Below are 72,089 nucleotides of genomic sequence, written 5' to 3' on the forward strand. Positions count from 1 at the left end.
TGAGAATACTCAAAGAGAAAGGGAGGAATGGCATGAGCAGGCTGAGAACACTCAAAGAGAACTGCAGGAATCCCACGAACGCTAGGAAGCTAATCAAAGAGTAATACAGGAATTGAGAGACCAGGTAGAGAACACACAAAGATCACTAAAGGTATCCATAGAATCCATTAACAAAGAGCTGAAGGAAGTCAGGGAGACCACAAAAGGAAAGCTGAATGGAACCCAACAGAAGGAATGGGAGTCCAAAGAAACCATAACCAATCAACTAAGTGATTTGAGGACAAACACTGAACACCAAATTAAGGAAGTAAAGAGATTCATACAAGACCTAAAACAGAGCTTCAACAAAGAACTTGAAGCCATCAAAGCTGACCAATTAGAAGGAAAAGAGATAAAAAACAAAGTAGAGAGTCTTGACAGCAGGTTAGACCATGCAGAAGATCGAATCTCAGGGATTGAAGACAGCCTAGATATTATAGAGAAAGAACATACAACCATCCAAGACAATTCCAAGAAATATGAGAGATCTATTCAACACATGGAAGACACCATCAGAAGGCCTAACTTAAGGATAATGGGTGTAGAGGAGCACCTAGAAACAGAAGTTAATGGTCTAGGAAATTTGTTTAACAGGATCCTAGCAGAGAACTTCCCAAACATGCAAAAAGATAAGCCTATTCAGAAACAAGATGCCTTTAGAACCCCAAATAGACCAGACCAGAATAGGACATCCCACCATCACATTATAATCCACACAGGATCAACTCAGACCAAGGAAAAGATCCTTAAAGCTGTCAGGGAGAAAAAGGTAATCACCTATAAAGGGAAACCAATTAGAATCACCTCAGATTTCTCAGCAGAGACAATCAAAGCAAGAAGAGCCTGGAATGATGTATGCCATGCCTTAAAAAAAAACAACTATCAACCAAGAATACTGTACCCCGCTAAACTCTCCTTCATAACTGAAGGCCAAATAAAAACCTTCCATAGCAAAGAAAAATTGAAACAATACATCTCCACCAAACCAGCCCTACAAAAGGTTCTTAAAGATGTCCTAGACATAGAAAACCAACAATAAATGCCAAGAAACTGCACCCAAACTGAGAATGCAAGAACCATAGGAAGAACCCAGTTTTCACAGCCCCCAAGAAGGTGGATAACATGGCAGGAACTCCCAAATACCTCTCAGTCCTATCTCTTAACGTTATCGGACTGAACTCTCCAATTAAGCGACATAGACTGTCTACTTGGATTAAAAAACAAGACCCTTCTATCTGCTGCCTGCAGGAGTCACATCTTGCCCGTAAAAACAAACACATTTTCAATGTTAAAGGCTGGAACAAAATCTACCAAGCAAACGGCCCCCATAAACAGGCGGGATTTGCAATCCTAATATCAGATAAAATAGACTTCAAATTAAAATTCGTGAGAAGAGATAAAGAAGGTCGCTACATACTAATTAAAGGATCTCTCCTTCAGGAGGATATTACAATTCTAAATATCTATTCGACAAACAATGGAGCACCCAAATTTATCAAAGAAACACTACTTTCCCTCAAATCCCATATAGATCCAAAGACATTAATTGTTGGGAATTTTAACACACTAATCTCCCCACTAGATAGATCAACTCGGCAAAACTCAACAGAGAAACCGCAGATCTAAACAGTTGCATAGATCAACTAGACTTAACAGACATTTACTGCACATTTCACCCAGCAGCATCAGAATACACGTTCTTCTCAGCAGCACATGGAACGTTTCCTAAAATAGACCACATTTTAGGCCACAAAGCAAACTTGTCTAAATTCAGAAACATTGAAGTTATACCTTGCATTCTCTCTGACCACAAGGGAATAAAATTAGAACTCAACACCAAATGCCACTAAAGAAAGTCCGGTATCACATGGAGGCTGAACAACACACTGGTGAATCATGAGTGGGTCATGGAAGAGATTAGAAAGGAAATTCAAATGTTCATGCTATTCAACAAAAATGAACACACAAATTACCAGCTCCTCTGGGACACAGCAAAGGCAGTACTTAGAGGCAAGTTTATAGCTCTGAGCTCCTACATCAACAAATTGGAGAGATCTGAAACTAACAATTTAATGACACATCTAAACCTCCTTGAAAAAGATCAGCAAGATAAACCCCAATCCAGTAGACGGAAAGAAATCATCAAAATTAAATCAGAATTAAATGAATTAGAATCCAAAAAAACTATAGAAAGAATCAACAAAACAAAGAGTTGGTTCTTTGAAAAACTTAACAAAATTGACAGACCCTTAGCAAATCTTATAAGAAAAAGAAGAGAACACACCCAAATTAATAAACTCAGAGATGAGAATGGAAACATCACCACGGAAATAACCAAGATTCAGAACATTGTAAGGGAATACTTCTCAAAACTTTGTGCTAATAAGTTTGACAACTTGACAGAAATAGACCTCTTCCTAGCAAATATTGACATGCCAAAACTAAACCAAGATGAGTTAAACTATCTTAACAGGCCGATATCAAGCATTGAAATAGAAACAGCAATAAGAGACCTCCCAGCTAAGAAAAGTCCAGGACCAGATGGTTTTACAGCGGAATTTTACAAGGCCTGCTCACACCAATACTCCTCCAGCTCTTCCATGAAATTGAAAGAGAAAGCTCACTACCGAACACATTCTATGAAGCCATCAAAACACTCATCCCAAAACCAGGCAGGGACTCATCAAAGAAAGAGAACTATAGACCAATTTCTTTGATGAACTTTGATGCAAAACTTCTCAACAAAATTTTGGCCAATCAACTTCAACAATTCATCTATAAATCATACACCACGATCAAACAGGATTCATTTCAAGGATGCAAAGCTGGTTCAATATACGCAAATCAATTAATACTATTCATCACATAAACAGGAGCAAGGATAAGAACCACATGGTTATCTCAATAGACGCAGAAAAAGCATTCGACATGATCCAACACCCCTTTATGATGAAGGTTTTGGAAAAATTAGGAATCCATGGAACATTCCTCAATACAATAAAGGATGTATATGACAAACCTACAGCCAGCATTATACTCAATGGTGAAAAACTACAGCCATTTCCTCTTAACTCAGGAACAAGACAAGGATGCCAATCTCTCCACTTCTCTGCTATCTAGTATTAGAATGCCTAGCAACAGCAATAAGACAAGATGCAGACATAAATGTGATCCAAACTGGGAAAGAAGAAATAAAACTCTCCCTCTTTGCAGATGACATGATCTTGTATTTAAAGAATCCCATAGACTCCACTCCCAAATTACTCAAGTTGATTCAAAATTTGGCATAGTAGCAGGTTATAAAATTAACCCCCCAAAATCAATGGCTTTTCTGTATGCCAACAATGAGAAAAGTGGGGCTGAATTTAGGAAATCAAATCCATTTGTAATAGCCCCACAAAAAATAAAATACCTAGGAATTAACTTAACCAAAGAAGTGAAGGACTTCTATGATGAAAACTTTAAAACCTTGGAAAAGGAAATCAACACAGAACTTAAAAAATGGCAAAACTTCCCATTCTCCTGGATTGGAAAGAATAACATCGTGAAAATGGCAATACTTCCCAAGGCTATCTTCAAATTCAAAGCAATACCTATCAAAATTCCAACCTCATTCTTCAAGGAAATAGAAGAGGCAATCCAAAAATTCATATGAAACAATAAAAGACCCCAAATAACAAAAATGCTACTCAACGGAAAGAACACTGCTGGAGGAATATCAATACCAAATTTCATACTCTACTATAAAGCCATAGTAATCAAAACAGCTGGGTATTGGCATAAGAACAGACCTCAGGACCAATGGAATAGAATTGAAAACCCAGAAATGAACCTACAGACCTATAGCCATCTAATCTTTGATAAAGGAGCTAAAACAATAGAATGGAAGAAAGACAGCCTCTTCAGTAAATGGTGCTGGCAAAATTGGTTAACTACATGTAGAAAACTAAAGCTCGATCCTTATATTTCACCCTGCAACAGAATAAACTCCAAATGGATCAAAGACCTTGAAGTCAAAGCAGACACTCTGAAAACATTACAGGATGGAATAGGAGAAACCACAGGTCTCCTTGGTTCAGGCCGAAATTTTCTGAATAGAGACCTGGAAACAGAACAAATCAAAGAAATGTTGGACAAATGGGATTGCATATAGTTGCAGAGCTTCTGCAGGGCCAAACAATGGACAAGGGTCTCATATCTAAAATATACTTGGAACTCAAAATATTAAACCCTCCAACAACAAATCCTCAAAGAAAAAACTGCCCAATAAATATGTGGGTGAAAGCCTGAAAGAGAAACTTCTCTGAAGAAGAAAGAAGCATGGCCAATAGACACATGAAGAAATGTTCAACATCCCTAGCCATAAAAGAAATGCAAATCAAAACAACTTTGAGATATCTCCTCACTCCAGTTAGAATGGCAAAAATCAAGAACTCTAACAACAACAGATGCTGGAGGGGATGTGGACAGAAAGGAACCTTACTTCATTGTTGGTGAGAATGTAAACTTGTTCAACCACTTTGGAAAGCAGTATGGAGGTTCTTCAAATGACTTCATATAGAGCTCCCCTATGACCCAGCAATCCCACTTTTGGGCATTTTCCCAAATGTTTACAAACAAGACCACACTAAATCTACCAGCACAACTATGTTTATTGCAGCATTATTTACCATAGCTAAGATATGGAACCAACCTAGATGCCCCTCAGGAGATGAATGGATCAAGAAAATGTTGTATACATACACAATGGTATTTTATGCATCCATCAGAAAGAATGACATTGCCCCATTTGTTAGGAATTGGAAAAACTTGGAAAAAATTATATTAAGTGAAGTAAGCCAGGCCCAAAGAAACATAGGTCCCATGGTTTCCTTTATTTGCAATATCTAGTATATGTATGAGTCAAGCGGAAAAGGTCAGATAATGTGATGTCAGGAAAATGAACCTTTAGATATGTATTTTAATGTTTTTTTTCTATCATGCATGTGTTTCCAACGCATTTATAAGATTATCTCTTTGTTGCATTGTATGTCCCTCCCCCACAGTATAAACCCTGTTTCACTATATTTGATGTCAGTATAACTTGTGGAGGAGATGGGGAAAAACCAGTTGTTTAAGGATACAGGTGGACCTGTTGCAACAATGAGAAGTACAAGTTGTCATGTCCAAAACGAGCTTTACAACGTCGGTGTGGTGGGGGGGATAGGGGGGAAGGAGAAGGATTGGGATTGGGTGGGGGAGGGGAAGGCTGGGAAGGGATGTTAAGTGTAAACAAAGGAGGAGGCTGCAATGCTTGGTAAGAAATGTCTGCATTATCCTGCCCATGTAATTGTAACCCCTCTGTACAGTATGTTCACATATAAAATAAAATAAAATAAATGTACTCACTATCTTGCCCATGTAATTGTCACCCCTCTGTACAGTATTTTCACAATAAATAAAAAGAATCTGTGGTATATATACACAAAAAAAATTCTTTAGTACATTTGACTTGTATGCACTGAAGCAAAGTACACTGACAATGTTGAACATTGTGGCTTCTTGTCTGTTGATCTTATAGTAAAAGATACAGCCCCTGCCCTGATGTACTGTTAGTATAAGAGTGATGTGTTGAGTAATAAATAAGTAGTGCAGACTTTTTCTAGAAAAATTTGGTAGTATAGCAGCACTTCTATACTATTTCTGTCATGGAGGAGATGGGATAAGTACTGGTTTTTGGAGAAAGTCACAGTCAGGTGATATGAACTAAATGCTACAGAGGGTAGAACAAGCCAAGTACAGAAGTGATCATCTAGAAGGAATTTAGGTAGACACACTTGAGTGACTGTCCGACTAAGTGATGGATTAAGACAGGCAGAGCTCAGGTTGTGAGATCCCAAGATGCTAGGTTTAGTCATTTGAAGTCTGCAGAGAATGAGGGAGACATTAACAAGGTCTCAAGGAGGAAAGCATGTCTGTGTCAGTCTCACTTAGGAATCAGTCTCAGTAGTCGCAAAGGCATTGGAGTCAGGGCCAGGTTCATGGTAGTGAGAATAGAGGCGATAAAATATGATGTATAAAGCAGAGTCCAAATCAAGTTGGAGATGCCATGGAGTAAGGAAGAGGCAAGAGCAGCCTGTCTCGTGCCTTTAATTCCCTCTTACTCCCTTGTCACATTGTCTTCTGATCATTCTGCAGTGCTTGCTAGCAGAGGCACCAACAGATGCTTAACTCATGTCAAAAGAGAGTCATGGGAGAAATCTCACAAATCTACCCGGGGGCTTTTGTTTGCCAAACAGCAATCATGCTAGGAACTGATTTTTGCAGTATGACATTGTCCAGGAGCTCTTTGCTGAGAATATAATTTTTTTTAATAATTGTATTGTTATTATTAAGTTGTTAAGGGGTTATCATTTCATGAAAATGTCATTTATGCACTCAGTTATCAGGACAGAGCTAACTGGTCCCCAGAAGATATGTGTGGACTCTGCCCTCCTGAACAATAGATGGGAGCAGCTGTAGTGTTTGGATTGATTTTTGTGGCCCTTCTCCAAGCATTCTGTTCCATCCACTTCACACTGATCATTTCTGTCTAGGTGGAGTGAAGCCTGAAGGCCATGGAGATGACCATAAAATGTTCAACATGGAGTTTACCTGTGACCACTGCCAGGGTCACAGGCCGAAGAATGAACTGCAATGTGTGTGATGACTTTGATCTTTGATATGGATGCTATGCAGCAAGGAAATATTCCTATGGGTATGTCTCAGATGACTTGCACACACTTCACATCTTCTTGATGTATATCTTTGCTTAGTAAGAAGCCTGCTGTTCAGGCACCAGTGGCTCATGCCTGTAATCCTAACTACTCTGGAGACTAAGATCTGAGGATCATGGTTAGAAGCCAGACCTGGCAGGGAAGTCCATGAGACTCTTAATTCCAAAAAAATTCTAGAACTATGGCTCAAGTGGTAGAGTACTAGCTTTGAGCAAAAAGGCCCAGGCCTCTGCTGGCTGCTGGTGGCTCACATCTACAATCCTAGTTATTCAAGGAGGATGAGATCTGAAGATCATGGTTCAAAGCCAGCCCAGGAGGAAAGTCCGTGAGACTCTTACCTCAATTTCTCAAGAAAAAGCCAGAAGCGGTGCTGTGGCTCAAGTGATAGAGGGCTAGCATTGAGCAAAAGGAACTGAGACAGTGCCCCAGGCTGACAAAAAGAAAAACGAAAGAAAGGAAAAAAGCCCAGGTCTTGAATTCAAACCCCATGACCAGCACACATATGTGCACACACACACACACACACAAACACACACACACACACACACACACACACACACACACACATGCACGCACATGCACTAGATTTTTTTTTAAAAAGCCAAGTTCTGACCTCCACTGTCAGTTCACTTTTTCTGGGGTCTCCTATAATCCACATACCCGCACTGCACCAGTTGCTAGTGAAAAATTGTGTTTAACATGCAAATATGTTCGAAGGTGCCCCATCCTTCTTCCAGAAGCCTGTAATTTGGGTAAGCAGGCCTCAGACAAGAGTCTCACAAATTAGAGAACAGCCAGGGACATTGACTCCTGGAATACAAATCCTGAATCATTCATTCATACAACTATTCATCTTATATTTTCTGTATACCAGGCTTGGGACAAGGAGCTAGAAGAAAGAACAGTGAACCAAAAAGAAAGTCCCTGCTCTCAAGAGCCAAGAATCAACAAATAATACGAACTTTAGTATTAGGCCACGCATGGTCACATAAAGTCTATCAGGAGACAGAGGAAAAGAGGATCATGATTTGAGGCTAACTCGGGCAAAAAGCTAATGAGATTGCATCTCCAACAATAAGGTTGGTATCATGGTACACATTTGTGATCACAGTTATGTAAGAGGCTTTTAGGTAGGAAGATCACATCAGCAAAAGATGTGAGAAAAACTAAAGAAAAGAGATCTGGGGATATGGCTCAAATGGAAAAGCCCAGCAAGCATGAAGCTCTGGGTTCAAATACCAAATACTGCAAAAAATAATAATAATTAAAAAATATAGCTCTGTGGTTTCTTTTTTTCCCCCAATGATAAGAATCATACCCAGGGCCTCACATGCTACACATGTATTCTACCACTTAGTTATACACTAAGCCCTTCCTTTATTAAAGTAAGTTTTTGTTTTTAAAAAAATTTAAACCTAGCCAAAACTAGAGAGACCAGTTCACTGTCCCAATACCCAGATTCAGCAATTAGGAAGATTTTGTTATATGTTCTTAAGTTTATTTGAGTCTTTTTCCTCCATAAAGTTTTTTTTGTTTTGCTTTGCTTTTTTTGGGGGGGTACGGTTGTGGGGCCTGAACTCTGGGCCTGAGCACTGGCCCTCAGCTCTTCAGCTTAAGGCTAGCACTCTATCACTTGAACCACAGCACCACTTCCAGCTTTTTTCTTTTTGCTTATGTGGTGCTGAGGAATCGAACCTAGGGCCTCAGGCATGCAAGGCAAGTGCTCTACCACTGAGCCACCTTCCCAGCCCTTTGCTTTGCTTTTTTAAGAGAAGGTCTCATTATGTTGCCCAGTTCAACCTTGAACTCAAAATCCTCCCGCTTGAGCCTTCCAAGAACATAATTCCTTTCACTCTAGTCTCCCAAGTGCTGGGATTACAGGCTTACGCTGCTACACCTAGCTTGTTAAAAGATTTTAAACAAATTTAATATCTTAAATCATTTTGTGCTGTGTACTTTATATTTACCTCTAAGTTATGAGCATTATCTCATATTACCAAAACACTATTTGCACATCTTGCAAAATTCACAATAAGGAGTTTTTACTTAGCCTGATTTCCACAGGCAGTTTTCTATGGGGTTATGAAATCCAGAAATGGTATGCCAGTGTTGGTTCTTTGTTTCCAAGGTGCAAATCCATATCTCCCCTTAAATTTTCAATAGCAACAACTTACAGGTATTAATGTTCAGTGGCAGCCAAGCCTGGGTTCCTGTTTGGAGTGACAAATCATAATAATGTCTTGCCTTTGCAGCCATTTTCCTACCCATAGCATCACAGCCTATCCCATGGTGACCATCCAGATCAGTGGCCACCAGAGGCTCATCCAGCCATATATCCACAACTACTCCTGGCTGCTCTGTGCTGCCTTGGCTCTCTATAGTGCCCATGTGACCAGCACAGAGGACATGGATGGGGAAAAACTGGGTCCTCAGGCCTGCAGCAGTGTCGCCATCCTTCAGAGCCAGTGCATGCAGCTCGTCGGGGACTGTCTGGTGAAGGCTCACCAGGGCAAAGGAGATTGTTCTTCATGCACAGAGTAGACCCCAGCTAGTGGTGGAGGCAAAGCCCAGGCATCAGTGAAAGATGATGCTAGTCTCAGAAGCAGCAGGGTCTTGTGGCCTACAAGAGGGATTCACCCCAGCCTAGAATTTAAATCTCAGGCTCACTTGAGAGGACTATTGGTATAAAGTAACATTTAGTTTCTCAAAATGTTTACATGATGTTACAAAAATAATAAGTAGAATTCTTGAAGTCTGTGGATAGAATATTTAGTACTTGAATGTTCATAACTTTGCTTAGGAAAGCCAGATAGATATTGTTAACCTAGAGGGCAAATCTATTTCCATATGCCAGATAAGAGTTATCTATAAAGTAATTTAGCAGGCTTTGGTGTTGCACATCTGTAATCCCCACATCCCAGAGGGAGCTTCTCCTTTTCTATTTCTAAATACCCTATGTGGTTAAAATGTATCCTTCCTCCAATCTATTTAGCAAACACTGAAACTGCCCTGGAAAGGACTGAAAAACCCCTGGTAAGTATTGTACTATAGGAATGCCTATTGCAGGTAACCATAATTCCACAATCAAACACTGGAATCCAGGGATTAAAAAAAAATCTTCACTAGCTATACAACAGAAAAGGACCTCATATCTAAAATATACTTAGAGATCCAAACATACCCCCAAAACAAATCCTCAAAAAACAACCACCCCATTAATAAGTGGACTAAAGAATTAAAAAGAACTTCTCTGAAGGGGAAATAAAAATGGGCAATAGACACATGAAAAAATGTTCAACATCTCTGGCCATGAAAGAAATGCAAATCAAAACTACATTGAGATTCTACCTCACCCCAGTTAGCATGGACCATTATCAAGAAAACTAATTTGAACAGATCCTGGAGAGGGTGTGGCCAAAAGAGAACACTACTACACTGTTGGTGGGAATGTAAACTTGTTCAACCACTCTGGAAAGCAGTATGGAGGTTTCTTAAAATACTAAACATGGAGCTCCCCTATGATCCAGCAATCGCACTCCTGGACATTTACCCAAAAGACCATAAACAGCACCTATGTTTACTACATCATTATTTACCATTGCTCAGATACTGAATCAACCAAGATGCCCCTCAGTAGATTCATGGATCAAGAAAATGTAGTATATATACACAATGGAATTCTATGCTTCCATCATAAAAAATGGCATCGCTCCATTTCCATTTCCAAATGGAAAGACATGGAAGCAATCATATGAAGTGAACTAAGTCAGACCCAAAGAACATAGTCTCCATGGTTTCTCTCATTTTTAATAGTTAGTGTGTATCTAGGATAATCCTAGCAGAGGGTCGCAATAGCTCAATAGCTATGTACATATGATGCTAATCAAAATGAACTCCAAGATATGGAAATGAGGGTTTTGTTTTGTTTGTCATTTTAGTGTACTGTTTGCAGTTATTTCTTTTTTCTTTCATTTTTCCCCCCTTTGGTTTATTCCATATGGTCACTGTCTTTGATTTCATTACCCTTTGTCTTGTATATAAGTTTACCTGATTTTGTGAAGGGAAGGGAACCATAGAAACAGTGGGACAAGGGTAAACCAATGCAACATTACATGCTATGTTGGAAATGAACTTTACAACTTGGGAGGAGGGAAAGCAGGAGAAAACAAGAGAGAGAATAACACTGTTTGAAAGAAATGTACTCATTACTTTACTTATATAACTAACTCCTCTGTACATCACCATGAAAATAAAATAAATAAATTTAATTAAAAAAATAAAAATGTACTTGTAGAGTTGGGTGCCAGTGGCTCATGCCCATAATCCTAGCTAATCAGGGAGGCTGAGATCTGAGGATTTAGGTTCAAATCCAGCCAGGCAGGAAAGTCCATAAAACTCTATATCTCCAAATAATCACCAAAAACCCACAAGTGGAGCTGAGGCTCAAATGGCAGAGTACTATTCTTGAGTGGTCAAGCTAAGGGAGAGTGCCTAGGCCCTGAGTTCAAGCCCCAATTCTGACACAAAAAAATGATGAATCATGGTTGGGCGCCGGTGGCTTACACCTGTAATCCTAGCTACTCAGGAGGCTGAGATCTGAGGATCACAGTTCAAAGTCTGCCTGGCCAGGAATGTCTGTGAGACTCTTATCTCCAATAAACGACTGGAAAACTGGAAGTGCTCCTGTGGCTCAAGTGGTAGAGCGCTTGCCTTGAGTTGAAGACCTCAGGGACAGCACCCAAGCCCAGAGTTCAAGCCCCATGACTAACAACAACAACAAAAAAAGATGAATCTGTTTGAAAGTCAGGCTTGGTGGCCATATCTTTTAGGAGACTGTAATAGGGAGGATTGCAGTTCTAGGCCAGCCTGACAGAATAGTTTTCTAAGGTAGTGGGCTGTAGTGGAAAATACTTGTAATTCCAGCAACAATAGGAATCCTAAAGTAAAATCTCAGCTCAAACACATACCTGGGTGAAAAATGAGAGTCTAGACTTGAGGTAACCATTGAAAAATGGTATGCTCCAGCAGTAAGGACACCTGTCTTGTCAGTACCAGGCCCTGAATTCAAATGATGGTATTATGAAAAAAGAAAGTATTAGCCATGCTTTGAGGCAAATAAAGTATCTCCAGACATAGTGGTCTTCAGATATTTTTTTCACTTGAGATATAAAGAAATGGCAACTAATGATGGTTTTTATTAAAACATGTTGGAGGGAGAAGCAAGGTCTAAAACAGGGTTTAAAACATGACACATAAAAATGGTCTCCCTTCTTATGTTCTGATGGCTAATGTCTTCAAGGTTTGTATACTCAGCACATTGGCTTCTTGTCATGTATTACCTTCTTCTTTGGAGGTGAATAGAACTACAGTACTCTTTTTAGAAGTCATTAGAATAAATCTGAATATATAGTTCAGAAAACAATTCACTTTCGGGGCTGGAAAGGAGGCTCAGTGTTAGAGCACTTGCCTTGCATGCATGAGGCCCTGGTGTCAATTCCTCAGCACCACATAAACAAAAAGAAAAAGACGGAAGTGGTACTGTGGCTCAAGTGGTAGAGTGCTAGCCTTGAGCTGAAGAAATGAGGGACAGTGCCCAGGTCCAGAGTTCAGGCCACACGACAGGACCTTCCCCCCAAAAAAAAGAATTAACTTTCAAGAACAGCTAACATTTTAAAAAATTAACATATTGGCATATATAGTTTGTGCCAAGGAGTTTTCCAGTTTAAAGAGCTGACTGTGATCAAGTTTTGTGAACTGACAAGTCCTTCGTACACTACTTAAAGATAATAAAAAAATATTTCAAAAATCCCCCCACAAGGTCTCCCTTAACTCAAGAACAATGGATATTTAAACGTTACAGAACTCTAGACTAGGAAAACAGAAACCTGAATTTGAGACCTGATTGTAGCATGTTATCTTTTGATCTTGATAAGATCCATTCATCTCTTTAAATATCAGTGAATGAATCTCATAAATTCAAATAATAACACCTGCTTTGCCCCACTTCTCTGAATTGTCACGTGCCTATTGTAAGATGATAACATTTAAAGAAACTGAAACCGAAAAATCTTGCCAAAAGTAAATATTCTATAGATTTGTGGAATAGGAGAAACCCTAGGTCTCCTTGGCTCAGGCTGAAATTTTCTGAATAGAGACCCGGAAACACAACAAATCAAAGAAAGGTTGAACAAATGGGATTGCATAAAGTTGCAGAGCTTCTGCAGGGCAAAGGACATAGCTAGCAAGATCAATAGAAAGCCCACGGATTGGGAGAAGATCTTTACTAGCCATACAACAGACATGGTCTCATATCTAAAATATACTTGGAACTCAAAAAATTAAACTCCCCAACAACAAATCCTCAAAGAAACAACTTCCAAATAAATAAGTGGGCGAAAGACTTAAAGAGAAACTTCTCTGAAGAAGAAAGAAGGATGGTCAATAGACACATGAAGAAATGTTCAACATCCCTAGCCATAAAAGAAATGCAAATCAAAACAACATTGAGATATCACCTCACTCCAGTTAGAATGGCAAAAATCAAGAACTCTAACAACAACAGATGCTGGAGGGGATGTGGACAGAAAGTAACCTTACTTCATTGTTGGTGGGAATGTAAACTTGTTCAACCACTTTGGAAAGCAGTATGGAGGTTCCTCAAAAGACTTCACATAGAACTCCCCTATGACCCAGCAATCCCACGTTTGGGATTTACCCAAATGTTTACAAACAAGACCACACTAAAGCTACCAGCACAACTATGTTTATTGCAGCATTATTTACCATAGTTAAGATATGGAACCAACCCAGATGCCCCTCAGTAGATGAATGGATCAAGAAAATGTGGTATATATACAAAATGGAATTCTATGCCTCCATCAGAGAGAATGACATTGCCCCATTTGTTAGGAAATGGAAAAAATTATACTAAGTGAAGCAAGCCAGGCCCAAAGAAACATAGGTCCCATGGTTTCCTTATTTGTAATATCTATTAGATGTATGAGTCAAGTGGAAAAGGTCAGATAATGTGATGTCAGGAAAATGAACCTTTAGATATGTATTTTAATATTTTTTTTCTTTTATGCATGTGTTTCTAACGCATTTATAAGATTATCTCTTTGTTGCTTTGTATGTCCATCCCCCACAGTATAACCCCTGCTTTCACTATATTTGATGTCAGTATAACTTGTGGAGGAGATGGGGGAAAACCAGTTGTTTAAGGATACAGGTGGACCTGTTGCAACAATGAGAAGTACAAGTTGTCATGTCCAAAACGAACTTTACAAAGTCGTTGCGGGGGGGGGCGGAAGGGGTGGAAGGAGAAGGATTAGGATTGGGATTTGGGGGGGAGGGGGGAGGCTGGGAAGGGATGTGAAGGGTAAACAAAGGAGGAGGCTGCAATGCTTGGTAAGAAATGTTCGCATTATCCTGCCCATGTAATTGTAACTCCTCAGTACAGTATGTTCACAAATAAAATAAAATAAAATTTAAAATATATATATAAGGCATGAGTTTTCTATTTTCCATATTCTAATGTATCAATGACAAACTATGAATGTGACTGAAAGCACGAAAGTGGAGATTCATGGCTCAGGGAAGGACCTTCCCCTGAGTGCTAACCAAATCATACTCCATCAACACGCTTTGGCAAGATGCTCTACACATCATTTTAGTGAGAGTTTTTCATTATTCTTTTTGCTTTTAGCATCTGTTTAACTTACGTTTCTCCCATAAGTTCCTTAATTAAATAATACATTCCTGCTTGCATAAGAAAACTGAAATGACAAGAAAAGTAACTCTGAGATATTGAATCTACTTATGGCAAAATAGAAATCATTCAGAGAACATCAGAAAGAAGTGAGAAAAATAAAGCAATGCAATAATACTAGGAGAACAAAAGAATAGACAGAAACTAAAAAGAAGGTGGGGCCAATTGTTTTGTTTGTATAGTAACTAGAGAAATCAGCTAATAAAAGCAAATGAAGATGATCTCTGGTAGCTCATGCCTATAATCCCAGATACTCAGGATCAGAGGGATGAAGTTCAAAGCTTCACCAGGCAGATAAATCTGAGACTCTTATGTTTAATTAACCACCAGAAGACCAGAAGTGGAGATTCAGCTCAAGTGATGTGGCACCAGCCTTGAGTGAAAAAAATCTAAGCTAAAGAATAAAAGCCAAACAATAGTAGAAGTCCATGATTTTGAGCCCCAATACACACACACACACACACACACACACACACACACACACACACACACACACACACACACACACACACATCAACTGAGAAAGAACAAAGGTGAAAATAAACTACGTTAGAAAACTGCAATCATTGGCTAGAATAGCCAATGTTTCCAAGGAAAAATAACTGAAAACAAGTCTTGGGGACCAAAATTTTTTTAAAAATCTAAATAGAGTCTCACATTTTAAGGCTTAAGAAAAAAAGCCCATGCACCGCCTCAATCCTATAAGGCAGGGCAGTTGTCAGGCTCTTATCTCCAATTAACCACCAGAAAACCAGAAGTGGCGCTGTGGCTTAAGTGATAGGGCACTAGCCTTAAGCTGAAGAACTCAGTGACAGTGCCCACGCCCATAGTTCAAGCCCCAATGACTGATGAAAACAAAACAAAAAAAAGAAGAAACCTCAAAATGCTATTGTTCCTATTCTCTACTCTTTATTCATAGCCTCCCTACATGCCTGGTGGGTACATTTATTTTTGGTCACTAGACACCAATCAAGTAATTCAGCTGCTGAATTCCACTAGCTGTCCTTTCATTGGCTTCACTGCTGATCATATTGATCTAGAGATAGTGTCAGATCTCCAGGTTGAGGATTTAGTCAACCCCCCAAAAGAAACTATATATATTATATATATACATATATATACATATACATGTACATATATGCACCAATACACACACACACACACACACACACACACACACACACACACACACACACACACACACACACACAACGCTATTTGCAAGCCTCAGGTTATGATAACTAATTTCAGCCAAACAACTATAAATTGTGGTTTCATTGATTTATCGTTTGGCTGCTTTGCTAGAGCAACCCACAGTACTTGAGTATACACCTCACTTATGATTACATATTTATAAGAAAGGATATGACAAATGAACAGCCAAATTTAATATGGAGTGCATGAGGCAAGCTATAGTAGAAGGGTCGGGAGCTTCCATATCATTTTTCAGTATGCTCCCATCCAGGAACATCCACACAGCCATCTAGAATCTCCCTAGCAAACACTCTGTAAATTAAAGAGGCAGGGTTCACTAAGTCATAGGCTATTAGTAATCAACTCTATGTTCAACTCCTCCCACCTCCAGAGTTCAAAGTATGAAGCTGAACGTGAAATAGGCAACTTGAAAGATGCTTTTGCTGGAACATCTGAATTAACTAAACTCCCTCAACTTTGTATCTGTGCACTATGATCGGAGTTATTCCCTGCTGCAGTCACTTTACCATGCCCACCTTGCAATCTAGGAAATAGAACATTCACTGTTAAGTGTCGTGTGGAAGGCAAACTACTCCACAAGACACCCAAAAGCAAGATTCCCCAATGAGAATGAGATAACAATTCTCCAGAACTTCTCCAGAGACCTTGCTGGTGACTCAAGTCTTGGGTTAATTCTGCATTCCCCTGCCACTAGTTCTCTTTTTAACCTGAAGCCAACCTCTTTTCCTCCTAAAGATGCCTGATGATACACTTAAGTGCTTTCTTCTCATGGCTGCTATATAATAAGTATCTTTTCTCTGGTCTTCTTCATTTCTCTTTACTTGGCATATCGAACATAATTTGGGACTTCTAAATTTGGAAGAGGGAGCTTTTAGAAGACTTGAACCCCTCCCAGAAGTCATTCATTAGCATAAAAAACACTTATGAGCTGGGGATCAGTGGCTCACAGTTCCTGTTATCCTAGCCACTTAGGGGGCTGAGATCTGAGGATCAGCCTGGGCAGGAAAGTTTGTGACACTTTTATCTGCAATAAACCAGAAGAAAACTGAAAGTGGCATTGTGGCTCAAAGTGCTAGCGTGCCAGCTAGCCTTGAGTGAAAAAGCTCAGGGACAACACCCAAGCCATGAGTTCAAGCCCCACAACTGACAAAAACAAAAACAAAAACAAACAAAAAATCAAGACACTCATCACTCCAGAGTCTTCAAAGGCTTAGGGAAATGATTATAATATCTAAGTACATAATTCATAATATCATACATGGTTGAATAGAAATATCTGGATTTATTAGACACCTCATTTCAGGAAAGAATAATAATTGGAAGAAGTAAAAAAAAAAAAAGGGAAAATTGCAAGTTAAAGTAATGTGCTAGTTATAAAGGTTTCCTGCAGGATACGAGTGACAGAATAGGCTAAACATTAGGACTCAAACAGACGTAAGTAATGAAGCCTCTTCCTCTTCTCTATTGAGCTATACTCATTCCTGAGACTAATGCTTTTGAAAAACTCACTTTATTCAATGACACCTTTTTAGAAAATTCACAGAATCGTTAATAGCTAGATACTTCAGGGTTTATTTGGCCATGGACTTGAATCCATTACACAGTATTACAGCTGAGGGCCAGTGGCTCACATCTGTAATGCCACACACTCAGAGGCTGAGATCTGAGGACCAAGGCTCAAAACTAGCCAGGCAGAGAAGTCAGTGAGACTCTTATCTTCAATTAAACATGAAAAAGCCAGAAGTCAAGCTGTCGCTCAGGTGTTAAGAGTGACAGCCTGGAGCAAAAATGCTAAGGGATGGTGCGCGGGCTCTAAGCTCAAGCTTGAGAACCAGCACAAAACAAAACAAAAGACAATAGCATTAAAGCCAACTAGGTGCTAAGCTTTACTAAAACACATCTAGAAGTAATATATTCACTACTTCCTGAAGAAACATAAGCTACACCTGGTGAACTCTGAATATGAGAAAAATCTTCCCTGGGTTTCAAGGTTGCTGCCCATCTAAGTGTTGTATTCTTTACTTTCTCATTCTAATATATTGAGCAAATATGAATAGAGACATCACATACTAATCTTCTAGAAACTCATCTCCCTGTTGGTCCTCATAGTAGTAACAAGAGTTCCTCATCAAGTTCCATGTACTGACATCACCACAAGTCCTGGTTTCTGTAACAAGCATGCTCCTTTCATTTTTCATCAGGAAGTAGTAAAGTAGGAATGGGATAAAGACATCCCTCAGCTTCCCAGTGTCGATGCAATTAACAAGAATTTGAGATCCAGGACCTCCCCCCCAAAATCTGTATTAATAGCTGAGAGAGAGAGAGAGAGAGAGAGAGAGAGAGAGAGAGAGAGAGAGAGAGAGAGAGAGAGAGAGAGAGAGAGAGAGAGAGAGAGAGAGAGAGAGAGAGAGAGAGAGAGAGAGAGAGAGAGAGAGAGAGAGAGAGAGAGAGAGAGCGACTCTAACAAAGTAGTTCAGCAACCATTTATTTTAGTGTAATAGGATAAAGTGCAGAAAACTAGGACAGAGAAATGAGAGTAAAGAAGACTCCAAATGTAGGTTAGTGTCTAGAGAATTTATCTGGGGGATATCATGTTGAATTCCTATCTACACACCTGCTCATCACCTAGCAACTCTTAATCATTAGAGACAATACGTTCTGGGTAGGTTTATTACATCAAACACAGCCAAAATGTTTCTTAATATACAGAAGCTGAAGATGTGGTCTCAGCTCATGAAAAACACATCAGCAAAATAGGTGCAAATTTCAGAACTTCAACTTTCAAAACTAGTCCTTCAATTTCCTGGCTATTAAAAGATTTGGCAGTTTCTTCCTATAAGTCTGTAAGGAAGCCAACTTGTCCTTTATTGTATTCTTCCTACTCTAATAACTTCCTAACATCTAAAAGGGGTGGTGAACATCAGGCTGGTGGGATATATTACATGTCTGAAATCATCTGGTACATGGCTGCCCAAGCCATCACATATATAGATAATTCTGGTTGGCCTGCAAATTCTGGATGTTACAAATATCCAAATGTGTTTGTGACTTTAACTAAGTATCACTATCCCACAATACTGTGAAATTTGTGAAATTTATATAATCACAATAAAAAATTGCAAAAAAAAGAAAGAAAGGAAAAGAACTGTCTGGATCTCCAATTCTAATGTTCAAGTTATTTTGTATATGTATGTGTTTCTGTTTCTCTCTATCTCTCTCTTTTTCTGAGTGTGTGTGTGTGTGTGTGTGTGTGTGTGTGTGTGTGTGTGTGTGTGTGTGTGTGTGTGTGATGTCTCCCCTGGGATTTTAAGCTCATGGAAGGCAGGAAGCATTCTTAGTTATGCCAACCCTGTCAGAACTTATCACATATTTTTACATGCAGGAGCCTGAGAATGGAGCATACAAGGTAGAGGCCAGCCAACATAGAAATGTTCAGGGACTCTATCTCAGTGGAAGAACCATGGTACATTAGTGCACATCCATCATATTATTAAGAGTAAGAATCATGAAGTAGGAGGATCCCAAATATAACCATTGCCCAAAAGGGCTTGTCATGTGCTTGAATGCCTGCCTACCATGTGCAAGGCCCTGAGTTTGAACTGTCAAAAAGGAAAACACTTGTGTGTGTGTGTGTGTGTGTAAGTGTGTGTGTATTTGTGTGTGTGTGTGATGCTTCACTTGGACTTTAGGCTCATGGAAGGCAGTTAGAATTTTTGGTTCTATTGTCACTCCCATGGCTTAACATGGTTTTACATTTAGAAAGGACAGTTAAATTTTCCACTACCATGTAACAAGCCCAAGCAAAATTTAGTGAGTTAAAACAACAGCAGGAAACATCAGTTCTCATGGTTCTGACTTTTGAGTTGTCGTTAGCTGTTCAGTTTAGCATCTGCTGAGGTCACATCTTCTAGGGTCTGCTGTGTTGCTGGCCAATTTGACTATGGTGGCATGACTTCTCTTTTTTCCTCTTCTCCCCCTCCTCCTCCTCCTTTTCTTACTTTCCTTTTCCTCCTCCTCCTCTTCCCTTCCCCTCCCTTCCTTCTTCCCTCCCTCTACCTTTCTTCTTCTCTCTACATCTCTTCTCTCTTCATTTAGCCTTCTAACCAAAAGCCTTTACATTCTGACCATTAGCATTCAAGAGCAAAACTAGAAGCTGCCATATTTTTTTACAAGTTACACTCAAAATGTCACAGCTTTGTTTCTGTCAATTTCTACTGGTCACAGAAAGATTAAAAAAATATACAAATGGCTTTCAACTGAAAATAAGGTGTCCTACTCTTGAAAAGGTGATGGTGTCACCATCATGTTGGATCCTCAGCTTCCAACTCTCCACACAGAAATTCCAGGCACAGGCTGGCAAGGTGGCTTCGTGGTAGAGTGCTTGCATAGCATGCATGAAACCCTGGGTTCCATTCATCCATACCACATAAACAGAAAAAGCCAGAAGTGGTGCTGTGGCTCATGTGTAGAATGCTAGCCTTGAGCAAAAAGAAGCTCAAGGACAGCATCTAGGCCCTGAGTTCAAGCCCCAGGACAGGCAAAAAAAAATCCAGATCCACTCATAAAAAGCAATTCAGGGCTTCACACGCATATGAGGTTGATAGGGAATTTTGACCCACACAACTTGCAGCCAAGATAAGTTGATACACCCAACCTGCCTGATGACAAAATGGGGGCAGGAGGCTGCAAAAGAAAGAAAAACGGGGAAGTAAGAAGGACAAAAGAATGAGAAAGTAAGACAGTAAATCTTTGGCATTTCAACCTCACACAAAACACAAAAGAGACCCATAAATCAGAAAGCCATCCAATTCTCAATTTAACCTGAGGCCAAACTCTGTAAGGAGGAAGACAGAACAAGACATAGGAAGACAGCTGAAGACTGTTCAAGATGGCAGATTTAGGATGAAATACTGTCTTGCCAGTGGCATAGACATGCTTCCTGCCTGCTCTCTTTCTTTATCACATTCTCTTCCAATCATTTTTTTTTATCATACTTACATACGTTTGCATCTTGCCTGAATTGTTAATTAGTTAGCTGCCCTAAAGTTTCTGGTAACAACTTTGGTGAGTTAGCCTGGAAGTTAGGAATGAAGTAAGTATGTGTCTTTTTCTATCTTGGACTCAAGAATCTCACAAAGTGGAAGTTCTGGCATGGATTTGTTTTAGTGTACCAGGATAAACCAGGAAGAAAGAAAAATAATATTGCTTCTTCTAACACAGGAAATGGGAGCTCCGGACTCAATGGTTTCTCCTGTTTGTATAGCTTTCTACTTTCTGAGCTAGTGGAACATAGGTAAAGTTCTCTAGCAAATCCTAATCCTTAGATAGTTCCTGGGTGGGTGAGACCTAACCAAAACACCAGTAAACCTCAAAACTTCTTTTGCCAGACAGGGCCTCTCTTTCATTTGGTTCCATTCATTCCTTGAATTTCCAGCTGTTTTCTATTTCAAACGGAGAAGGCAGATGTAGATAGTCCCATTTCTGTGTGTGTGTGTGTGTGTGTGTGTGTGTGTGTGTGTGTGTGTGTGTGTGTGTGTGTGTGTGTGTGTGTGTGTGTTTGGGCAACCAGGTAGCAGAGAACATAATGGACTGCTTGGCAGTACCTGTCAGAGCTACTATAAATACAAATAGCAGCGAACAAAGCAAGACTGTAACTTTCTACCCACTAACAAGTTAGACATGTATGGATATTAGGTGGGTGAGCAACTATTTCTCTTCATCTCCCAGCTCTGATTAATTTTGAAAGAGCAAGCATAAAGTAACTCCATTTAGTAAGTAATCTCTTCTTACTCCTCTCCATAGTTTTCCATTTTCAGGACTAAAATTGTTCTGGTGGTCTCAATGTCTGTTGCTGGGATAGGTTGTCGTAGTTGGCATTGACTGGGTTTGAACTCAAGGTCTGGGCACTTTTCCTGAGCACTTCTGCTCAAGGCTAATGCTCTATCACCAAAGAGTTCCTTGGAGGTGAGATTCTCTTGAGCTATGTCTCCAGACTGGCTCTTGGCTGATTAGCTGGGAAATACAGTTTTAGACAGATTCTTTGTGCCCAGGATGGCTTTGAACTGTGGCAAAAGGAGTCTTTGCCATAAAAGCCCTTTATATTTCCAATTCAAGAAACAAGGAGATCAATGAGATTGAGGATACCTATAACTTGTTAATAATTAACTAACAATTTAAAACCCAGTAGATATTTTAAATTACAACTGATTGACATTCTAAGTACTGGCCCTTGCCTCTGTGCAGCTTGTTAAAAGTCATATAGCATTTAACCTTTAACAAATATACAGACCCTTTCTTGGGCTATAGCAGTATATCTTGTTTAACATTTTGGTTTGTAAACGCGTTTTTCTGGTTGACTGAGGAGCCTGATCTGTAGTGGTCCCAAAAATGCCTGCCCCTGTAGGCCTTTAGACAAATCTCACTAGTGACATAGTGTCAGGTCACAACCACTTTTCCTTAACATATAAATGAATGTGGCTGGGCCAGCTCAAAAGTCACTGCCATTTAGGACTTTGAAGCAGATACAGGGCGTTTGGGATTTCAATTATTCCTCACATTTTACAACTTTAGCTTTTAAAACCCAGTACCATAGATGACTGGCAAGTCCCTGCCAAGTCAGACAGACATGGGCATTAGGCATGCCGACAAATTATCTTCCCATGACTTCTGGACTCTGATCAAGCTTTGAAGGGCCACGCAGAAGTGACTCCAGGATCTGATACCATCTCTGCCATCCAAAGAGCAGTGGCTTACTACCTCTGCATGTTCCAACATTCCCGGGGTTCCAGGAATGCCTTTCTCCGTGGTGGCATAAATACTTGTTTAGTAGTTTCCTTCATTGCTTGCTGGACTTGAACTCAGGGTTTGAGTATTGTCCCTCAGCTCTCCAGATCAAGAAATCCCAACCAACTTCGCTTTTGAGCACTCTGCTGGGAGATTTGAGATGACAATCTCACAGGCACCTTTCTCTGCACAGCCTGGCTTCACACCACTTTTCAGCTTAATTGGCTTTACTTATGGCCACATTTACCCCAAGTAAAAGCATCAAAGATGGGCACCGTAAGGAGATTTAAAAGCATGGTCTTACCTGGAATTTATTCAGGGCCAACATTACATCTGACAAACGTGTCCTCTGTCCTTTATTGTGGGCCTTTTGGAAACTGTTATAAAAAACCTATAATGGAAAAGTAGGTTAAACAATCCTTTTGGTAATCCTAATTTTTATTTTCTACTTTGAAATCAACCTTTAGTATAATTTTTCCTTTTAAACTTTACTTTGTCTGGGAGACCTGCCATTCCCCACAATGTCACAAATTTCTGACAATGGGGAGGACATTTGTAAACTTTTTTGAAAAGTCAGTTTACTTTGAATTTAAATTCCTCATTGAAACACTGGACAACACTCTTTACCTCTTTTTTTATTTTAATTTTCATTTTTTGTGAACATACTGTACAGAGGGGTTACAATTACATGGGCAAGATAATGAGTATATTTCTTATCAAGCATTGCAGCCTCCTCTTTTGTTTACCCTTCACATCCCTTCCGAGCCTCCCCCTGCCCCCCCCCAAACACACACACCCGCACCAAAGTTTTAAAGTTCATTTTCGACATGACAACTTCTATTTCTCATAGTTGCAACAGGTCCACCTGTATCCTTAAATCACTTGTTTTTCCCCATCTCCTCCACAAATTATACCAACATCAAATATAGTGAAAGCAGGGGTTATACTGTGGGGGATAGACATACAAAGCAACAAAGAAATAATCTTATAAATGCATTAGAAACAAATGCATGAAAGAAAAAAAACATTTAAATACATATCTATGGTTTCATTTTCCTAACATCACATTATCTGATATTTTCTGCTTGACTAATTCATATACTAGATATTGCAAATAAGGGAAACCATGGGACCTATGTTTCTGTGGGCCTGGCTTACTTTACTTAATATAATTTTTTCTAAGCCTTTCCATTTCCTAACAAATGGGGCAATGTCATTCTTTCTGATGAAGGCATAGAATTCCATTGTATATATATACCACATTTTCTTGATCCATTCATCTACTGAGGGGGTTCTGGGTTGGTTCCATATCTTAGCTATGGTAAATAATGCTGCAATAAACATAGTTGTGCTGGTAGCTTTAGTGTGGTCTTGTTTGTAAACATTTGGGAAAATGCCCAAAAGTGGGATTGCTGGCTCATAGGGGAGCTCTATGTGAAGTCCTTTGAGGAACCTCCATACTGCTTTCCAAAGTGGTTGAACAAGTTTACACTCCTACCAACAATGAATTAATGTTCCCTTCTGTCCACATCCCCTCCAGCATCTGTTGTTGTTAGAGTTCTTGATTTTTGCCATTCTAACTGGGATGAGGTGGTATCTCAATGTTGTTTTGATTTGCATTTCTTTTATGGCTAGGGAGGTTTAGCATTTCTTCATGCGTCTATTGGCTATCCTTCTTTCTTCTTCAGAGAAGTTTCTCTTCAAGTCTTTCGCCCACTTATTTATTGGGCAGTTGTTTCTTTGAGGATTTGTTATTGGGGGATTTAATTTTTTGAGTTCCAAGTATATTTTAGATATGAGACCCTTGTCCATTGTATGGCTAGTGAAGATCTTCTCCCAGTCCGTGGGCTTTCTATTGATCTTGCTAACTATGTCCTTTGCCACGCAGAAGCTCTGCAAATTCATGCAATCCCATTTGTCCAACCTTTCTTTGATTTGTTGTGTTTCCGGGACGCTATTAGGAAAATTTCCACCTGCTCCAAGGAGACCTAGGATTTCTCCTATTCCATCCTGTAATGTTTTCAGAGTGTCTGCTTTGACTCCGAGGTCTTTGAGCCATTTGGAGTTGATTCTGGTGCAGGGTGATATATAAGGATCTAGCTTTAGTTTTCTACATGTAGTTAACCAATTTTGCCAGCACCATTTATTGAAGAGGCTGTCTTTCTTCCATTCTATTATTTTAGCTCCCTTATCAAAGATTAGTTGGCTATAGGTCTGTAGGTTCATTTCTGGGTTTTCAATTCTATTCCATTGGTCCTCAGATCTGTTCTCATGCCAGAACCAAGCTGTTTTGATTACTATGTCTTTATAATAGAATTTGAAATTTGGTATTGATATTCCACCAGCAGTGTTCTTTGCATTGAGGAGCGTTTTTGCTATTCGGGTTCTTTTTTTGTTCCATATGAATTTTTGGATTGCCTCTTCTATTTCCTTGAAGAATGAGTTTGGAATTTTGATAGGTATCGTATTGAATTTGTAGCCATCTTCCTATAATAATCCCCCATTTACCTCTTGGCTGAAGGTTTAAACTGCCCATTTTTTTCTACAGTGTGAGTTACATTTAGGAAATCAACAGTTTATTTTAATGCAATAGCTCTGTACCAAGAATCTAGACTTAGTATCTCTTGCCCTTTAGAGATAAGTCAACTTAGATTTTTTGTTCACACACCCCTTATGGTGTAAGATGGTGGTGATTAACATTACAGAAACAAATTTCTTAACTGGCTTGTTTTTTATTCTTTTTGTACCCCAAATTCGCAGTCTTTTCATCATGTGTGTTTCAGCATGGCTGGAGTCTAGGCAAGGTATTGGCATCTCCCAGTGTGTATGGACTGTCCCATCTCTTGCTGATTACCTGCAAAATTCTATATGCATTGGTTAAAGACCACTGGTGAAAGACCACACTGGCTTTTGCAGGCTGGTGTCACTGGTTTAGGCAGCTGTGACAACTTTGTTCTGTTACATGGGTATTTCCAATGCATAGGAGCAAACTGCATCTTGATGCATTGTGGTCCCTTGATCTTATAGGGAATTGATCATTGCACAGGGGACAAAACAGAGAATTAAAACCTGAGCCTTAGTTTACCAGTCATGGTGAGAGGTACAATATTTAATCTTAGCATAGATAGACATAAGAAATAACATAAATCACAGCCAACTTAATTACCAATTTCATTGACTTGGAAAGGAAACCAGCTTTTCTAACTCCTTTCCCATGGTCTTTTAAAACTGCCTTTTAAAAAAAATTTTGGCTTATAGTCATGTCACAAAGCAATTCAGATTAAACAACAGCTTCCACTGACAAAAGATTTTTAGCAAGCAGAAAAGTTGGTAACTTTGGAACCATTACTATTTACATATTTTACATATAGAAAGACAGAGATGTTTGTGCACAGATTATAGAGCACATTAAATGCTAAAATTTGCCATTTAAAACTTTTGGAATTTTAGCAGTAATACGTTGCCTAATCATGGTAGAACCACATAGTTCACAACAAAAAATTTCCAACAACAAGTAACTTGTACTAAACAGGAATCAAGACATGAACAGACATATAGCATGACATAATGGCCCCTATCCTGGTCAGGTAAGGGGGGATGTTTATGGGACCCAAAAAACAGGCAAAGAAATTTATTCTGAAAGCAATATTCACGCCCCACCACCTCTTCACTCAGCTTCCCTCAGAGCACCTTGACTAGTTCCCTCCGCACCGACACCCCTGTCATGTTACCCCAGGGACCACAAGGATCGTTTTTGTCTGTATTTTACCCTGCCAAATATATAGCACAGTCCTTCCTCTTTCTGCTTAGCTCTATAATCCCATGGATATCTGTAAGTATTCAAGCTAGCTTTTGTCCATCATTTTTTCCATGAGTCTGGTTTTTTTAATTGCTACAGAATTAAATTTAGCAAAACCATAACATAATTTGTTATAGAACTAGAAATTTGGAACTAGAAAAAGCAATATTCTCCTCTTGAGAAATTCACTTTCACCTTCCATAACAGTGAGAAAACACAGACTCTCCACAATTTCCACACTAGTGTTTTATTACTGAGAAGAACAGTAGCATGGTCAACAAGTGAAAAATTCACAAGAGACTCAGTAGTAATTAAATATAAACAGCATGTAGTAAAATCATTTTGGCATTACTCATCCAAGTCCAAATGCTTAAGAATCATGTCTTTATTTTTCCACCAAAGAAACTAGTAATAATAAAAGTTTTACAATTTCTAGTAATAGTAATAGTGACAGTGTTATAATGCATACATAGACCACACATATACTGGAAGACTTTTGGGGAGCAGTGGAGAAATTGATGCTCTCATGTCCTTGGGTTAAAGCATGACAGTACTTCCCCATCTAGCACTAACAAAACTCTCTGGATGATCTGAGTTCAATCTCCAAGTTCCAGAGCTCATATTTCTGAGAAATGTTTATAAAATTTCCTTGAACATCCATTTATTAATATAAAAGACACAAGTCAACAATTTCACTATCTTAATTCTTTGTCAAGCCTGTAAATAATTGATACCCATTCCTTTGGTCCAACCCCTGAATAATATGAAGGGGCATCATCCCTACTCTACACAATGAGAGGATGAGAAATATTGGCTCAGTGAGTGGTTTCCCCTTACACCTAGCTTAATTCTGACATGAAGGATTTCTGTATAATTTACAGAGGTTTCTGCCAAAGGTTTCCCTATGTTGGGTTTCTTTTTTGTGTGAGTGCTCTAATGCTGGCTGAAGGTTCATTTCTGCTTGAAAGACGTCCTCTAATGTTCAGTTGACATTCTATCTTGTCTCTAGGTCTCTGAAATCTATAGAGAAACCTCTGAAACTTCTGGCTAAATATTGGTCTACATTTAGTATACTCATATTTTCTCTCCTTATTATGTTCTTGGATGTACTGAGGACTGACTTCACATTAAAAATTGCATATTTGTTAGACCTGTTAGTTTTCTTTTCTCCTATGTGATTCAGTTCTCTGATGAACACTGTGCTATGCTGTCGAAATGGGGTTTTCTACATTGGTATTATTCATTCCTTGTCTTTCTTCTGTGTGCTCTATAAACACTCATTCATGCATGATTACTAAGTGAAGGACCTTTTTGATACTTGTTTCTTATTTTATTTTATTTTATTTTATTTGTGAACATACTGTACAGAGGGGTTACAATTACATGGGCAGGATAATGCATACATTTCTTACCAAGCATTGCAGCCTCCTCCTTTGTTTACCCTTCACATCCCTTCCCAGCCTCCCCCCTCCCCACCCCACCGAATCCCAATCCTCCCCCCTCCCCGCACCGACGTTGTAAAGCTCGTTTTGGACATGACAACTTGTACTTCTCATTGTTGCAACAGGTCCACCTGTTGATACTTGTTTCATTCATAATGTTTTTCTCCTGTGTGCTTTCTGTTGAAAATTTAACTATGACTTCTTGAAAACTTTCCATATTTTTTTATTAATAAGATTTTGTTCCCATGTTCATTCAATTTGGAACCATGAGGTATGTCTTCTGGCTAAAAGGTTGCACATTTGCTACATTCACAAGGCTTCTATCAGGTTTTGGTTCTTTCATGCAAATTTATTTTTCTTTCAGGTGAGACTTTCCATAGTTATCACATTCCTTAGGTTCCTCATGTGTGTGGATTCTCTTATGCTTCCTGAGGTATGAACTCCAAATGAAGGACTTTCCACATTTGTTACATTCATAAAGTTTTTCTCCTGTGTGTGTTCTCTGATGGAGATTAAGTTATGAATTAAATCTGAAATACTTTCCACATTTGTTACATTCATAAGTTTTCTCTCCTTTGTGTGTTCTCTGATGATCTAAATGTGAAATACTTCCACATTTGATATATTCATAAGGTTTCTCTCCTGTGTGTTCTCTGGTGAACAATAAGGTGTGACTTATGTCAGAAATATTTTCCACATTTTGTAGATTCATAATTTTTCTCTCCTGTGTGTATTCTCTGATGAGCAGTAAGTTGTGACTTTACTCTGAAATACTTTCCACAGTGGTTACATTTATAAGGTTTCTCTCCTGTGTGTGTTCTCTGATGAACAGTAAGGTGTGACTTATGGGTAAAAGACTTTTCACACACATTACATTCATAACGTTTTTCTTCTGTGTGTATTCTCTGATTGAGTGTAAGGTACGATCTAAGTCTGAAATACTTTCCACATTTGTTACATTTATAAGGTTGCTCTCCTGTGTGTGTTCTCTGATGAACAGTACGGTATGACTTATGGGTGAAAGACTTTCCACACACATTACATTCATAAGATTTCTCTCCTGTGTGTGTTCTCTGATGGACAGTAAGGTGTGATTTACGTCTGAAATATTTTCCACATTTTGTACATTCATAATGTTTCTCTCTTGTGTGTATTCTCTGATGAGCAGTAAGCTGTGACTTTACTGTGAAATACTTTCCATATTGGTTACATTTATAAAGTTTTTCTCCTGTTTGTGTTCTCTGATGAACAGTAAGGTGTGACTTATGGGTGAAAGACTTTTCACACCCATTACATTCATAAGGTTTTTCTCCTGTGTGTGTTCACTGATGGAGAGTAAGGCATGATCTAAGTCTGAAATACTTTCCACATTTGTTACATTTATAAGGTTTCTCTCCTGTGTGTGTTCTCTGATGAACAGTAAGGTATGACTTATAGGTGAAAGAGTTTTCACACACATTACATTCATAAGGTTTCTCCCCTGTATGTTTTCTCTGATGGAGAGTAAGGTGTGATTTTGATCTGAAATACTTTCCACATTTGTTACACTCATAAGTGTGTGTATTTTCTGATGGACAGTAAGGTCTGACTTCTGTCTGTAATACTTTCCACATTTGTTACATTCAAATAGTTTTTCTCCTGTGTTTGTTCTCTGATGAAGATGAAGGTGTGCATTACAGGTAAAAAAAAATTTCTACGTTTGTTACATTCATAAGGTTTCTCTCCTGTATGAGTTCTCTGATGTACAGTAAGGTCTGACTTCTGTCTGAAATACTTTCCACATTTGTCACGTACATAAGATTTCTCTCCTGTGTGTATTCTCTGATGCAAAGTGATGTATGACTTCATTCTGAATGATTTTCCACATTTGTTGCATTCATCAAACTTCTGTTCTGTGTCAGTTCTGTGATGCCTCCTGAGACCTGACTTTTGAGTGGAAAATTCCCTACATTCTTCCTATTCATAGGGTTTCTCTTCTGGTGTTGTTTGAGGTTGGTCAGAACTTAGTTCTGACGTCTTAGAGATTGATTTTGCATATTGCTTAATACTCATCAGGCTTCTCTGGATATTTCCTCTCAGGTTTTGTAAGGTATAAATCCTTACTAAATGATTTCTCACATTCACTACCAGACTCATTGTAGGAGAGCATGTTCTGACACTGAATGAACTCATCCCTCCTCATTCTTAAGGAGTTCTCATCATTCCTATTCAGATCTGTCTTCTGTTTTGAGGTCAAGTTAGAAGTTGTCACTAATCTCACTCTTTGCTCTATTGTCTATTTGTGACAACTACGTCATACAGACATTCATCTGGACCTTCCTGGTAAGTCTCAGTCACATGCTCCATTTTTTTTAATATCTAAAATGAGTCATATAAAGAAGAAAAAAAAACATACATAAGATCCAAATACTCCTTAATGAAAAGACATTTTTCCCATCTTAACTGTTACAAATTTTAAAATATTAAAGTAGAATTGATTTTTGAGAAATAAATTTCTTTCATCACAATGTATTGATTAAGAAAGTAATGCTGTTCCTTTTTTGTCATGGAGCCTGAACTCCAGTCCTGGTGTTGTCCTTCAGCTCTTCAGCTCAATGCTAGCTTTCTACCACGTGAGCCACAACACCACTCCCAATTGTTTCTGCTTATGTGGTGCTGAAGAATCGAACCCAGAGCCTTAGGCATGCAAGGCAAATACACTACCACTGAGCTACTATAATCAAGAACTCTAATAAGATGTTAGAGGGGATATGGACAGAAGGAAACCCTACTGCATTGTTGGTGGGAGTGTAAACTTGTTCAACCACTTGGAAAGTAGAATGGATACTCCTCAAAAGACTCCACATAGAGCTCCCCTATAACCCAGCAATTCCATATCTAGGTATTTACGCAAATGATCACAAACAAGACCATACTAAGGCTACCAGCACAATTATCTTTATTGCCGCATTATTTACCATAACTGAGATAAGGAACCAACACAAATGCCCCTCAGTAGATGAATGGATCAAGAAAATGTGGTATATATACACAATGGAATTCCATGCATTCATTGGAAAGAATGATATGGCTCCATTTGTTAGGAAATGGAAAGACTTGGGAAAATTATATTAAATGAAGGAAGCCAGGCCCAAAGAAACATAGGTCCCATGGTTCCCCTTATTTGCAATAACTAATATATGTCTGAGACAAGCAGAAATGGTCAATAAGTTGATGTTAGGCAAAATGAACCCTAAGATAAGGACCCAAATGTTTTTGTTTCTTTCTTGCTATAGTTTCTAACTATATTTATAAGATATTTCTTTGTTGCTTTTATGTCCCTCCCCCACGGTATAACCACTGTTTTTACTGTATTTGATGTAGGTATAATTTGTGGAGGGGAAGGTGGACCCATTCCAACAATGAGATGTACAAGACGTTATGTCGAAAAACGAACTTTACAACTTTGGCGAGGGGGAGGGTGGGGGGAAGGATGGGAAGGGATGGTAACGGGAAACAAAGGAGGAGGCAAAAATGCTTGATAAGAAATGTACTCATTACCTTGCCCATGTAGTTGTAAGTTCTCTGTAGAGTATTTTCACAATAAAAAAAGAGTAAAACTGGTAGTTTATGATGGAAATTTTTTTTCTGTGTTTCAGGTTTTTCTTCTTTTTTATGTCAAAGGAATTATTTACACAATTTACTAAACTATTTACTGGTAGACTTTTAACCTGTATATTTTAATATTTAGCATTCCTCTTTTTTCCCAAAAATTGTTTTGATTGATCTTATTTTCTTAAAACAATTTTATATTGTGCTACTTTACTTCTCAAACATTAGGAGAAGAGTATTTTCTAACTTTGGAGATTGTAATATTTTTATACAAACCTTTGTCTTTCACCTAAGAATAAGGTTTTATAACCACATTTCTTCAGTTATAAGTTCTCACTGTGAATTATTTTAAGTATCTTTGGAAATTTTAAAATTTGTTCCCCTCCATCTTAGACAGAAACTCATCAGACTTTTATTTTTTTTAATTAATTAATTTATTTATTTTTTGGTCTGTCGTGGGGCTTGAACTCTGGGCCTGGGTGCTGTCCCTCAGTTCTTCAGCTCAAGGCGAGTACTCTACCACTTGAGCTACAGCGCCACTTCCAGTTTTCTGGTGGTTTATTGGAGATAGGAGTCTCACAGTCTCTCCTGCCCGGGCTGGCTTTGAACCGCGATCCTCAGATCTCAGCCTCCTGAGTAGCTAGGATTACAGGCGTGAACCACCAGCGCCCAGCTCATCAGACTTTTAAACCCTCAGACTCATGAATTAAAGCCACATCAGCTCACCACCTAGTTAATCATTCTCTCTAGACTGAAAGCTTTGGTTCTGTATCTTGGCCTCTACCTTCCTTATCCTTATCAGAGGATAGCAGCCTTGGCATAGTCATTTGCTATACCTGCCTAGTCCTAGTTTCAAAGAAAACTAAATCGCATTTTTGACATTTCTAATTTTCTTTTTTCAAAACAATTTCCACAAAGAGGAAGAATTGCTAACTTTACCTTTACTGCCATACACAGTTCAGTGGGCATCTACAAGCATTTTTGATTCACAAGTCTAATACAAAGATCACCTAGTTCTCTGCCACACATGGGACTCAGGGGAACTAGGAATATTATTGGTCAGTACAGAGCAAGATGAATTTATCAATTTGGTTCTGGATCCAAGATCACTATGCAAGATGCTTTAACTCACCTGGTAAATTCTTGTCTGAGGCTTCTGCCATATATGGCTTTTCATCTTGCTCCAGCTTGATAATCAATTGAGGTTTAGGACCGGTGTGCCCTGTTAATAAGAGTGAAGACCTATTGCTCATGCTGTGTCAAAATTGTTGTAAGATTTCAGATATCCTGTTAACAAGGTTGGTCCCAAATCTTCTTTCATTTCTCCCTGGCTCCATGGTTGACTTTCCACGAGGCTTGATTTAATTTTGCAGGTTGTGTGACTTGAACGCAATTCTGTTTCTCAAGGTTAGCATTCTATTAGTTTGAGTACTAACTCCACTTCCAGTTTAAGAGTGGTTATCTTGACATAAGAATCTCTTGGAGATTTCACTGGCAGTTTTTGCTTCAAACTGAAAGCCTCAGATTTCAGACTCCTAAGAATTACAGGCATGAACCACTGCATCTAGTACTAGGTTTGGATTATAAATAAGTACTCCCTCTAAACTAGTGATTTCCAGTTCATATTTCCAATAGTGATAAATAGGTATGTATGTATGTATGTATGTATGTATGTATTTTCTAGATTGAATATCCACCCACAATAATCATCTCAAGTTTGGGAAGACAGTCTTCTTTTACGGAAGAAATTTTGGAATTTTTTAATTAATTTTTTAAAATATTTTGTGAACAAACTGTACAGAGGGGTTACAATGACATGGGCAAGATAATGAGTACATTACTTATCATGCATTGCAGCCTCCTCCTTTGTTTACCCTTCACATACCTTCCGAGCCTCCCCCAGCGCCCCCACCCAATTCTCCCCCCGCACGCCCCTCCCCCCCACACCAAAGTTGAAAATTCGTTTTCGACATGAAAACTTGTACTTCTCATTGTTGCAATGGATCAACCTGTATCCTTAAACGACTTGTTTTTCCCCATCTCCTCCATAAATTATACCGACATCAAATATAGTGGAAACAGGGGTTATACTGTAGGGGACGGACATACAAAGCAACAAAGAAATAATCTTATAAATGCGTTAGAAACAAATGCATGAAAGAAAAAAAAACATTTAAATACATATCTATGGGTTCATTTTCTTAACATCACATTATCTGACCTTTTCTGCTTGACTCATACATATACTAGATATTGCAAGTAAGGGATACCATGGGACCTAAGTTTCTTTGGGCCTGGCTTACTTCACTTAATATAATGTTTTCCAAGCCTTTCCATTTCCTAAAAATTGGGCAATGTCATACTTTCTGATGGAGGCATAGAATTCCATTGTGTATATATACCACATTTTCTTGATCCATTCATCTACTAAGGGGCAGCTGGTTGGTTCCATCTGGGTTGGTTCCATATCTTAGCTATGGTAAATAATGCTGCAATAAACTTAGTTGTACTGGTAGCTTTAGTGTGGTCTTGTTTGTAATCATTTGTTTACAAACATTTGTTTGTAAACAATCCCCCAAAAGTGGGATTACTGGTTCATAGGGGAGCTCTATTTGAAGTCTTTTGAGGAACCTCCATACTGCTGTCCAAAGTGGTTGAACAAGTTTACACTCCCACCAACAATGAAGTAAGGTTCCCTTCTGTCCACATCCCCTCCAGCATCTGTTGTTGTTAGAGTTCTTGATTTTGCCATTCTAACTGGGATGAGGTGGTATCTCAATGTTGTTTTGATTTGCATTTCTTTTGTGGCAAGGGAGGTTGAGCATTTCTTCATGTGTCTATTGGCCATCCTTACTTCTTCTTCAGAGAAGTTTCTCTTCAAGTCTTTCGCCCACTTATTTATTGGGCAGTTGTTTCTTTGAGGATTTGTTGTTGGGGGATTTAATTTTTTGAGTTCCAAGTATATTTTAGATATGAGACCTTTGTCCATTGTATGGCTAGTGAAGATCTTCTTCCAATTCGGGGGTTTCTATTGATCTTGCTAGCTATGTCCTTTGCCATGCAGAAGCTCTACAACTTCATGCAATCCCATTTGTCCAACCTTTCTTTGATTTGTTGTGCTTCCGGGTCTCTATTAAGAAAATATCCGCCTGCTCCAAGGAGACCTAGGGTTTCTCCTATTCCATCCTGTAATGTTTTCAGAGTGTCTTCTTTGACTCCGAGGTCTTTGAGCCATTTGGAGTTGATTCTGGTGCAGGGTGATATATAAGGATCTAGCTTTACTTTTCTACAAGTAATTAACCAATTTTTCCAGCACCATTTATTGAAGAGGCTGTCTTTCTTCCATTCTATTATTTTAGCTCCCTTATCGAATATTAGTTGGCTATAGGTCTAGAGGTTCTTTCTGGGTTTTCAATTCTATTCCTTTGGTCCTGAGTTCTGTTCTTATGCCAGTACCAAGCTGTTTTGATTACTATGGCTTTATAGTAGAGTTTGAATTTTGGTATTGATATTCCTCCACCAATGTTCTTTCCATTGAGGAGCGTTTTTTCTATTTGGGTCTTTTATTGTTCCATGTGAATGTTTGGATTGCCTCTTCTATTTCCTTGAAGGATAAGGTTGGAATTTTGATAGGGATTCATCAAAGAAAGAGAACTATGAACCCATTTCTTTGATGAACATTGATGCAAAACTTCTCAACAAAATTTTGGCCAATCGACTTCAACAATTCATCCAAAAAATTATAAAACACGATCAAACAGGATTCATTTCAGGGATGCAAAGCTGGTTCAATATACGCAAATCAATTAATATTATTCATCACATAAACAGGAGCAAGGATAAGAACCACATGGTTATCTCAATAGATGCAGAAAAAGCATTTGATCCAACACCCCTTTATGATGAAGGTTTTGGAAAAATTAGGAATCCATGGAACATTCCTCAATACAATAAAGGCTGTTTATGACAAACCTATAGCCAGAATTATACTTAATGGTGAAAAACTAAAACCATTTTCTCTGAACTCAGGAACAAGACAAGGATGTCCACTCTCTCCACTTCTCTTCAATCTAGTATTAGAATGCCTAGCTACAGCAATAAGACAAGATGTAGACATAAAGGAGATCCAAATAGGGAAAGAAGAAATAAAACTCTCCCTCTTTGCAGATGACATGATCTTGTAGTTAAAGAATCCCATAGACTCCACTCCCAAATTACTCAAGCTGATTCAAAACTTTGGCAAAGTAGCAAGGTATAAAATTAACCCCCAAAATCAATGGCTTTTCAGTATTTCAACAATGAGAAAAGTGTGACTGAAATTAGGAAATCAACTCCATTTGTAATAGCCCCACAAAAAATAAAATACCTAGGAATAAACTTAACCAAAGAAGTGAAGGACCTCTATGATGAAAACTTTAAAATCTTGAAAAACGAAATCAAAACAGAACTTAGAAAATGGCAAAACCACCCATGCTCCTCGATTTAGAAGATTAACATCGTGAAAATGGCAATACTTCCCAAGGCTATCTACAAATTCAATGGGATACCTATAAGTTTGGAACTTTTGTCAAACTGCTTTTTTTAATTCTTGAACAATGAAAATAAAATTGCCTCAGAATGTACATAATCTACCTGAAGATTTCATTCCAAACAAATGACATTCCCACAGACTGGAATTTTACATCCAAATAGCATTGAAATTTCGATAAATATTCACATAGCTACTGAAAACAAATCATTTTCCTGGCACCAATGGTTCATGCCTATATTCCTTGCTACTCATTAGGTTGAGATCTGAGGATTGCCATACAAAGCCAGCCCTAGTAAGAAAGCTGTGAGATACTTATCTCCAAATTAACCACCAGAAAGCTTTAAGAGGAGCTGTTGCTCAAGTGATAGAGTGCTCACCTTGAACTGAAGAGCTGAGGCACTGCACCAATGCCCAGAGGTCAAGCCCCACTTAACTTTTCAAGTTAATGTGTTATTTTTGGCTCACCTAAGGACACCAGCATGCTATAGGTTTCTAGCATCACATCTCTATACAGGGTACTCTGAGAAATATCTAATTCCTGCCACTCCTCCCAGCTAAATTCCACAGCCACATTATCAAATGACACCAGATTCTCTAAGGGCACATTCTATCAATTTATTATCCCTGAATCATGAGAACACCAAAGCTAGACTTTCATTCTTCTACATGTATGCTTTTGTATTACAGATTGTGGTTGGTACTTTCTGTGTTATGTATAAAATGAGAGAAAATATAATCAAAGTAGAAAGATTTGCCTCCATATTAACTTGGTAATTACACATACAAAGTTTTTCTAATACATCAGAACACACTTCTGGTTCCAGCAATAAAGACAAGAAAACAGTTCTAAGAAGCTAATAACCTAGCAAGACAACAATAAGTATGAGTCTGAAAGTGTGTGTTTAGCTTATTTTGGTAATATTTACTACATATCTGGGTAACAATGAAGTAAACAAATATGTTTTCTGTATTTTCATATTCTGCCTCATTAACAATATTATTTAGATTTTCTATTAAATAGTGCTCTCATAAACAGTCACAACATAGTCATTACATCATATGGAATACATAACACATTAGTAGATCTATGAAAAGCACAGCATCCAGGTGAATGTTAAAAGGAGTAAAATTACTCAAAAAATAGTAAATGAATGATTTGGCTTTCATAAGATTTGACTAAGTTCTCACAATAAAATACCCGATGTTAATCATTTTTGTTATTAAATTTCTAGATATAAAAGTATGGTCATAGATATCCATATGTTTCCTTCATATGTAAAAACGAACTTCCAGCATGAACATTTCTGAACATCGACTACTTCCTATCACATCAAATACTTACTTATTACCATAAAATGTTTCTTAATCAGCTTTGCATTTTAATAGGCCTTAATGGAAGGATGGATGTAAATGGATAAAGGCTTAAGGAATGCTCAAGATAATCCCCCAAAATGTGAAATATGACCACCACAAGAAGGATAGAGAAAAAAAACTATGAATTGGCACACGATCTAAAAAATATAGAAGTTTTAAAAATTGGAATTAAATATGGCACTAATTTGATGTACAGTGTCTAAAAGGAATACAGTCATTCTTGACAATATCAGAGGTGAATGATGACTAACACACAAAAAGAAAATATATTTATAAAGTGTTGAAAGAAAATAGACTTCAATACACAATCCATCGGGCAAAGGGCCTCTTCTAACAATATAGATTGAAGGTAATCCTAGGGAAAGATAATGCATCATTTACCCATCTTCATTTTAAGTGCTATAAAAATTATTCTGTGGGACTGGGAAGGTGGCTGGCTCAGTGATAGAGGGCTTGCCTTGCATGCCTGCGGCCCAGGGTTCGATTCCTCAGCACCACATAAGCAAAAAAGGAAAAACCGGAAGTGGCACTGTGGCTCAACTGGTAGAGCCCTAGACTTGAGCTGAAGAGCTGAGGGACAGGGCTCAGGGCCAGAGTCCAGGCCCAACAATCAGATAAAAAGAATTATTCTACATCAAGAGAAAAATTAAAATTGCTAACGTAGATCTACACAGACGACAAGATTATTAAAAAGGTAAATGTGTAGGTAAAGGAATGGTACATGCGTAGGTAAAAGAATGTATAGAAAACATTGTATGTAATTTCTCTTGTGAAAAGAAAACTTAAAGTACCATATTCATAATTCATATGGAATTCAAATTCAATATACAAACACATAAGTGTTTTAAAACAAAGTTTGTGAATCCTGTATATGTATCAATTAATATTGTACTTGCATTGCAAATATGGGGGCCTGAGTTCAAAGAATTATTTATACAAAAATTAAAAGGAGAATACATAGGTTATAAGTAGGTTATAAATTCCATTCAATTCCATTGAAAAGTAACTATATTATGCTATATGCTACTACTATGATAATATTGTAAAGTTTAATGTTCTTAGCAAAAGTGTATCCAGCAAGTTAATTCTTTGTGTTCCTAACAAAGTACCCCACAAGGTAGGAAGTTCATTTTCTTGCAGTTCTATAGTAAAAGAATTTTCCTTCACATTTTACTTCTGCTGAAGCTCTGTGCATCAGCCTGAGAATGACCTTTGTTCTTTACATGAAATGTCTGGTTATTTCTGTATGAAGAAAATTAATAAGACCCTTTTTAAAAAATCTTGCAGTCCTTGCATATTTTGAGTTGTACAAATTCAATGGAACATAGAAACAAATCTTTGAAAATGTAGGGCACCTGTATTAAGCATGCAGTCTTATTTTTATCCTGTGAACAATGCAGTATAACAACTATTTACATCAGATTTAATTTGTAATTGGTATCAGAGGTAATTCACAGTGTACAGCAGAATGCCAACAAGTTATATGAGAGGTGGTTTACAGTGAATTTGAGATGTGTGCAGGCTATATAGAAGCAGAATAAGAAACAAATATCAGATGAGACAAACAGATATTAAATAGCAAAATGTCCATCAAAATAAGACCATACTTTAATTGTAAAGTATAGTAAATATATGAGGCACTGTCTGACATGAACAGAAGAAAGAAAACTTATTGAGCAATCCAAAGTCACGGATTAGAGAGAAATAAAAATTAAAAAAACATACAAAGATACCATGAGCAAAAGTTAATGATGAAAAATACAAATAGTGATAATATGTAGGAAATAAGTATCAGCCCAAAATATATGACCACAGATACAGATCATTGATAATAACAGACTGATGATACATTATGATAATAAAAATTTATGCTGAAAATCAAAGTGTACAAAGACATGTTTAAAAGACCATGCAGTTTTAATACTTTAATCTACCATTACTATTGCAGAACTAATTGGCCTCTTACTAATTGATATAACAACCGGACAAAAAATCAGCACGAACACACAAATGGATTCCATTATGTTAAACTTAATGCTGTTTATAAAACACTATGGTGTTACATTTATCAAGACACATATTCCAAGATTAAAAGTAAATCTGAAGACAAATGGTGTAGAAATCAATATGAGAAATTAAAGTTCTGTTATAAATACATGAAAATTAAAAGATATACTTGTAGTATTCTATGAGTGAAATAAATACAGGGAAATTACAATGGATATCAAAAAATGTATTCCTTCATTGTGATTTATAGAATATTACATGTAGCCTCTTTCTTACTTCACCTTTGAAATAAAAACAAATAATTTGGGGCTGGGAATACTGCTAAGTGTTAGTGTATTTGCCTATCTGCATAAAGCCCTAGGTTCCATTCCTCAGCACTGCATAAACAGAAAGATTAGGAAATGGCACTATGGCTCAGGTGGTAGAGTTGTAGACTTGAGCAAATCAAGATCGGGAATGGTGCCTAAGAAGGGCTCAAATTCAAGCTCCAGGTTTGGCAAAAAAAAAGGGTTTAAATATGTATGGTGTATTCACATGGACATTTTCAGAAGAGTGGGGGAAAGCCAGAGAACTAGAAGGAAATGGGGTAAAAAGAGGATCTGTGGAGGCCATTATGCATTGATGAAAGTAAGCTATAAAAATCATGAGACAGGACGGAAGGGAAACATTGGGAGAGAGTGAGGGTATGAAAGGAAATGTACTCATTACCTGGCCCAAGGACTGGTAGTCTCCCCATACATCACCACAATAACAATAGATTCAATTAAATTTGAAACAATTTCTTCATGGAGTTGTGTGAGCATAAAGTTAGTGAAGAAAATGTACCACAGTTAGAAGAACAGCTACAATTATTAGAAATAAAATACGTCACTTATACTGGAGCTTAGCTTGAATATTAATTTTACATATGCTGTTAAAAATAATCTAATTTTATCATAGTATCCAATTAACTGTTAATGATAAATATTCAGGTAAGTAAAAACAAAACAAAACAAGTGCTTCTGGCTCAAGATGCTTATCGTACCCTAGCTACTAAGGAGGCTGGAAGCCAGACAACTGTGTAGACAACTCAAATTAAACAGCTAATCAACATATTGGAGGAGGTGTGGCTCAAGAGATAGTTCCAAAAAAGAAATTAAAGCACAGCTTAGGAAGTGGAAAAACCTACCATGCTCCCAGAATGGGAGGACCAACATCGTGAAAATGACAATACTTCCAAAGGCTATCTACAAATTCAATGCCATACCTATCAATAGTCCAACCTCATTCTTCAATGAAATAGAAAAAGCAAGCCAGAAATTTATATGGAACAATAAAAGATCCCAGATAGCAAAAATGATCCATACCAGAAAGACAATGCTAGTAGAATATCACTACCAAATTTCAAACTGTACTACAAAGCCAATGTAATCAAAACAGCTTGGTAATTGCACAAGGACAAACTTGAGGACCGAAGGAATAGGACTGAAGTCCCGGAAATGAACACACAGACCTGTATCCACTTAAACTTTGAGAAGGAAGCTAAAAAATAGAATGGAGGAAAGACAACTTCGTCAGTAAATGGTGGTGGAAAAAGTGGTTCATTACCTGTAGAAAACTAAAGCTATATCTGTATATATCACCCTGCACCAGTATCAACTCCAAATGGATGAAAAACCTCACATTCAAAGCAAACACCCTAAAAATCACTACAGAAAAGTATAGGAGAAACTCTAGGGCTCCTTGGCACCAGCCAAAATTTTATTAATAGAGACCCAGAAACACAACAAATCAAAGAAAGGTTGGACAAATGGGATTGCATGAAACCGCAGAGCGTCTGCATGGCAAAGGACATTGCTAACAAGATAAATACAAAGCCCACAGATTGGGAGAAGATCTTCAGTAGGCATAAAATGAACATGGGTTTCATATCTAAAATATATTTAGAACTCAAGAAATTAAATCCCCAACAACAAATCCTCAGAGAAACAACTGCCCAATAAATAAGTAGGCTAAAGACTTAACAAGAATCTAATCTGAAGAGGAAATAAGAACGGCCAAAAGACATATTTAAAAAAATAGGCTCAACTAATAAATATGTTAGAAACAATTACAAGAAAGAAAATACATTTGAATCCTTAACGGGGTTCATTTCGCCTAAAATCAACTTATCTGACCGTTTCTGCTTGTCTCAGACGTATACTATTTATTGCATATAAGGGAAACCATGGGACTTATGTTTCTTTGGGCCTTGCTTACTTCACTTAGTATAATATTTTTTCCAAGTTTTTCTATTTCATAACAAATAGGGCAATGCCATACTAAAAAAAATACAAAAAAACCCGAAAAAGTTCAACTTCTCTAGACAAAAAGAAATGCAAATTAAGACAACCTTGAAATTCCACCTCACCCCAGATAGAATGGCTATAGTCAAGAACACTAATATCAACAGATGCTGGAGGGGATGTGGACAGAAAAGGGAACACTACTGCATTGTTGGTGGGAGTGTAAACGTGTTCAACCACTTTGGAAAGTAATATCGAGGTTCCTCAAAAGACTCCACATAGTGCTCCCCTATGACCCAGCAACCCCACTTTAGGGTATTTACCCAAACATCACAAACAAGAGTATATTAAAGCTACCAGCACACCTATGTTTATTGCAGCTTTATTTACCATACCTAAGATATGGAACCAACCCCAATGCCCCTCAGTAGATGAGTGAATCAAGAAAATATGGTATTTACATATATATGCATATATATAATATTTATACATATATGTGTATATATATACACACACACACACACATACACACACTCACACAATGCTTTTCTATGCCTCCATCAGAAATAAAGGCATCACCCCATTTATTAGGAAATGGAAAGACTTGGAAAAACTTGTATTAAGTGAAGTACACCAGGCCTAAAGAAACATAGGTCCCATGGTCTCCCTTATTTGAAATAACTAGTACATGTCTAGGGCAAGCAGAAATGGTCAAAAGCTATGTACATATGACCATATAAGATGATATGAAGCGAAATGAGCCCTAAGACTGGAACCCAAGTGGTTTTTCTTTTTCTTGGTATTGTTTTTCAATGCACTTATAATGTACTATGTGATTTTTTTTGTTCCTTTGGTATATTCTTCCCCCAAGGTATAACCCTGTTTTCACTGTATTTGTTTGCGGTGCCCTAGATCTTTTATATACATTTTTCTAATTTGGGGATAGGACGCAAAAAAAAAAAACCCACCAAAATGCTTAAATAGGGATACAAGCTGACCCATTGTAACAATGAGATGTACAATACACTAGGTTGAAAATGACTTTACCATTTGTGTGAGGGAGGGTGGGAGGAGTTGCAGAGGTGAAGAGGAAAGAAATTGTAGGGGGAAAACAATGGAGGAAGTAACAATGCTCCATAGGAAATGCACTCATGTAACTGTAACCCCTCTGTTCACTATTTTACAATAAAAAAAGATATTTTTAAAAAAGAAGTAGTGCAAATAGTGAAGGAGGAAGCTGATTGACTGTGAGGCCTGTGAGTTCTTGTTCCAATACTAGCACAAGAAAGGCACAGTGGAGGCTGAGGTAGGTGTATCCCATTAGATTTGAATTTAGACACCAAATATGGAAACACAGCAAATCCTCATCTCAGACATAAAGAGAAAAGCAACTGATTGGGTAAGAAAAATGTCATTTCCATGAGCCATGTCAGCAAAGGAAAATTGATTAGTAAAACAAACAACTTCCCAGATACATCATTTGAAAAAAGGTGAGAGAGAGATGGAGAGAATGGGGACTGAAAGAGAAGAAGACACAGGGAGGAAAATATACAAAAAGTGAGACAAAGAGTGAAATGATGAAATCTTATGAGTAGGAAACAGAATGAAGAGAGTAAATAGAGAAAAAATCTTGCGAGGACACCTTAGGAAAAATACAGAGGGCTTTCTAGGAAGACCACACACTATATCATCAAATATTATCAGGTTTTATATGGAGAGTAATTTAATTACATATATCTTACTAAGTAATCTCTAATATTTGAAGTCGTGTGTGTCACCACACTATTTCAGAAACTCCAGTAAAACTTCTTTAACATAATTCAACATTACTCATGAGGAAATGATCTCTGACAAGTTGTCAGCAAATGTCCACTTTACATGACAAGTGACCCCTTCAATGGCATTGGATTACAAAACAAGTGTGACTACTTTATCTCACATCAGAAAACTGGAGGCAAATCTGCCCTCAACTAAGACATACTGTAACAATTTATAATCTACAAATTCTAAAAAACGTCTTCACCTCATTTAGGAGTAAGTTCTTGAAGCTGAATCTATTTTTTTTTGTTTTTAAATCTTGGATAAACTTAGTTTCCTAAATGGAATGTAAAAATTGAGATATAAAAAGTAACTCACCAGAGATCCTCTCATTCTTTCTTGCTGTTGACTATGAAGAGAAGATTCTGATGCATGGCTTAGAGAAAAGGCAATTGACATAGTCAGGAAAGAACCTGTGTGATTATGTCCGAGATTTTCCTGCTCAAAACATTATACATGAAATGAAAAAAGCACAAAGTCTTCTTATGGGAGAAAAATCTTCGATGTCTCCAGTAGAGTATTAAATGCTCCGCTGAAGATGACTCCACAATCCATTAGTTGGTAGACAAACAGTATTCTAGGTTAATATACATGCAGAATTCATAAAAACTAAGGTTCCTAAAAATAATTGAATATTAAAACAAAAATCCACCACTTTAATACCACTAGTTATTAAGGAAATACGTTGTATGAATTATTTTTCTATTCATTAAAATGGATCCTAAGACTCCATTGAGCTTTTGGACTCTTATTCATTTATATATTTAAACTCCATGGAGAGAATATAGGTTATAACTCAATACTATCTCACCCAAAATTATACAGGGAAATGTATAATACTTATTACTTTTATTATAATATTTCAGTAATGGTTTTCAAATGGCACATTTCCCTGCATCCAAATACTTGAAGCACCCTTGAGCAATAACTTGAAATTTGTCATTTAACCTGCTTAACATAATCAGTAAAGATTATGTAAATACAGGTTTGAGAATTCCCTAATGCTCATATTCCTAAACAATTCTATGAAGAATTGTGGCCATCCTCCATGAGATAAAGGGCTTAATAAAGATGAAACATGAAATATTAGTCATAGAAGTGACAGAACACCAACCACCCAATCACAGCCAAAGAACCAGAAGATTAAAATCTTATGTTGCACAAATAATACTAACACAAAATTCTAAGCTGAGGACACCCTAAAATGCAGACTTATAAAAATAAAAAATAATTTAAATATCCATATGCTTTTCTTATATTTATTGTTTAGATTATACACAGGAATGCTACTATCCAGAGGTTTTTTTCTTATTTTTTTTTACACAACTACGTGGAATAGAAATCTTAATATAAAATAACATAAACTTTACAGTGATATGTACGAAATATGAAAATCTACTCTGTAAATTTCAGTTCGGTTGTTTGTGCTAAGAAATAATATGAATTACTTAAAAGCAACATTTGTACATTCATTTTGGATTGTTCCACAAGAATGATTTCATACTTTTAAAAAGTTACAAAGAAATTTCTGTAGGCTAATTATCCATATTCCAATACTCAAAATCAAAAGTGTTGTAGATTTCAGGGTGGGATATTTTCTTTTTGTTTTGGGATTTAGAGTATCCTCCTTAAATTTAAAGTTTTCTATTCCATATTATTTTTTTACAAACATAATCTATATTTAATAGAGTTTATTGTGTAACTCGGCTCTGGTGGCTCATGGTTGTAATCTTAGCTAATCAGAAGGCTGAGATCTGAGCACCACAGATTGAAGCCAGCTGGGGCAGGAAAGTGTAAGAGACTCTAATCTCCAATAAACTACTAAAATACCTAGAAGTGGAGATGTGGTTTAAGTGGTAGAACATTAGGCTGGAACAAAAGAAGCTCAGGGTCAATGTCCAGTGCTTGAGTCCAAGAACCAGGTCTAGCACACAAAAAAGAGCATTTTATTTTATTGTATTTAAATTCTATTGAACAATTTCTTTGGAATACAGATTTATGCAGTCTCTCATTTTAAATGATGTAAATTAGGCTCATTTATCTAGTGGAAAAATTGTAACATGTCAAGAACAGATAAGATAGAGAATACCCATGCTAGTAACATTTTAAGCTAGGAAACTCCGTAGGAAGTGCAAAGGATAAAAAGGGATCAACATGTTTCACTAACATCTTTTAAAGGAATGTTCAAGCTTTATTGACTTCAATTTCCATGAAGAATTTCTTAAGTGAAATAATACTTTTTCGAGCAGATTGAGACAAAATAGAGAACATTACCTAAAACCAAGAAATTCTGAAAAACCAAAACTGATTAGGAAGCATAGAATTTACAGTTAATGCTATCCAATGTCATATGGGCAGATTTTCCACTCCTCAAAGGAGAAAAAAAACACTTTTGTTTTTGAGATGAGGAGAGAATGCGGAATATGGGAGGTGTTTGGTGGTTACATTAGTATTTTTGTTGTTATGATAAACTTTGCAATTTAACTCGGTAAAAGCCTATTACCTGCCAAAAGTGACTAAGGAACAATTTTCTAATAATGTACAATTTTCTTAGAGGAGATTCAAACTCAAAAAAATGATTTACATGAAAAATAATAGAGAAAGTAGTTGAAAAGTCCATTCAAAAATGTTTTATTCCACTCAAATGAACTTAATACATGTGTTCTTTACAATTATGCTTGGATTGTTCATGAAAATTTCAAAAGACATTAAACAAAGCAGGCCATCATCTTATTTCCCTGTTAACTAGTTTTTTTATTTTGCAACACATGTGTTTGAGGCACATAGCAAAAAAGAAAAAAATCACAGAAGGAAAAAGAATCTAAAAACAAGTTAAATACATAGAGTTTTTTTATTGTGAAAATACTGTACAGAGGGGTTCAATTACACGGGCAAGATAATGAGTACATTTCTTATCAAGCATTGTAGCCTCCTCTTTTGTTTCCCCTTCCTATTCCTTCCCATCCTCCTCCCAGCCCCCCAACCCAATCCTGCTCCCTCCCACCAAAGTTGTAAAGTTCATTTTTCCACATAACATCTTCCACATAACCGCTCATTGTTGCAATGGATCCACCTGTATCCCTATTTAAACAATTTTTTTCCCTTCCCCTCCACAAATTATACCAACCTCAAATACAGTGAAAGCAGGGGATATACTATGGGGTAGGGACATACAAAGCAACAAAGAAATGATCTTTTAAATGTGTTAGAAACAATCATCTGAAAGAAAAAAAAAACATTTGAATACATATCTTAGGGTTCATTTCCCTAACATCAACTTATCTGACCTTTTCTGCTTGACTCAGACATATACTAGTTATTGCAAATAAGGGAAACGATGGGACCTAAGTTTCTTTGGGCTTAATATAATTTTTAATATAATAACTTAACATAATTTTTTCCAAGTCTTTTCATTTCCTAAACATAGGGTTTCTTTGTTTATGGCTTTGCTGAATATACATGAATTGTCAATACCAAGCAGTTCATTTTTACTACACCTTTACTTTTACATCAGTTCTTAGGTTGTCTAAAACATTGAAATACAAATAAAACGTGTAGCAAAAATAATTTGAGCAAACAGCAGGTAATTTCACAAATAATGGAATGTGAACCATTTCTGCCCTTAATTGGGTTACAACTTTGTCTGAAAGAACACTTCTGGTGCTGTAGTCAAAGGTGTGCTCACTGAAATAGATTCTTCCACAGAATTACATAATTGCACCTTGGAATAGCCATGGAATATTTGAGCCACAGCCCTACAAGTGCTCCAAAATTTTATAATACCCACAATAACCACACCTTGACTGGAACCAATTTCCCTCTTAATCTCCACCAGGACAAATCAATATGTAGGAAGATTTCTTCGCTTAGACATGGAATCAGTTTCAACACTGGCTCTTGTGAAGTCACCATGAACCAAAGCACATGCCAAACATTTATACCTTGTTTAAAAATTCCACATCATCATACTGGCCATCTCATGATGAAAACGGATAACTCACTAAATGTTAACGGGCTTTACTCTTCTAATATGAAACAAACTAACAGAAAACACATGGGAAATACAGAAATTAAAATAGAAGTAACATAACCCACATAAAGTATAAAGTTCAGCAATGATTTCATCAAAAGCTGTCTTTTCAAGAAAAGAAACTTCCTCTGTGGAGTTCAGAATCTCATAATTGAACACTGAGAATTTAGGGGCCAGACACAATCTGATAGGATGCATTGGTTGCATTTCCTTTTTGCTGACTTAAAAAACTTCTTGGTATGCTTGGTGTGCCTGATTCACAATTCATTTCTTGTCATTACCAGCAGCAACCTCAGCCATGATATGATAGAAGTTTTTCTTTATTTTCAAATAGAAAACTTTTCTCTTTGCTTGTGGAGCATTAGGGGTCAAGAACTTTTCCAAAAGAGATAGTATATCATTGCAGATATCTCTTAGCTTGTTCTCAATTCTTCCTGTGTTCTCACACGATTTGCTGCTTTTTCTCAGAACTTTCTGTCTTTTGCTCAATACTTGAAACTACACTCCAAGATGACCTATGGGTTCCAATAAGCAGCTGAGAGAAGATTCCTTTCCTCATTAGGTAATTCAGCTTCTTGCTCATTTCCAGACTTGATGCAGGCTGCCATATCACCATATTGCTCAGCTTGCTTGGCCACTTTGGCCCTATGGCACCATCTCATTTCTATCCATGACTGCATGTCCTGTGTCCTGAATAGGTGGTGGAGGAAAGACAGGGGGTCATTGGTCTCTGGACGATGGCAGAAGCAGCGGTGAGGCTGAGATTTTGTCCCTGGATCTCACAGCTCACAGGCTCCAGCCCCTCTGCAGCCCCATTGGGCTTCTTCACATTCAATTTTATTGTTTTTCCATGTGACGAATATCCGTAATTCTCCCTGAAAATTTCAAAATTAAAGTACATTTTGCTTGCTGCTCATTTTTTGTCATGTTAAAATGATTTCATATGCAGCATTATAGTAACGTGTGATTGTGGGTTTTATTTTTTGAAACAATATGGCCTATGGCAGTGTGTATGGTGCCAGGTGTTCAATGTGCACAATCTAGGATGACCTCGCACCATGATGATATGATGAGCAAAACCTTGCCTTCTACTCCAAGTGTCACTCAGAGTCAAGAGTTTCACAATTTTGAACAGTTGGGACATGATCAAGTTTGTCTAAATTCCTGAGAAATGGGAAAAAGGAGCTATTGGTATGGAGCTATCTTCATACAGAGTTTCTGAATGCTACTTTTACACATGAGACTGCTCAATGTTACTTGATATATATTCCTCATCTTTTAAAAAATTCTGCAATATTTTACTGTTGTTTAAATGTGCAAGAAAATTCCATTAAATTACTGTTTTTATTTAAGTTCTGAGATAAAACCACTTTTTAAAACATCTTTCTAGGGCTTGGAATGTGTTTCATTGGTAGAGTGCTTGTCTTGCATGCATGAGGCCATGGGTTTGACTCAGCATCACATGAACAGAAAAAGCCAGAAGCAGTACTGTGGAACAAATAGTAGAGCATGAGCCTTGAGATGAACAGCTGAAGGACAGCACCCAGGCCCAGAGTTCATGCCCCACGATCTACAAAAATATATATGCATATTTTTTAATTTAAAATATCAAGACACATTTAATAAAAAGCAAAGTTGCTGTTCAGACAAAAATTGCTGTTATCAGCCAAGAGAGAAATAAGCCAGGAAGGTTTGATTACCAGAGGAGACATACCATGGTATCTGGCTCCTGTCATCCTGGAGGTGGGAGGTAAGACTTTTTCCACTTTAGGATTACAGTAGCCAGAGGAGGTTGCAGAGATATTTAAAGGTACCAGAGTCAACAGGTGTCATGGGTTCTTTTGGCTACTTCCTGCTTGGGAGGTGAAGGAGTCACTGGAGCTGGGGATATTAGGGTCCAGCAGGGCAATGTAAATGATGTCTCCAGTTGCCGGTAGTATTAGGATAGCCATGACTTGCTCCCAGGTGGTGTCCTGGGTTGGGACTGTTAACCTTTTAAAGGAGACTTTTGGATAGATCAGGCAAAAAGATGACAAGGTACCAAGGTCAGTTAACATGAATGGCATAGGATAACACACATTAGCCATGGGCCAGAAAAGTAATATTTGAAGCATAAGCCCCTACTAAGGGAAGTAGGGAGAAAGGGGTTGTCTAGTGTCTTTTGGACAACTAGGTAAGGGAGAAGAAAATGCACTAGTTGAGAATACCAGTCAGAGGCTACTATAAATACAAATAGCAAGTAACAAAAACAAGACTGGAACTTTCTGTCCAGATAGAAGATAGGCAGGTATGGACATTTAGGTGGGCAAGCAACTGTTTCTCTTGTTCTTCCAGTTCTGATTAATTTTGAAAGGGCAAGCACAAAGTGACTCCATTTAGGATGTCATCTCCTCTTATTGCTCTCCATGGTTTTCCATTTTCAGGACTAATTTTGTCCTAGATGGTGCAGGGCGGGGGTAGTGGAAGGGGGTGTCTTAGAGTCTGTTGCTCGGAGAGCTTCTCCTACTTGGCATTGTCTGGTTTGAACTCAAGGTCTGGGCACTCTCCCTGAGCACTTCTGCAAGGCTAGTACTCTACCACCTAAGAGAGTTGCTTGGAGGTGAGATTCTTTTGAGCCATGCCTCCAGACTGGCACATGGCTGATTAGCTGGGAAATTGAGTTTTAGAGAGATTCTTTGTGTTCAGGATGGCTTTGAACTGTGGCAAAAGGAATCTTTGTCACAAAAGCCCTTTTTATTTCCAATAAAAGCAACAAGGAAATCAACGAGATTGAGGTTACCTATAACTTGTAAACAATTGGCTAAAAATTATTTGTCAGGGTTTTGTAGTAAATCCCAGTAGATGTTTATAAACTCCATCTGATTGGCATTCTAAGTACCACCCCTTGCATCTGGGCAGCCTGTTTAAAGTCACTTATATACAACATTTAACCTTTAACAGATGTACAGACACTTTTTTAGGCTCTAGCATCATATCTTGTTTAACATTTTGGTTTGTAAAAATTTTTTCTGGTTGGATGAGGAGCCTGATCTGTAATGGTTGCAGCAATGTCTGCCTCTGTAGGCAGTTAGATCTAAATGGGGACCTAATCTCAAGTCCACACAACTTTCTTTCCTTAGCAGATGAATTAATGTGGATGGGCCAGCTCAAAACTCACTGCCAATTGGGACTTTGAGCTGATACAGGTGGGTTGGGATTTAAATTATCCCTCATATTTTACATCTTTAGCTTTCACTACACACTATCATAGATGACTGGGAAGTCCATGCTGAGTTAGCCAGACATGGGCATTAAGCATGCCTACAAACTCTCTTCCCATGACCTCTGTACTCTGTTCAATCTTTGAAGAGACAAGCACAAGTGACTTCAGGATCTGATACCATCTCTGCCATCCAATGAGCAGTGGCTTACTGCCTCTGCATATTCCAACATTTTCAGGGTTCCAGGAATGCCTTTGTCTATGCTGGAATAAATGCATCTTTGACAGTTTCCTTGGTCGGTTGGTGGACTTGAACTCAGGGTTTGAGCATTGTCCCTCAAATCTCCAGATCAAGGCTAGTACTTTGCCACTTTGAACTCCAAACCAACTCGGCTTTTGAACACTCTGCTAGCAGATTAAAGATGACAATCTCACAGGGACCTTTCTCTGCCCAGCCTAGCTTGACACCAGTGTTCAGATTAATGAATCTTTACTTGTGGGCATATTTACTCCAACTAAAAGCTGAAAGATGGTCATTGGAAGTGGATTTATAAGCATGGTCTTACCTTGAACTTATTAAGGGCCAAAATTCCATGTGACAAACTTGTCCTATGTCCTTTACTGTGGGCCTTTTGGAAACTATTACAAAAATCCTATCATGGCAAACTAGGTTGAACAATAATTTGGTTATCCTAATTTATCTTTTCTACTTTGAAATAAACTTTAGGATAATTTTCCCTTTTAAACTTTTCTTTGTCTGGGAGCCCTGCCACTACCCACAACTTACCAAATTTTTCACAAAGGGTAGGCCATTTTTAATTCCTTTTTTAAAGTAAGTTTAATTTGCTTTTAAATGCTTCATTGAAACACTGGGCAACAGCCTTTACCTCTTGGCTTAAAGTTTAAACATAGTCTATGTACATATGTATGCATTAGACAGCCACAAGGATCATTTTTACCTGTATTTTACCCTGCAAAATATCTAGGAGATTCCTGTTTTTGCTTATCTCTGTAAGTATTCTCCAAGTTCTTGTTCCTCATTTTTTGAAAGTCTACCTTTTTAAAATTGCTACACAATTAAATTTAGCAAAACCATAACTTAATTGTGATTTTTTACACCCATCTTCATGGAACTGGAAAAAGCAATATTAGTGAGAAATTCACTTTCAGCCTCCATAACAGTGAGAAAACACAGGCTCTCCACATTATCCACACTAGTGTTTTAATTATAACTCACTCAGAACAACATCATAATGGACTAAAAGTGAATCAGTCACAATTGACGCATCATCAATAATTAATTAAATATAAAAAGAAAGTACTAAAGTCATTTTTGGGTTACTCATACAAAGCCAAATGCTTATGAATCATGTTTTCATTTCCCCACCGAAGAAAATAGAAATGGAGCTGTGATTCAAGTGGTACTTGAGTAAAAGTACTTAACAGAGTGGCTAGGCTTTGAGTTCAAGCTATAAGACATCTACCCACACAAAAAGAAAATGTATTCCCAAATACGTGCTCTTTCATATTTTCTGAATGTTTCATGAACATGGGGATGAAAGATGATGAGAGAGATTTTAATCCTGTACACATTATGTAATCAACCAGGAGTGTTATCTTCCAACAGATATTCCATTCAAAAACTGAAATGGAATAGTAATAATGTTATAATGTATGGACCACACATATAATGGAAGACTTTTGGGGGAGCAGTAGAGAAGTCAGTGCTCTCATGTCCTTGGCTTCAAGCATGATAGTCTTTCCCCATCTATCACTACCAAACCACCTTTGATGATCTCAGTCAAATATCAAAGGTCCAGAGCTCTTATTTCTGAGAAGAGTTTATTAAATTTCCCCCAACAGCCATTCCTTAATATAAAAGACACAAATCAACAACTTCACTATCTTAATTATTTGTCAAGCCTGGAAGTAATTTATACCTATCACTTTTGTCCAATCTTTGAAGGTGAAAGTACATCATCCCTACACAATACAATGAAAGGATGAGAAATATTGGCTCAGTGGGTGGTTTTCCATTACACCTAGTTTAATTCTGCAATAAAGGGTTTCTGTATAAATCACACAGGTTTCTGTCAAAGGTTTTCCTACATTGGGTTTCATTTTCTGTGAGTGTTCCAATGCTGACTGAAGGGTGATTTCTGCTTGAAAGACATCCTCTAATTTTCACTAGACACTCTGTCATGTTGCCAGGTCTCTGAAACTGTAGAGACATGACTTCTGAATAAATAGTTGTCTACATTTATTATATTCACTTTTTATCTCCTGTTTATATTTTTGGATGCACTGAGGACTGACTTCACAGTAAAAGTCAATGCATATTTCTTATATTTGATAGTTTCTTTTCTCCTATGAGAGTCATTTCTCTGATGAACACTGAGGTATGACTTCAAAGTAAGATTTTCTACATTGATATTATCCATAAGTTTTCATTCTTGTGTGTGCTCTATAAACACTCATTCATGCATGACTTCCTACTGAAGGACTTTTTTGATACTGTTACATTCATAAAGTTTCTCTCCTGTGTGTTTGCTGATGAAAATTTAAGTATGATTTCTTCTTGAAAAAAATTCCACATATTTTATTCATAAGATTTTTCTCTGTGTGCATTCAAGGTTGAACACTGAGGTATTCCTTCTATGTGAAAGACTGCACATTTGCTATAATCACAAGTCTTATATCCTGTTTGGGTTCTCTGATACAAGCTGATTTTTCTTCCAGGTGAAAGATTTTCCGTATTTACCAAATTCCTAAGTTTTCTCATCTTTGTGTATTCTTTTATGCCTGCTGATCTGTGAACTCCATATGAAGGACTTGCCACACTTGTTACATTCATATGGTTTCTCTCCTGTGTGTGTTCTCTGATGGACAGTAAGGTGTGACTTACATAGAAAATACTTTCCACATTTGGTACATTCATAAGGTTTCTCTCCTGTGTGTGTACTCTGATGAATAGTAAGGTCTGATTTCTGGGTAAAAGTCTTTGCACACACATTACATTTTTAAGTTTTCTCTCCTGTGTGTGTTCTCTGATGATGACAAAGGTGTGTCCTCTGAGGAAAACACTTTCCACATTTGTTATGTTCATAAGGTTTTTCTCCTGTGTGTATTCTCTGATGGACAGTAAGGTGTAACTTACGTCTGATATACTTTCCAAATTTGTTACATTCATAAGGTTTCTCTCCTGTGTGTGTTCTCTGATGGGCAGTAAGTTGTAACTTCTATCTGTAATACTTTCTACATTTTTTACATTCATAAAGTTTCTCTCCTGTGTGGGTTCTCTGATGGACACTAAGCTTTGACTTACATCTGAAATACTTTCCATATTCATTATATTCATAAGGTTTCTGTTCTGTGTCAGTTCTCTGGTGCTTTCTGGGTCCTAACTTCAGAGTGGAAATTTTCCTACATTCTTCATATTCATAGAGTTTCTCTTCTTGTGGTGTTTTAGGTTGGCAAGTCAGTTCTGACTTCTTAGAGATATATTTTGCACATTGCTTAAACTCATCAGGCTCCTCTGGATATTTCCTCTGAGGTTTTGTAAGGTGTAAATCCTTACTGATTGAACGCTCAATTCACTACATGTATGAGGATTCTTTCCTGTGTGTCTTTTCTGATTCATAGTTTCTGTAGACCTTAAGTGGAATGTTTTTCCGCATATAGTGCTCTCAGGTGTTTTCCTCCCTCCCTGACAAATTTCTTGGGCAAGGAGTGAAGACTTAACATATTCTTCTCTATATTCATTATGGTTATAAGCAGGATCTCTGACACAAACCTAATTATGTGGAAAGAACATGGTCTCTGAGTTTAAAATCTTCCCTACTCCATATTCAAAATACAGACGCTTATTTGGACCCTCATAATTTTGACTAAAAGGCTCCACATATCTAAGGGATTGTTTATCTATAGGTGACAGAACAGGCGTATATGCAGCAGGCATCTCACCAGACTCGCAATAGGGGAAAATGTTCTGATGTTGAATGAACTCTACAGTCCTCACCCTTAAGGAGTTCTCGTCATTCCTATCCAGCTCTGGCTTCTGTTTTGAGGCCAAGTTAGAAGTTGTTAGTAATCCCACTCTTTGCTCCACTCTGTTACTATCCATGACAGCCACTTCACACACACACATTCATCTGAACCTTCCTGGTACGTTTTAATCAAATCCTCCATTTCTTGAACATCTAAAATGAGTCATGAAAAAAAGACAAAAACATAAATCAAATCCTTAATGTAAAGGTAAAGACATATTTCCCATACTGTTAGAGATTTTAAGATATTCAAATAGGTTTTGATTTATAGAGAGATATATTTTGTTCTCCATAATGTATTGATTAAGAAACCAATACTATTTTATGATGGAAAATGTTTTTTCTGTTTCAGTTTTCTCATCTTTTTCATATCAGAGGAATTATTTACACAAATTTCTAAACTATTTAGTGATAGCATGTTAGGCTACATACTGTCGTATTTAGTATTTTTGTTTTTTTCTGAAATACTGTTTTGTTTTTTTAGGGTTATAATTGCTTTTTGTTTTTCGCGCGGGAGGGTTCCGGTTGTGGGTCCTGAACTCTGGGCCTGGGCGCTGTTCCTTAGCTCTTCAGCTCAAGGCCAACGCGCTACCACTTGAGCCATAGCACCACTTTTGGCTTTTTTTTTCTGCTTATGTGGTGCTGAGGAATCGAACCCAGGGCCTCATGCATGCAAGGCAAGCACCCTAGCACTGAGCCACCTTCCCAACTACTCTACTTCTCAAACATTAGGAGAAGGGTATTTTCTAATTTTGGAGATTGTACCTTTTTTTTATACAAGCCTTTTGCCATTCACCTGAGGGTAAGGTTTTATACACCATCTCTTCAGTTCTAACTTACCACAATGAATTATTTTAAGTATCTTAGTAATTTTAAAATTTGTTTCTCTCCTTTTTAGACAAAGTTTCATCAAAATTTATTCCTGCCCCTCAAACCTATGGAAGCCCAAAGATTCTCCAGCTCACCACCTAGTTAATCATTCTCTCTAGACTAAAACTTTGTTTCTGTATCCCGGCCTTTCCACACCTTATCCTTATCAGAGGATAGCAGTCTTGGCCTACTCATATCCTATATCTGCCTTGTCCTAGTTTCAAAGAAAATGAAACCTCATCTTTGACATTTCTAATTTTCTTTTTTTGTCAGAACAATTTGCACACAGAGAAAGAATTGCTAAATTTAACTTTATGGCCACACACAGTTCAGTATGTATCTGCATGCATTTTTGATTCACAAATCCAACACAAAGAATCACCAAGTTCTCTGCAACACATGGGACTCGGGGGAATTAGGAATATTATTGGTCAGTACAGAGCAAGATGAATTTACCAACTCAGTTCTGGATCCAAGATCACTATGCAAGATGCTTTAACTCACCTGTGAAATTATTTTTTTTTATTGTGAAAATACTGTACAGAGGTGCTACAATTCATGGGCAAGATAATGAGTACATTTCTTATCAAGCATTGTTGCCTCCTCCTTTGTTTCCCGTTCCCATCCCTTCCCATCTCCCCACTGGCTCCCCTTCCCTAACCTCCCCCCCCGTTCTTTCCCCCAACCCCAAAGTTGAAAAGTTCGTTTTTAGACATAACGACTTGTACATCTCATTTTTGCAATGGGTCCACCTATATCCCTATTTAAACGATGTGTTTTTTCCCTTTCCCTCCACAAATTATATCAACATAAAAATACAGTGCAGGCAGGGGTTATACCATGGGGGAGGGACATACAAAGGAACAAAAAAAAATCTTATAAATATGTTAGAAACAATTGCATGAAAGAAAAAAAAATGAATACTTATCTTGGGTTGATTCCCCTAACTTCAACTTATCTGACCTTTTCTCCTTGACTCAGACATATACTAGTTATTGCAAATATAGAAACCATGGGGCCTATGTTTCTTTGGGCCTGCCTTACTTCACTTAATATAATTTTTTTCCAAGTCTTTCCATTTCCTAACAAATGTGGCAATATCATTCTTTCTGATAAAGGCGTAGAATTCCATTGTGTATAGATACCACATTTTCTTATCCATTTTTCTACTGAGGGGCATCTGGGTTGGTCCCATATCTAAGCTATGGTAAATATACTTGTGCTGGTAGCTTTAGTGTGGTCTTGTTTGTGATCATTTGGGTAAATGTCCAAAAGTGGGTTTGCTGGGCCATAGGGGAGTGTTATGTGGAATCATTTGAGGAACCTCCATACTGCTTTCCAAAGTGGTTGAACAGGTTTACACTCCCACCAAGAATGCAGTAATATTCCCTTCTGTCCGCATCTCCTCCAGCACCTGTTGTTATTAGACCTGTGAAATTCTAGTCTGAGGCTTCTCCCATATATGGCTCATCATCTTCCTCCAGCTTGACAATCAATTGAGGTTTAGGAACACAGTGCCCTGTTAATAAGAAAGAGTGGAGACCTATTGTTCATTCTGTGTCAAAATAGCTGTAAGATCTCAGATATTCTGTTTATCAAGTTGCTCCAAATCTTCTTTCTTATTTCTCACTGGCTCCATGGTTGACTTTCCCCCAGCATTGGTTTAAACTTTGCAGGTTGTGTGGCTTGAACTCAGTTCTTTTTCTCCAGGCTAAGATTCTATTAGTTTGAGTCTAGCTCCACTTCCAGTTTATGAGTGCTTAATTTGAGATACGTGTCTCATGGAGTCTTTAGTAGCATTACTGTCTTCAAAATGAAAACCTCAGATTTCAGACTCCTAAGGAGCCTGGATTACAGGCGTGAACCACTGCACACACACACACACAACATATATAAATACACATGTATTTATATAAATATATAATTTTATATATACATATATAAATACAAATATATTTATAAATTATAAATTTATATTATAAATTATAATATATATTTATATAATAAATATATATTATATTATAATATAAAATATAAATTATAATTATAAATTTACAATTTATAAATACATTTGTATTTATATATGTATATATGTGTATAATTTTATATATACAGATATAAATACATATGTATTTATATATTTGTGTGTGTGTGTGTGTGTGTGTGTGTGTGTGTGTGTGTGTGTGTGTGTGCATTTTCTAGATTGTATATCCACCCATGATAATCATCTCAATTTTGTGGAAACAGTCTCCTTTTAGGGAACATAGTTTGGAACTTTTGTCAAACTGCTGATTTGAATTCTTGAAGAATGAGAATTAAATTGCCTTGGAATGTATATAATCCACCTGAAGCTTTCCTTAGAAACAAATGACACTTCACACAGACTGGAATCTTACATCTAAATAGCATTGAAAGTCCAATAAATATTCACATATCTACTAAAAACAAATCATTTCTGGGCAGCAGTGGTTCACGCCTGTAATTCTAGCTACTCAGTAATCTGAGATCTGAAGATCATGGTACAAAGCCAGCCCTGGCAAGAAAGCTGTGAGACACTTATCTCCACCACACTTCCATCGTGAATCATGACTTGTATAGCTTACTTTCATCAATGCCTAATGACCTCCTAAGATCCACTTTTTTACCCTATTTCCTTCAAGTTCTCTGGCTTTCCCCCACCCTCCAGAAGATATTCATGTGAATACACTATACATATTTAAACCTTTTTTGCTATTCCTGGGGCTTGAACTGGGGGCCAGTCCTGGGTACCTTTCCTGATCTTGATTTGGTCAAGGCTACCACTCTACCACTTAAGCCCAAATGCCATTTCCTAATTTTTCTGAGGAACTGAACTTAGGGCTTCATGTATGGTAGGCAAATACTCTACCACTTAGCCATATTCCCAACCCCAATGCATTTGTTTTTATTTCCAATATGTAGTAAGAAAATGGCTACATTTAATATTCTATAAATCACAATGGTAGAATACATTTCTTTGAGATCCATTGTAATTTCCCCTGTGTTTATTTCACTCATAAAATATTACAAATATATTTTTAAATTTTCTTGTATTTATCATGTATTTTTATTTCTCATATTGAGTTCTACAAATTTGTAGATTAAAGATATTATAATTGCATGGCCCTTTAAAGATGGATTCGCATACTTTGCTTTTCACCATAAAACTTTTATTATCAAATTGTATGATATGTCAGTTATTATCAATGGTCTGTATCTGTGGTCATATATTTTGGTCTGATGTTCATATCCTTACATATTATCGCTATTTGTATTTTTCATTATTAGTTTTTGCTTATGCTATCTTTTTTTTAAATTTTTACTTCTCTCAGAAAGAGAGAAAAATAGAGAAAAAAATCTCGTGAGGACAACTAGAGAAAATACAGAGGGCTTTCCAGGAACACCATATCCTATATCATCAACTATTATCAAGTTTTACGTAGTCAGGGACCAGGAAGCAGGCCAAGAAGTATGTATGGAGAGTAATTTAATTACATATAGTTACTCAGTCATCTATAACAGTTGAAGCTGTGTGTGAGAGCACACTATTTCATAAACACTGGTAAAACTCTGCAACATAATCCAACATTACTCATAAAGAGGTGATCTCTGACAAGTTGCTGGCAAATGTTCATTTTCCATGACAAGTGACCTTCTCAATGTCACTGAATCACATAACAAGTGTAACTACTTATTCTCACATCAGAAATACTGGAAGCAAGTCTTCCCTCAATTTAGACAGACTGTAACATGTTATAATCTACTCATTCTAAAAACCATCCTTTAAAAAAAGAATGTGACAATACCGTACAGAGGAGATGCAATTACATGGGCAAGATAATGAGTACATTGTGAACCCCAAGATAAGTATTCAAGTGCTTTTTTTTTCTTTCATGCAATTGTTTCTAACATATTTATAAGATGATTTCTATGTTGCTTTGTATGTCCCTCCCCCCATGGTATAACCCCTGCTTTCACTGTCTTTGATGTTGGTATAATTTGTGGAGGGAAAGGGTAAAAACAAACGTTTACCTAGGGATACAGGTGGACCCATTGCAACAATAAGTTGTACAAGTTGTTTTCTCGAAAATCGAACTCTAAAAATCATCTTTATCTGATTTAGAAACATGTTCCTAAAGCAGAATCACTTTTTCTGTTTTTAAATCATAGACACCGTAAGCTTGCTAAAATGGAATTTGGAAAATGAGAAATAAAAATCAACTCACCACAGATCCTCTCATTCTTTCTTGTTGTTGATAATGAACAGAAGATTCTGGAAGCCTGTCTTAGAGAAAAGGCAACTGAAATAGTCAGGAAAGAACCTGTGTGATTATGCTCCAGATTTTCCTGCTCAAAACATACATGGAGTGAAAAAACACAAAAGCCTTCTTATGGGACAAGAATCTTTTATATCTCAAGTAGAGTATGAAATACTCACCTGAAGTTGACTCCACAGTCCATTAGTTGATAAACAGACAGTATAAAAGCAATTCACTTCTAGGTTAATACACACACAAAATTCATTAAAACTAAGGTTCCTAAAAATAATTGAATAATTGAAACAAAAATCCACACCTTCAATAACACTAGTTATTAATACTTAGAGTTGTATGAATTATTTTTCTATTCGTTAAAATGGATTCTAGGACTCCATTGAGCTTTTGTACTCTATCTTATTCATTTACATATTTAAATTTCATGGAGAGCATATAGGTTATAACTCAATACTTTTTCACCCGTAATTATACAGGAAAATTTATACAATACATTTTACTTGCATAATATTTCAGTAGTGGTTTTCAAATGAAATACTTCCCTGTATCCAAATACTCAGAGTACCCTTGTGCAATGACTTGAAATTTGCCTTTTAACCTGCTTCACATAATCAGTAAAGATTATGTAAATAGAGGTGTGAGAAGTCCCTAATGCTTACTTCCTAAACAATCATATGAAGAATTGTGGCCATCCTGATGAAGATAAAGGACTTAATGAAGATGTAACATGAAATACTACTCATAGGATTTACACTGTCCCAACCAACAACCACAGCCAAAGAACCAGAAGATTAAAATCTTAAGTTATACCAATAATACTAACATAAAATTCCAAGCTGATGACACGCCAAAATGCAGACCAATAAAAATTTAAAAATTACATATCTATATACTTTTCCTTGTATTTGTTGGTTGGCTTATTAAACAGGAAATGCTACTATCCATCCACACAGGTTTTTTTTTAAAACAACTGCATGGAATGGATACTCTTTATATAAAATAAAATGAACTTCATAGTGATAGGCATGAAAAATGAAAATCTACTCTATAAACTTCACTTAGGTCCTTTCTGCTAAGAAACACAATAGGAATCATTTAAAAGCAACATCTGCAAATTCATATTGAGTTTTTCCACTTCACAAGAATGTTTTCTCTAAAAACTTACAAAGAAATTTTATTTTTTGGATCAGTCGTGGGGCTTGAACACTGGGCTTGGGCGCTGTCCCTGTGCTCTTCAGCTCAAGACGAGCGCTCTACCACTTCAGCCACAGCACCACTTCCAGTTTTCTAGTGGTTTTATTGGAGATAAGAGTCTCACGGAATTTTCTCCCTGGGCTGGCTTTGAACCGTGATCCTCAGATCTCAGCCTCCTGAGTAGCTAGGATTACAGGTGTGAGCCACCGGTGCCCAGCACAAAGTAATTTTTATACACTAATTATCCATATTCAAATACTCAAGACCAGGAGTGTTGTAGATTTCAGTATGGGATATTTTCTTTTTGTTTTCAGATTTGGACTACACTCCTTAAAATTTAAAGTGTTTTTTTCATATTATTTTATTAGAAATATAATGTGTATTTAAAAGAGTTTATTGTAATTGGGCTGAGTTGGCTTATGATTTTAATGTTAGCTACTCAGAAGTTTGATTTCTGAGCACCACAGATTGAAACCAGCTGGGGCAGGAAAATCTAAGTGACTCTGATCTCCAATAAACTACTAAAAATACCTGGAGGTGGAGATGTCGCTCAAATGGTAGAACATTAGGCTGGAAAAAAGAAGCTCAGGGTCAGTGTCCAGTGCTTGAGCCCAGGAACCAGGATTAGCACACAAAAAAGTGCATTGTAGTGTCTTTAAATTCTACTGAACAATTGTTTTGGAATACCTATTTCAACAATCTCTCATTTTAAGTGATGTAAAATAGGCTCAATATTCTAGTGGAGAAGTGGTAACTGGTTAAGAACAAATAAACTGGGGAATATCCATGCTAGTAACATTTTAATCTAGGAAAATCCATAGGAAGTGCAAAGGATAAAAGGGATCAATATGTTTCACTAAGATATTTTAAAGGAATGTTCAAGCTTCATTGACTTCAATTCCCATTAAGAAATTCTTAAGTGAAATAATACTTCTTTGAGCAGATTGACACAAAATGGAGAACACTAGCTAATACTTTGTTACACCTTCCATCTACAAAACATACAACTTTGAGCAAAACAAAGTACCTCAAGTTTCCTTCTGTAACAATCTGTGACCAACACTTTCTCAACTGCAGGTAAAAAAACAACGCTTTAAGGCTACTATCAGTATATCCACAGGTGAGACATTTGAGAGATCATGTACAAGAATTGATAGTGTGAACAGGCTGAATAAACTAGTAAGAACAGAGATAGATACTTTCACTTGTGACAATTATTCCTCTCCTCCACAAACCACAACCCCATGTCCCTTCTGAGAACTAGGTTCTGTCTGATTCCTCAGGCAAGTTCATTTCCCCTCCTACTAGTTAGCGTTAAATTTCCAACAGCAGCTAGTGATTGGGAGTGTTAGAGGAAAGAGTACACCTGAGCCTTGTGCTCTAGGAAGTAGATTCAATTTTTGCTTAAGGCAAGAAAGTTGAAAACATTTTGTCCTTCCTTTGCCTTTCTGCCTCTGCTCTGTAGGGCTTGTCAAAGTTGACAAGGTATCCTCCTTCAAACATTGCTACGCTTCATTGCTTAACAGAAAGAGGAAAAAAACAGGACTATCACACACTACTGTAATATCTCATGTAGACCTGTTCCTACAAAGAAGGTCTTGTACAAACACGTGTGAACTAATGGCAGGAGGGCTAAGAAATCTAACATGGGAGGCACAGAACAGAGACACCTCGACATAAACAACACAGAAACCCAAAATACAAATGCCATATAAATGGAGTCAAAACAGGCCCACACTTCACAATTTCACTAAAAATGTTACCATGCTCATCTTCCTCCTGGGCAAAGTTTAATAAAGTCACATGGGTTAAGAGCAGTGTTTCATAGTCATGGAAATAGAAATGCACAGTTCCTTGTTTTCCTTATTCGAGAGAACTACCCATCTAGCTGTCAGAGCTTTGTGAGCCAGTTTCTGGCACCTGGAGGCACAAGTGCTTTGGCAGCACAAACTCTTGAACCCTGAACAAATCATCAGCCCCATACTGGAGGAATATGTGGAGGACAGACTCCTTCTTGGGTTCTGCATCCAGCTCGCAATTTCTACCTGACATTGGTTCTGCAGTCTGAGATCCCTTCATGTTACACCTCCCAAGCTCCACTGAAGAGAAAACTTCCAGCAGCAAGGCAACGAGAAAGGAACTGGAATTTACAGGCTGAAAATACCCACATGGGGTGGGGAGGCACATGTGCAGAAGGATCGTTGCCCTGCTTTTTAAAAAGAAAAAAAGAAAAACAAAACAAAACAAAAAACAAACTATGCACTTTCAAAGGATCTGTGCTGCAATACAGACTAAAATTTCCACAATGCACTGTGCCTCCCTGGAGGAGGTGGGCTTCCACAAGTGCTAGACCCTAGTTCCCAGGACTGCATAGATGCATGGGGACCTTTTTCTCCCAAATGTGGGAACATAGGTGAGCTTTTTTTTCATGAAAAGCATTGTGTGCCTCCTGAAACATTGTTAGACCACTCAAAAAATGGAAATGTATTGGAAGCATGAGATAAGTTGGCTTTTTAATTTTTAGTTCTATTAATATAATTGAGGTTATGAGACTCTTGTGTGTTTATTTTTAACAGATAGTTTCTGTTGAATGTAAATTTTGTCTGTTCTTTACATTTTGTCATGGCCCTCTGGTCACTATAAAAAGATATTTGCAGCCACTAAACGGATTGTTGAATCGTTTTCCATGCTCTAATGTATACACAGCAATAAAGTAGCAGAATTGCGTGGTAGATATACTGCATAATCCTTGCACCAATTTAGATTTATAAAAAATCTAAACATTTCCCAGAAATGCCCAAATCCCATCTCTGAAACATTCAGGAGTTCTTGGCTATTTCCAAAATTTTCCCTTTTTAAATTTTTTTCTTTTCTTTTCGTTGTTGTTTGTGTGGCTTGAACTTGGGGTGTCAGTATGATCATTTCTTTAATAATTTTTTCAGCTAGGTAGTGAAAAGCATCCTGTGTGGGGTGGGAGGAGCGGTCTTACATCATGGTACATCACTACCATTGCTGTTCAAAGACATAGTGGTTTGGGGAGATCCGGGGGAATGTGGGTGGGTGTGCAAGATTGAAGTGAAGGGTAGGTCAATGTGAAGCTTGATGGCTTTCCATCTGTTTTGCATGCCGTACTTGGTTTGAATTCCTACCTCTTCTATAATTCTAGGAGTTCCTCTCAGTAACTCAGTTACCTCAAACTTATCTGCCCAGATGTTACCCATTAGACTTTGGAATAAGTCTATTATCTCAGGTCCTGCATGTGGGAGCAGTCAGGGGCCTCTTCTAGAAAGCAGGCTTGTGCCATGAGCTCTGGCATTTGCAACACAGTCAGGAATAGTAAGGCATCATTGGGACAATAGAGTTCCTTTACTTATAATGCAGCTTTGACAGAGAATTCCTAAATTCTTCATGACAAGTTCTCTCAAAATATATGTGTAAACCTAATCTATACAGGTACAGTGGTACACCTATAGTCCAGCAACCTGTAAGGCTGCAAGGATCATTCAAGCTCAGGAGATGAAAGCCATTCTGGGTAACATAGGAAGATTGAGTCTCAAAGCAACACAAGTGCAACATTTCCCTACCAGAGGTTCCTGGTTTGATCCTCAGTACTAGAGAAAAAAAAACTAACCCAAAGCATAGCATTTTTTACTAATAATACATCACTTTTAATGCTGAGTGTACTATTTCCAATTTTCCTTTCTAATCATCAAATGTGAATCTTCAATTTTATGAAACTGCTAGATGACGGTAGAGGAAGAACATGCTTAGTTTCTTAGCTCTGGGTAGAACCATGGGAGTAGAAAACAATTTTCAGGCGTTTCTAACCTCGTTCCAATGACATGGAGGATACGTTGCCAGTGCTCATTGATTTTGGTAAGCTTGTCATCATCTTGACAAGTCTCATATTGCTGCTGTCCTTATCAACTGCTATCCCATTTGCTCCAACTGGGACTTGATTGCACTGAGGAAGATACTTTCCTTAATACACTCCTGCAAGAGGAATTTAAAACAGGACGCTACATTATTCTGCCAATTACTTTTTTCTTTTTTTTCAATTCCAGCCCCCCAAATGCATTTCTTCTTTACCAAAAATATATGCATGCCTCTTTTTTTTGTAATTGAAAAATTCTAATCATACTATGACTTAAATCTATTTTACAGGAAGGGGCTAAAAACTCAAGCAAGACCATGTAAGCATATTTACGATGTGTGTTTTTTTTTTAATTTTTATTTATTTTTATTGTGAAAATACTGTACAGAGGGGTTACAATTACATGGGCAAGATAATGAATACATTTCTTATCAAGCATTGTAGCTTCCTCCTTTGTTTTCCTTTCCCAACCCTTCCCATCCTCCCCTACTCCCCCCACTCAATCCTCCCCTCCAACAAAGTTGTAAATTTATTACATTATTAATGCAACAGCCTCTCTAATATCTCTACATTCTAACTTAATTGAGATCCTACAAGTGGATGGAACTCAGTTGCATTAACTATATGAATAACAGTCTTGTTCCTTACATCACATCTGGGTCCTAGTGACCACCTAAACGTAGCAAATTCATTGTAGTTTACCTCTGCCTTTGGTGGTAGCTAGAATCCTTCACATATCTGAGACATCAAGATACTTCAGGAGACACAATTCCCCTGCTCCTAACAGATTTTCCAAACCAGAGAAAGCAACTGCTCTCAATACATGCCCACCTACAAAGGGGTCATACTTTTCACCTCTTTGGACTATTTTCTTTCCCTCAGATAGATGAAAAGTGGTTCTAAAAATTCCTCAGTTCTTACAGGAAACACCTATGTAAGGGATTTTCACCAGTGGGAATAGGGTTCTAACTATGTCCACCTGAGAATGCCTGCTGGCTCACTTTCTGAAATGTCACAACCTCTTCTTCAATGCTGAAGTCTGTTGTCTGTAGAACTGATTTCCATCTGGCACCAGGTATTTACATAGCTCCTTGTTTTCATCATTTAATTGAATCCATGTATTGAGTCTGTCTTCAATCTCTACTTTCCTGATAGTCATCTGCCTATAAAAATGTATTTGGCTGCTAAACATAGTCAACATACCATTCCCTCTTAAGAAAGGGCTGTGAATTTTATTTATTTTAGTCAGCATCATTAAGGATTTTAATATCTGTTTTTTTCTGTTATGAGCCTCAGGTTAGCATTCTCAAGGGTTGGTGATGTAACACCTGTAGAAGTGCAACAAAACTGACTTTTACTCATTGTAGATCTATTACTATCACGTTATATCAAACATGACAAACAAGAAAGTCTGAATATATTAAACACCACATAAATTTCTTCTGTTTTCATTCCTTTGGATATTGAGTTTTGAATGTTGATAACCTGCTAATTTAATTCTGACCCAACCCTTTCCCCTTTTCAACTATTCAAAAACTTACATTGTTAAGACAAATTTTCCTCTCATTTGATTTATGTATAATCCTCATCATGCTGTATATCAACTATTTGTAATACAATGCACCAAGAATAATAGAGCCATATACATGATAGAGTATTGAAAGAAAAGAATGAAAAACCTAAACCAATGTCCACCAATCACTTGATTCCACACTTCACATTGTACAGTATAGCTTTTGCATGGAAATCATAGAAATGTCAACCCAATCTAGTCTACTCTATACAGGGAGATGCAAAATATCCTAGGTGTCTTTACTTACAAGCAACTCTAGGAAGCAGGCTTCAGCACAGAATCATTCTCCTCCTAAGTTTAAATGAGTTAGTCTAATAAATTTGAGAATAAATAATGCAAACAACCAAAGGAATTCTGAAATCCTAAAAATCTTGAAATACAGTTAGTTAAAAAGGGGCTCCAGGAGGAAAGCAGCACTCTCACAGGTAGTCCCACTATGTGTCTCTGACCAAAAGAAGATCTAGGGGCACAGCCACACTAAACCTGAAGAGATTCACTCCAATCAAACCCTAAATATGTTGACTTTTCCTGCTACATGAGGATGATCCTAGTAGGCAAATAAGGAAAGCAAAAAGAGATATAGTGAACCTACCCTTGAGGTGCTCCTGCACCACAGGGCTTGGTGTGCCATGCCAGGATTTCCCAGCTGCATGCAGCCAGCCACAAGGCTTCCCACTGCCTCTGCTGCAACCAGCATGGCCCCCGCTGCCCACACCAGCCCACCAAACCAAGACCCACCCAATCCTTCTTGTGTCAGGACTCACCATGCTGCAGAGGATATCCTTAAGCTGCAGCAGATGCCACCCCCCAACCAGGACCTGCAAACACCCACACCCAACTCCATCCTGGCAGCCATAGCATAGCCATAGCATAGGTCGAGTGCACTACCAGCTACAGACCTTGTGAGTTACCCAATTGGGTCCAATCCCTGGAGGTGGCAATTCTCTGTGGGATCCCAAAGGCCTCTGACCCAAGCCCCATTCCATAATAGAGGGATGACATCAGAGCCCAACATGGACATAAGCTTCATTCCCAAGCCTCCCATGGCTAACTGGGAAAGCCTGGGAACACAGTTCCAGGCTTGCCACCAGTAGGCACACTCCCTCATCAAAAGGCCATCTGTTCACAATCAAGCCACAAGGAAAGTGGACTTTTGTAAGGCATACAAGGTTCTATCAGGAATCAGCTTTGAGGACTACGCAGAGACTCAAGCTCCCACAAACAACCCGAAAAACCCACTCTTTAGGATTTTTTCTTTGATTTTGTTTTGTGTGTTTGTTTTTATATTTTATCATTTGCTGTTTGTTTTATTTCTATGTATTACTTTTATGTATTGTATTTTAGGATTTGCAATTTCACTTACATCTTAGATTTTTCATTAGTATTTTGTGTTTTCTTCCACGTTCCAATTTCTTAATTTGTATTTTTTCCTCTCACTCCCCCTTTTTATTTCCTTCCACATTATATTACTACTGCATCAGAGCTACCCTGTCTAGTTCTATACAAAAAGTAAGGCCTCCTTCTATGTGTGCAAACAATAATTACAGGAGTTATCTTAGATTAAGTGACTTTACAATAATATCTGAATAAAACTTTTTCTAATGTTAGCAACTCTCCCAAATATACTTATATATAATTCTTTCCTTATCTTCATCTAGATCCCTAAGCTATTCTCTACATAGCCTTTCTTTGAATTATTTTGTTCCTTACACTCGGAAACAAGGTCTCTATTCTCCAACTACTACAAATACATCTCCTCTAAGCTGTTTTTACCCCACAACTATCATTATACTCAATTTCTCTTCTGAACTTAACTTTATATGTCTCCAATCCTAGCCCTCCTCTTCTCCATGTTCTCCAGTCCATAGATCCCTGTTTATATCTGATTCAATTTACAATTGGTTCTTTTTTGGCCATAAAATTGGTTCTATTTGATTATTTTGAGTACAAGGGACCCATCTTGTTAACTCTAAGGGGCAGACTATTTAACAGCCCAACCCAGATTGTCTCAAAAGTTACAATTGTACATAGTCTCATCCTCTGAGCCACAACATACCTCTCCAACCAAAGAAAAAGAGAACTAAATAGAAAAAACCCCACACATAACTCTGATACCCTCAGATCTATACATCTACAAGACACCCAGTTGGCTCCAATCCTAAAAGACTGTTCTCTTGTCTAACAGTGTGGTTCTTGTCTCCAAATGGGTAGACCTAACTGCAGAAACACAAGAAATATGTCCAATCAACTAACCCCTACACCACCTTCAAATCAACAAGCTACAGAGCAGTCCCAGAACAACCTAGAGGATAATGCTCAAGGTAGTTTAAAAACATGGCTGGTTCGGCTGGGTTGGTGGCTCAGTGCTAGGGTGCTTGCCTTGCATGCATGAGGCCCTGGGATTGATTCCTCAGCACCACAAAAGCAAAAAGAAAAAAAAGCTGGAAGTGGTGCTGTGGCACAAGTGGTAGAGCATTAGCCTTTAGCTGTAGAGCTGAGGGATATTGCCCAGGCCCAGATTTCAGGCCCCACTATCAGACCCCCCCCAAAAAAGCATGACTAGTAAATATGCTGAATGAAAAATTGAACACCCTTCATAGGGCTATAAGAGAACATGATGAGGTCGACCAGATGCTAATAGATTACTTCATAGCATCCACAAATGAAAGGATAAAGGAACTCCAGCAGAGGGAAAAAGATTCTAATGAAAAGATAGAAACCCTGATAAAGGAGTGGAAAGAGAAGTCTGCAAGCCAACTCCAGGAGGTAAGGCAATCTATTCAACAATTAAAAGAAAACCTTAATAAGAGCTGGCCACCATTAAGTAAGACCAGCAAGAAGGAGATAAACAGTAAAGTAAAAAACCTTGAAAGCTGAATGGAGGAGGCAGAAGAAAGATTCTTGGAGGCCAAAGAGTTTAGATTCCATAGAGAAAGAAGGCACAGATATTCATAACAAAACCAAGAATCATGACAGATCACTGCAGTAAATAGAGGATACACTCAGAAAGCCTAATTAGAGATTATTAGGTATACAAGTGGGCCCAGAGAAGGAAGCCAATGGACTAGGAAATATACTCAGCAGAATCATAGCAGAGAATTTCCCAAATATATGATAGGACAGTCCCATCTAGATAGAAGTTTTTAGAACCCCAACTAGACCAGACAAGAACAGGTCATCCCACTACCATATGATAATCTATACCAAATATATACCAACTAAGGAAAGAATTCTTACAGATACCAGTGAGAAGAGAATAATCACATATAAAGGTAACCCAATCAGAATTATCTCAGACTTCTCAGCAGACACCATAAATGCAAAGATGGCCTGGAAAGTGGTATGCCATGCCCTAAGACAAATAACTACCAACCAAGAATAATCTACATAAGTAAGCTCTCATGCACAGCAGAAGGACAATAAAATCCTTCCAGAGCAAGGAAAATCTGAAGCAATATTTTGCTACAAAACCAGTTCTACAAAAAATCCTCAAAGACATTCAACACAAAGAAAACAAACAAGAACAGGTTATAGCCAATGAAGCAGTCCGCAAACAGAAAACTATGTAATAACAACAAGAATAGACAAGGCACAGCTCCCCACCCCCAAATTATTAATGGACTTAACTCGCTAATTAAATGACATAGATTTTCCAGTTGGATCAAAAATCAAGAACCGTCTATCTGCTGTCTTCAAGAGACAGACCTTGTCCATAAAAATAAACATATTCTGAAAGTGAAAGGCTGGAATAAAATCTACCAAGCAAACAGCCCCTATAAACATGAGGGAATTGCAATTCTCATACCAGATGAAATAGACTTCAAATTAAAATCAATGAGAAAAGACAAAAAAGTCACTACATACTAATTAATAGATCTCTCCTTCAGGAGGATATTACGATTCTAAATATCTACTCATCATATAACAGAGCACCTAAATTTATCCAAGAAACACTACTTTTCCTTAAATGACACATAGATCCAAAAAACAATTATTGTTGTGGACTTTAACACACCACGACCCTGCTAGATAGATCAACCCAGCAAAAACTCAACACAAAAACCGCATCTTAACATCTGCATAAATCAAATAGACAACATTTACCAAATATTTTACCCCACAGCATCAGATTACACCTTCTTCTCAACAGCACATGGAACTTTCTGCGAAATAGACCACATACTAGGCCACAAAGAAAATTTGTCTAATTTCAGAAACATTGAAATTATGCTCTGCATTCTGTCAGACTACAGGGAATAAAATTAGAATTCAACACCAAAAGCCACCAAAGGAAGTCCTTCCACACATGAAGGGTGAACAATGCACTGTTGAACCACCTATGGGTCATGGAAGAGATTCAAAAGAAAATTCAAATGTTCATGATAGTTAACAAAAATCAACACACAAACTCTCAGCTCCTCTGGGAAACAGAATAGCAGTACTCAGAGGCAAGTTTCTAGCTCTGAGTTCCTACGTTAACAAATTGGAGAGATCTTAAACCAATTTAATGAGGCAATTAAAGCTCCTTGAAAAAGAGCAACAAGCTAAGCCCCCAAAGAGTAGATGGAAACAAAGAATTAAAATTTAATCAGAATTAAATGAATTAGAGCCCAAAATCACTCTATGAGAAGAATTAACAAAACAGAGATGGTTATTTGAAAAAATTACTAAAATTGACAGACCCTTAGTAAATCTTACCAGAAAAAATAGAACACACCCAAATAAATAAACTAAGAGATGAGAATAGAAACATCACTAGAGAAAAAACCATGAGTCAGAATATAATAAGGAGATACTTCTCAAATCTTTATGCTAATAAGTTCAAGAGTCTGAAAAATATGGATGATTTTTAGCACTTATTAACATCCCCAAAATAAACCAAGATGACTTAAACAACTTAATAGACCCATATCAAGCATTGAAATAGAAACTACAATAAAAGTCCTCTCACCCAAGAAAAGCCCAGGACCAGATGTATTTACAGTGGAATTCTACAAAGCCTTCAAAGCAGACCTCACACCAATACTTCTCCAACTCTTCAATGAAGATGAAAATGAAGTGCACTACAAAACCCTTTTGTATGAATCCAGCATAACCCTCATTCACAAACCTTGCAGGGACTCATCAAAGAAAGAGAACTATATACCCATTTCTCTGATATATATATATATATATATATATATATATATATATATATATATATATATTTGAATTCTATGCCTCCATCAGAAAAGATTATGTTGCCCATTTGTTAGGAAATGAAAAGACTTGGAAAATATTATATTAAGTGAAGTAAGCCAGGATGCAAGAACCATAAGTCCAATATTTCCCTTATTTGCAATAACTAGTATATGTCTACAAAAACCAAAAATTGTCAAAAGCTATGTACATATGACCATATAAGATGATGTTAAGAGAAATGAACACAAGAAAGGGACACCAGTGTTTTCTTTTCCTACTTGCTATTGTTAACATACTTATAATGCATTATGTGATTCTTTTGTTTCTGTTGTATGTTCTTTCCCATAGTAAAACCCCTGTTTTCACTGGATCTGATTCCAGTGTCCTGCATCTTGTATATATATTTTATCATTTGTGCTGGGGAAGGTATATAATAAAATACTT

The 72,089-nt window shown here is 37.5% G+C and overlaps 1 pseudogene; it reads right to left on the reverse strand.

Moving 5' to 3' along the window:
* Positions 1 to 28,150: 28,150 nt before the first annotated feature.
* On the reverse strand, positions 28,151 to 54,738 carry LOC138840859 (zinc finger protein ZFP2-like; annotated as a pseudogene).
* Between the last annotated feature and the right edge of the window lie 17,351 nt (positions 54,739 to 72,089).

This window comes from Dipodomys merriami, unplaced genomic scaffold (genome assembly GCF_024711535.1).
Source record: "Dipodomys merriami isolate MVZ:Mamm:240054 unplaced genomic scaffold, mDipMer1.0.p SCAF_303, whole genome shotgun sequence".
In the NCBI taxonomy this organism is placed as follows: domain Eukaryota; kingdom Metazoa; phylum Chordata; class Mammalia; order Rodentia; family Heteromyidae; genus Dipodomys; species Dipodomys merriami.